Genomic DNA, 72,089 nt, shown 5'->3' with positions numbered 1-72,089 from the left:
TGTCATAATACCGTAGTCAGTTCAACGAGAATTCTTCTCAAGCTCATACAACGCCAACCATAAAATATCCCAATCGTCCGCTAAGCTCGCATTCATTCTCTTAACGCTCAAGTCAACTTTCTCAACCATATTCAAATTCAAATCTCAACACATATGCCCCGCTGGCTATAAAGAAACTCTCCACTCACATTATAATGAACAAACCTACGTAGATTATTCCACAGGGTATAACCCACCTGCTTAGCCTCAAATTGGTATCTTGTTATACAATTTCGCAGTCACAATTACTATGCAATCACTTAGTCTATCTGAGTCCAAACTCATTAATCAGACATGGGAATTTAATTTGTCCCAAAATTTAACAACGTGAACGATCCTTCAAAACATTCATACTCGATATTGTACGTCACATCAAAATGAAAATCAAGCACCCAATGGCCTTTCCTTTACATTTCAAGGAAAAACTTCTCGCCACATTCAAATCGTCTTAATACATCCCGCAGTTACATCATACTCATCACAAAGCAATTCCACCGCTCATCGAGCCACAAATTTTACTCGTAGGGACATTACCGGACATATGAGTCCAAATGTACAAGTTACAACTGAAGCTACCAAGCTTAAGCTGCGGTCCAACCATTGCCTCAAGTCCTCCAGACTAGCCCGTCACCAAAATACAGAATACACATCTCAAACCTCGTTCATGGGATCACAAGCCAGCGATGCACAACTGACACTGAGCGTTCACATGCGCATACGAATGCGTGGAAGGAATTCAAAGAGCTACGTTTAAAGCTTAATCAATTTCGCACAATAAGGAAAGAAAGATGGGAAATTATCCTAAATTCCCTGTAGCCTCTCAAAAATAAATATAGACGCCATCATACCGATCCGCAAGACTCTACTAGACACTTGCTCATGGCTTGTAAAACCTATGAACCTAGGGCTTTGATACCACCTTATCACGACCCAAAATCCAACTAGTCGTGATGGCACCTAACCCAACCCGCTAGGTAAGCCAATTATCAACTATCCAATTCCAATGAAATTAATAAGGCAATTAATTAAAAGAAAATATATGAAACTAATACATTTCCCCAAGAACTGGTAGTACATGAGCTTCTAATAATATAGTATACAAAGTTGGTATGAAGTAAATACATCATCTATTTGAAAAGTACATAAACAGAGTTTTATGAATCTAAGGCTACCATGAACAAGAGGCAGTTACAATCGGAACGCAGGTACATCTTCAGATCCAGCTCCCGACGTATGCAGCAACATCAACAGCCAATATCTGCACGCAAGGTGCAGAAGTGTAGTATGAGTACAACCGACCCCATGTACTCAATAAGTAACAAACCTAACCTTAGGTTGAAAGTAGTGACGAGCTTGTACCAAGGTCAGAGTCCAACTCCAATAACCAACAACAGTTCATAACAACATAAAGCAAGTAATAAAAGAAGTAACTCAAAGAATAAATGCTCAGCTAAATCATGACTTTTGAAAATAGTTCTGCCTTTCAAGTGTATCAGTGAAAATCCCAAGTCGTTTACCGAAGTTGCCAAAATATGAATAAGTTTGAAAACAGTAATTTTCCCAAAAATCCTTTCAATAATAAACAAGATGTTTCATTTTCTTTCCCGCTAGCCAGTATAAAATCAATGCATCACTATTCCCATATATCAACATGTTTGAGAAGTCATGAATGACGTGATACCGTACAACATGAGGAAAATACATCTCTATGCTTGTATGTCATGTGTGCATGTCAATGCAATATATCTCACAGATGAACTCATGTACTCACACTCTAAGAGTACTCAATCTCACTTTCTCACACATTTCACTCATCATGCTCAATTACTCGGTACTGTATATGGCAAATCCGGCCCAGGAAAGATCCATCCCGGAATATATACATCAACTGATCATCAGTCACTCAATACTGAGTAGGGCCAATCCAGCCCGTGGAGAAGATCCACATCCAGGAATAAAATGCTTCGGAGAAGATCCATGTCCAGGGAAGATCCATCCCTCAATAATATCAATCGCGCTCACTGGGGGTGTGCGCAGACTCCGGAGGGGCTCCTTCAGCCCAAGCGCTATAATTCGCACAGACAACTCACGTGCCATAGTATCAATATTAGAATCAATCAGGCCCTCGGCCTCATTCAATCATCAATCTCTCCAGTCTCTCTCTCACGGGCTTACAATGTCATGAAACTAGCCCGAAAATGATAATATGATGTATTAATAAATAACAACAGAGACTGAGATATGATATGCATATGAATGCGTATGACTGAGTATGTAATGCAATGAAAGCAAATAACTCAACACCAGAGATGACCCCAGTGGGTCCCAGCAGAATAAGCATGTAGCCTAGACATGGCTTCTAACATGAATCACAGCTTGATAACTCTAGTACGTAGAGATTTCAGATAAGTTCAGGTAACTACACGGTACCACAGAAATAACGGAGTCACAGTTAACACGGTGCACGCCCACACGCCTGTCACCTAGCATGTGCGTCACCTCAACACCAAACACATAACACATATTTTCAGGGTTCATACCATCAGCTCCAAGATTAGAAGAGTTACTTACCTCGAAAAAGACGAATCCAATTCCGAGCAAGATCAAAAATGCTCTAGAAATTCCATTATGCACATATCAACTCCTGAACGTCTCGAATCTAGTCACAATTAAGTTGATTTAGTCCACACAATTATAGAAATTAATTCCATAACAAAATGCTAATTTTTCCCACAAAAATCTGAAATTATACTCCAAAAATTGCCCGTGGGGCTCATGTCTCGGAATCCAACAAAACTCACAAAATCCGATAACCCATCCAATTACAAGTCCAACCATACTAATTTCATTCAATTACGACTCCAGATCGACTTTCAAAACTCAAAAAATTATATTATGAATCTTTAGGCCAACACCCCCAATTTCCTCATTAAATTCATCAACTAATTACTAAAAATGAAGATAGATTCATGGAATAAAATCACAAGGGATTCAAGAACACTTACATCAAGTTGTGTAGAAATATTCCTCTCCAAAATCGCCCAAACCGAGCTCCAGGGTCCGGAAATGGGTGAAAAATCACGAACCCTCGAATTTAAAGGGTTCTGTCCAGTCAATCCACATCTGCGGACAAGAGGCTGCATCCGCGACCTTCGCTTCTGCGGACGAAGCTCGCACCTGCAAAAGTGGTCGCTTCTGCAGCGCGCAAACTAGCAGCCTTCAACAATGCAATATGCAACGAAATTGATCTGAACCTCGTCCGAAACTCACCCGAGGTCCCCGGGACCTCAACCAAATATACCAATAAGTCCCATAACATAATACGGACCTACTCGAGGCCTCAAATTATATCAAACAAAGTCAAAATCACAAATCATACTCTAATTCAAGCCTAATGAACTTTGAAATTTCTAAATTCTACAAACAACGTTGAAACATATCAAATCAAGTCCGATTGACCTCAAATTTTGCACACAAGTCATAAATGACATAACGAAGCTTATTCCCATTTTCAGAATTGGATTCTGACCCCGATATCAAAAAGTCAACCCCCGGTCAAACTTTCCAAAAATACAATTGTCGCCATTTCAAGCTTAATTCCACTACGGACCTCCAAATAATTTTTCGGATATGCTCCTAAGTCTAAAATCACCATACGGAGCTATTGGAATCATCAGAATTCAAATCCGAGGTCGTTTACACATAAGTCAACATCCAATCGACTTTTTCAACTTAAATTTTAAATTACGAGACTAAGTGTCTCATTTCACTTCGAAATCTCTTCGGACCCGAACTAACTAATCTGATAGGTCATTATAAAGCTATAAAGCACAAATAGAAGAGTAAATGGGGGAACATGCCCGTAATACTCAAAACGATCAGTCGGCTCGTTACATCTTCTATGACTGTAAATTTAAAAGCTAAAAAGATTTTTATTTATTTATTTTCAAAAAGTTCTTTAGTACTTTATGTATTTATAAATTTTAAAAAAAAATTGGATGTTCCGATTACACAACGTGGTTCCTCACAGCTAAGAGAGGAGAATTATTTTGCTGGTGATGATGTAGGAGGAACGAGTAGATTCATAATTATTTTGGGGAAAGAATATGGGAAGTTCATGCCTTTTACTGTTTAGCCTATATAGTATTAGGCTATGTTGGTTGTTGTTATTTCTTTTGTTGTTATTAATGCCGTCTTTCTTGTGTGTGTGTGTAACTGGTGTAAAATATTTTGTTATTAGTAAATATTGAAGTGTAGTTGTGGTACTAGTATATGCACTTTATCCTAATTTTAGCTACTTTATTTGGACTTTGCTGCTCTAATATATTGATAACGTAATTTTTTTTTTGGTGAGTATTGAAGAAAGAAACAGGTTATATAGCTGGATGCTTAAGCAACAAAGCACTCTTCAATGCTTGGGTAGTACCTATCAAGCGCAACAGTTAAATAACCACAAAAGAAAAAGAGTTTAAATTTTCGTAAATAAAGTACTACTTATATATAATTCTCTTTCATGGATTATTGTTTTATTGTGGGTGTTAGATTCACAAAATAAGATCTCTTCATTTTTTTTTAAAATTAACTCTTTTCTTCTTGAATCACATAACTTCCAAGTTTATTATTCTGATTTTGTGAAAGCAGTGATTTGCATTTTCAACTCAAGAAATCATTGGAATTGAGAAGAGTTATGAAGATCAAGAGGTAGATTCAGAAATTCTTTACTGGAACTTACGCAGAATGTTTGTCAAGGCGAAATAATAGTTGACACTAATTTTTTGAAAAATGAATTAGGCTTTCTTTGATTTCTTATTTTTAGGCTGAAAATGCAACCAAAACTAAAAAAAATGCATCCCTAGTACCCAACTTTGAATCCTGTAAATCATTCTTTCTTGTCACACCGCAATCTGAACCACTAAATTATAGATACCCATATATTTGTAATTACTTCTTCATAATTGCTTCTTTTCAGCTGAAAATTCAAAGATGGGGCTTATTAAAAAAAAAGAGAGAGAAAGGAAAAAATGGCGGCAGAAAAGGCATAGAAGCAGTATACATATAAGTTCTTCATATACAGAAAATCTCTATTGTACAGAAAGTATTGTTCCAACAAAAAAAAAGAGGAAATTGCTTCAAATTTTCAGATATATATTGATTCAATAGATTAAAAAAAAAGGTCACTATAAATATTTCTTTTATCCTACCAGCCTGAAGCTTAGCAGTACAAACCGAAAAAGCCCTAAAAGATTTCAGAAAATAGTGTTTAAACTACATTAGTGATGATTTACATAATGAGCAAGCCTATGGATAAAGAAGAACAATTCTTATTGATGGTGGCCATAAATTTATCAATTCTTAAGAGTCACAGGGAAAAGAAATGGAAGTTCTTGCCAAACAAAGATGGAATCATAAGCAAGGTAAATATTTTGTGAGGTTGAAAAGGTTAATTGGTTTTGGGAAATGAGGAAATCCTTATCTTGAATAAATTTTCTCTCCACAAGGAAAACAATGATTTTTGAACAGAGTTGTTTAAAAAAAATATTTTTTCCTCGAGGACGAGTAAAAGTTCAAGTGTGGGAGAATTTGATGAATATAAATTATTCATGTATTTTCATACGTATAAATAAGGATTTTTAAATAAAACATGAATAAATATATTCGATTCTCCTATATTTTTGTATACGGTCAAAACCGAGTTTTGCCCATCGTATGATTAACAGAGATTGGAACATGATGGTCCGAGGTTCATCATTGTAATATAACATCAAATTTTGTAGTCACAACATCAAGTTTTGAAGTTACAACATCAACTTTTGAAGTCACAACATCAAGACTTAAAATTGCAACATCATCTCACCTTTGCTACACATTTTCTATAAATAGGCACTCATATTGTATTGTGAGGGTGAGAGTCCTATTGGGCAGAGAAGAACTACTCTTGGTATGTCACGACCCAAAATCTCACCACATGCGTCGTAATGGCACTTAGTCTCTAAGACTAAGTAAGCCGATTATAATTATAATTCAAGCCATTTTTTTAAACATATAATTTAATACACGTGTCGAAACCAACAACGGAGATAATTACAAACAACCTCTCAAGACTGAAAATACTGAGTCACGAACTCTAACTGAATACATGAAATGATCTCAAGTATCGAATACTCAATATTGTTTGAATAATGATTAACAGTACAATAAAATAAAAAGACTCCAAGGGGCTGCAACGACCAAGCAGCTCTACCTTGAATCTTTGCAATCACATTTTAACTTTATCCGAGTCCGATATCTCCAATACCTGGCTCTGCACAAAAATGTGCAGAAGTGTAGTATGTGTACACCACAGTCGGTACCCAATAAGTATCAAGACTAACCTCGGTGGAGTAGTGACAAGGTACAGTCAAGACACTCACTAGTCTAATAACCTGTGCAATATAGTATGAAAAAATAATAGAAAATAAATAGCAGTGATAGCAACAATAATCAACTAGTGATGTAAACAGCAAGGCAGGAAAACTCCATAAATATTGCTCAAACCAATAATGAACACAAGTACAACCAATAATCAAGTTCATCAAATTATACATCTTTCATCTATAAGTTTTTCAATAGAAATCTCTAGAATATAATCATTTTCAATAAATATATTTTGAATATACTTTTTTCAATTATATATCCTCAAATATAATACTTTCAAATAAATATCTTTCGAATATAATTGTTTCAAATAATATCCTTCAAATATAATTCTTTCAAATAAATATCTTTCGAATATAATTCTTTCAAATAATATTTTGAATATAATCCTTTCAAATAAAAGTCACCTTGTGACAACTCATCTCATAATCATACAATACGGGTCTCAGCTCATTTTCATATTTTCACGGCACCTCGTGCCAATATTTCTATCACAACTGCACGGACAACTCACGTGCCAATATCATCATCACTTACTCACGGCACCCCGTGCTCACATTTCATATCATAACTACACGGACAATTAACGTGCCAAAAATAAATTCATCACATTTTTTCGGTACCTCGTGCCCGTATCATAATCCGCCCGACCATATTTACTGGTTCATAATTTCAACATATATATGACTATTATCAAATTTATTGAATTTATAAAATAAATAGCACAATATAGAAAAGAAGTCACAAGAAAATCATAACATCACATAAAAATCACTAACACATTAATCCCACTTCATCACATATCACCCTGACCATAGTCACCCTTATCCCTCCGCCCTGACAATATCTATAGCCACCCTTATCACTCCTATAATAGCCACCCTTATCGCTACTATAATAGCCTGCCTTATCGCTCCACCCAAACAATATCCCAACACACAAAACCACAGTGAAATGCCACCCTTATACCCATATAATATCAACAGTGGAATGCCACCCTTATCTGCCGCATAACAGTAACCCAAATCACACAATATTTTATACGGATATTACCACGACAACACAAAACAACAGTTTATATTATAAATTACCCATAGGCCACAACCAATTCCAAAGATATAATAAAATTAATTAATTTCACATCAAATAGCCCACGGCTCTACACAACGTATATAAAATCTCGAAAACAGCAAGGAAGGAAAATTAACTCAGCATAAGATAACACTTTCTTTAGTCTAAGTTTTTGATAAATATATTAATACCTCAATTTAAACTTATTTAATTAATTATTTTCATATGAAAAATCCATAATGTGATTATTTTCAAGAAATATCAAATCAACAAACACACGGAATTCACATAAAAATCCAACTAGGAATCACACTAAATTATCATATAAAATATAAACTCGACAAACAAGGAATGAGGCATGACAAATCAAGGATTTACTAAGTTCCAACAATTTTCTAATTTAATACATAAGGGCGTCTACGAATTTCAACCGATATAATTTGCACATCTAAACCAAGTACGTACTCGTCAACTCGCGTACATGGTTTTCAATTACACAATTTTCACATAAGACTCAATGCCTAAGGGGTAATTCCTCCACTCAAGGTTAGGCAAGATACTTATTTTTTTGAAATTAGGCCGATATTCCAAAATAGCTTTCTCACGTGAATTAACCTCTGGACGGCTCCAATCTTTCTTGAGTCTTCCTTATATTATTACGAGATTCCGGAAATCCTAGCAACTTCAATCTTCGTTATGGAATAGGTTCCCCCAATGTGTACAGCAAGAAACATAGCTTCGAAAATCTCAAATGAGCTTATCAATGAGAACCTTGAACTGGAATCGATGACCTCGAACGGACTCAACTCGAACTTGCTCCGAAATTTCTCAAATGAGCTTCTCGATTTTTTTGGAGATGGAAGGCTGGTTTTTAGGACTGTTTTGCAGCTGTATTTTGTGGAGTTCATGGCTGGATCTTGCCGGAGTTTAGAGGCGATTCATTGTTGAGTTTGGGGCTGGTTTTGAGTCATTTGGAGTCTGTTTTGGCTGGGAATTTGAAGTCGTTTTGGAGCTGCATCTTGGACGATTTCGAGGCTATTTTTGGGTGGTTTTCGGCTGGTTATTTTCAGCAATTTTGGGGCTGATTGGAGCTACAGTTGAGCTGATTTTTTTGTGAGGAAAAACAATTGGGTTTGGATGAGTTTAATCAATGGAAAGGATGAAATTTGGTGCTGGGATTTTGAGGTTGGTTCTTCGGTGGTTTTTTTTTGCATTATTTTAATGGAGTTTAGGTGGGTTTATGGTGGCCTTTGGGTGAAAGAAAATGGAGTTATAGTGGCTGCCTTCTTTTCGGGTGTTCAATCACGGAAGGGAAGTTTGTATTGTGTTCTCTCACGGTTTTCCTCCTCCCTTTTTAGTTTTCCCCAGATCTAGTTTTCCCCAGATCTCAAGTGCTCTCTCCGTTTCCTTTTTTTTTTTTCCTTTTTCAGCGATTTTCCAACACCCCTTTTTGTGTGTCCTCGTTTGCACATAAAATAATATAATTAGCGTACATTAACTTTTTTAATAGTGTTTAATTACTTCAAAAATTTTCGGGGTGTTACATTCTCCCCCACTTAAGAACATTCGTCCTCGAATATTTTAAAAGTCACTTCTAATAATAAAGTTACCATCCTTTTACCTACAACCATTATGCATAGGCACTTATGACTACATGAGTCTTATACTTCCTATCCAAAATCTTAACTTACTTATGGCGCTTAAAATTTGGCTATCTTTACTAATTCTTAAAAAATTCGGCAGAGTTTTTCCTGTAACTGGGTTTATCCACCTGCCATAGAATCGCTAAAATCACCCTATCAACACATCCACAATACGACAAAGCATCACAATGTATATCGACAATACTAATCTCAACATTACCGGCATTATATTATCGAGAGTGATATCTGGACATGAACTGCACATTTTTAAATCATAACACCTAGAAAGTACCTTTCAAATCAAAACCAATTTCTATACAATCAAGCGAAAATATTTTCTTTCCACAATACTTTCGGCCTTCAAGGTAACCTTCTCGACTTACAAACCTTGCCATAACACATTAACGTAGGCAATCCCAACTTTCGGACTTATCTAACAAGGATGACAATTAGGTACCTCTCATAAGCTAACTATCCATTAACTTTACCTCCACTAGCTTCTACCGGAACAATAAATAAAGGATTTCCAACTATCTTCTTAGGCATAGGCACATGAAACACCGGGTACATGGAGGACCATGAGGGAGGAAACATCATGCTCATAGTTTGGCCCATTTCCTTCAGATTTCATAAGGCCTGGTTTCCCATATTAACACACTGTGTTAGTCTCAACCGGCGGTAGCAATTTCGTGCCTACACACACATTATACGTATGCCCATACTCACATCTCTGGTCATAATAACTTTTCATAATTAATTTCAGCATGCTCAATTAATCTTATATTAACCAAAATCTCGCTTCAAATTTTTCACAACACTAAGAGCAACACACGAGGCATGAACACCTCATTATTATTTACCCGAATTAACGAGTCACATTTAACACCACTGGGCACTCATCTCATAGGCTAAAACTCAATATTTACCGCACGAATATGGCTAAATATGCACAGAAAATACATACAAAATCATCAAATAAGCCTAACAGGCATGATTCCTTATTAATACTATAGTACAAATTTAATTTCACAAAGGGAGAATTTAAACTTATAACTTTTTTCACCACAAGGACTTCGTCCTTATATAACTTCAACTGCGGCTTGTAGCCCAGTTTAAATATTTCACATCATATAAAAATGCGAGGATCTTGTCCTCAACTCCGAATCACAAGTATTTTGCACATTGTGCCAACTGAGATTTTCCATTCCCTTTCTTTCTTCTTATTTTTTTTTTAATAAAATCCGTAAATAATTTTTCACAACACATAATGAACCCCCATTCCAATAGGGCATATAATTCATAAAATTAAAATCAATTAATCTGAAATCACATCAAAACCCATTGTAGAGAGTATTAGAAAGTCACTTTTGGACTTATAGTCCTCAATGGTGTACAAAATAAAAATAATAGACACGGGCTAACATCATCAAATCTCCCAATAGGGATAAACACATAAGTGGGTCACAAATTATGAAGCTCACCCATAAACGGAGCATAATAGGAGGACTCGCCTCAATATTCAGAACCAAATCAAATTAAGAAAAATATCCTTTTATAACAAATCAGGATCATACCTGTAACGACACCATCTGGTGTAGTGGCCTCAGCCACACCATAGTAAATATATCAACGGGTTGGGCCTCCCTTTCTAGGGCGCCCTCTATCTTCCTGTCCTCCACCTCTAATTGGCCGTCCACATGGAGTAGTAACTGCATTGGGGCCCGTAGCCTGAGTGTTCTGATAAAATCCACTCCTCCCAAATTTGGGACAATCTCTCACGATGTGCCTAGTATCACCATACTCATAACAACCCCTTTGAGGTCGCGAAAGCTCGTACTTAGTCTGTACCGGATAACTGGAATAACCACTATAAGAATCTCGTGTCGGTGGTGCAATATAAGAACTTACTGGAGCACTCTGAGTAATCTAATGTGCGGACTGAGCTGGCTGACTGCTCGAGCCTCCGCCATGATGGGCCATAGCTGAAGAGTAAAATCCACTGAACCCTCCATAGATTCGAGACCTTTTGGCCTCCTTATACCCTCTTTCCTCACCTAGAACACCCTCAATCCTTCTCGCAATCTTCACTACTGGCTGAAATGGGGTATGAGTTTGCAACTCTCGAGCCATGCATACTTTAAGATCATAATCGAGCCCCTCAATAAATCTGCGGACTTGCTCTTTGACTGTAGAAACCAAGATAGGTGCATGACGGGCTAACTCATTGAACCTGATAGCATATTCTGACACTGTCATAGTGCTCTGATGCAACCATTCAAACTCTGTGCACCACGCATCTCAGAGAGTCTAGGGAACAAACTCTTTCAAAAACATCTCTGAAAACTAAGCCCAAGTAGGTGGTATTGCATCAGCTGGTCTACCTTCTTTATAGACTTGCCACCATTGATACGCTGCTCCTGACAACTGAAATGTGATAAAGGCAACTCCGCTCACTTCCACAATACTCATGGTGCGGAGAATACGGTGACACTTTTCTAGAAATCCATGAGCCCCCTCAGTAGATGTGCCACTAAAAGTGGGTGGACTATACCTCTTAAATCTCTCTAGTCTCTTTAGTTCTTCTTCTAATGCCTCTGGCCTGACCTCAGGCTGAACCGGAATAACAGGTTGTATCGGTACTACACCCGAAACCTGACCAACGTGAACTCGCTGCTCTGGTATACGAGTAGTAGGAGTCTGAGTTACTCTCCCAATATGTGAAATATTTGATGCAACAGAGATCAATCCCGCCTGAGTTAATGTACCAAACATATTCAAGAACTGTGCTAACGTCTCCTGAAGTTCGGGGTAACAACAGGTGCTTCTAGTACCTGTCCCCCAACTAGATCTACTGGCGGCTCATCAACAGCTGCTCTGACAGGTGCTCTAGTCACGACACGTGCCCTTCCTCGGCCTCTACCTCGGCTCTGGCCTCTTGCGGCCCTAGCAGTATGCGCGGGTGTCTGCTCGACTGACCCGTTAGCACGTGTTCCTCACCATCTGTGAGAGAATAAAGATGCAAAGGCTCAAATTCCAAATTCAACAAACTCCACACGACAAGAATGAAAGAAGTGAAAATTTCCTAATAGTTCTGTAGCCTCTCGAAGATAAGTACAGACATCTCCGCACCGATCCGCAAGACTCTACTAAACTCGTTCATGACTCGTATAACCTATGAACCTAGAGCTCTGATACCAACTTGTCACGACCCAAAAATCCCACCACAGGCGTCGTGATGGCACTTAGTCTCTAAGACTAAGTAAGCCGATTATTATTACAATTCAAGCCATTTTTTAAACATATAATTTAATATATGTGTCGAAACCAACAGCAGAAATAATTACAAACAACCTCCCAAGACTGGAAATACTGAGTCACGAACTCTAACTGAATACATGAAATGATCTCGAGGATCGAATACTCAATATTGTTTGAATAATGATTAATAGTACAATAAAATGGAAAGACTCCAAGGGGCTGCAACGACCAAGCAACTCTACCTTGAATCCTCGTGATCCCACTCTAAATTTGTCTGAGTCTGATATCTCCAATATCTGGCTCTGCACAAAAATGTATAGAAGTGTAGTATGAGTACACCACAGTCAGTACCAATAAGTATCAAGACTAACCCCGGTGGAGTAATGACGAGGTACAATCAAGACACTCACTAGTCTAATAAACTGTGCAATATAGTATACAAAAATAATAGAAAACAAATAGCAGCGACATCAACAATAATCAACTAGTGATGTAAACAGCAAGGCAGCAAAACTCCATAAATATTGCTCAAACCGATAATGAACACAAGTACAACCAATAATCAAGTTCTTCAAAATATACATCTTTCATCTATAAGTTTTTCAATAGAAATCTCTAGAATATAATCCTTTCCAATAAATATATTTCGAATATACTTCTTTCAATTTAATATTTTTCAAATATAATTCTTTCAAATAAATATTTTTTGAATATGATTCTTTCAAATAATATCCTTCAAATATAATTCATTCAAATAAATATCTTTCGAATATAATTCTTTCAAATAATATTTTGAATATAATCCTTTCATATAATAGTCACCTTGTGACACCTTATGTCATAATCATATAATACGGGTCTTAGCCCACTTTTATATTTTCACGGTACCTCGTGCCAATATTTCTATCACAACCGCACGGACAATTCACGTGCCAATATCATCATCATGTACTCACGGCACCGCGCGCCCACATTTCATATCATAACTGCACGGACAATTCACATGCCAAAAATAAATTCATCACATTTCCCTGGCACCTCGTGCCCATATCATAATCCGCCCGGCAATATCTACACGCTCATAATTTTAACATATATCTGACTATTATCAAATTTACTGAATTTATAAAATAAATTGCACAATATATAAAAGAAGTCACAAGCAAACCATAACATCACATAAAAATCACCAACACATTAATCTCACATCATCACATATCACCCCTGACCACAACCACCCTTATCCCTCCGCCCTGACAATATCAATAGTCACCCTTATCACTCATATTGCCACCCTTATCACTCCGATTACAGCAACCCTTATAGCTCCTTTAATAGCCTTCCTTATCGCCCCGCCCAGGCAATATCCCAAAATACATAACCACAGTGAAATGTCACCCTTATACCCACATAATATCAACAGTAGAATGCCACCCTTATCCGCCGCATAACAGTAATCCAAATTACACAACAATTTACGTGGATATTACCACAACAACACAAAACAATAGTTCATATTATAAATTTCCCATAGGCCACAACCAATTCCAAAGATATAACAAAATCAATTAATTTCACAGCAAATAGCCCACGGCTCCACACAACGTATATAAAATCTCGAAAACAGCAACAAAGAAGGAAAATTAACTCAACATAAGACAACACTTTCTTTACTTCAAGTTTTTGATAAATATATTAATACCTCAATTTAAACTTATTTAATTAATTATTTATAGATAAAAAATCCATAATGTGATTATTTTCAAGAAATATCAAATCAAAAAACACGTGGAATTCACATAAAATCCAAGTGGCAATCACACCAAATTATCATATAAAATGCAAACTCGACAAACAAGGAATAAGGCATGACAAATCAAGGATTTACTAAGTTCCAACGATTTTCCAATTTACTACATAAGGGCGTCTACGAATTTCAACCGATATAATTTGCACATCTAAACCAAGTATGTACTCGTCACCTCGCGTGCATGGTTTCAATTATACAATTTCTACATAAGACTCAATGCTTAAGGGATAATTCCCCCACTCAAGGTTAGGCAAAATACTTACCTTTTTGAAGTTAGGCCAATATTCCAAAACAGCTTTCTCATGTGAATTGACCTCCGGACGGCTCCGATCTTTCTTGAGCCTTCCTTAGATTACTACGAGATTTCGGAAATCCTAGCAACTTCAATCTTCCGTATGGAATAGGTTCCCCCAATGTGTACAATAAGAAACAGAGCTTCAAAAATCTCAAATGAGCTTATCAATCAGAACCTTGAACTGGAATCGACGACCTCGAACGGGCTCAACTCGAACTCGCTCCGAAAATTCTCAAATGAGCTTCTCGATTTTTTTGGAGATGAAAGGCTGGTTTTTAGGACTGTTTTGCAGCTGTATTTTGTGGAGTTCATGGATGTATCTTGCCGGAGTTTAGAGGTGATTCATGGTTGAGTTTGGGACTGGTTTTGAGGCATTTTGGAGTCGGTTTTGGCTACGAATTTGAGGTCGTTTTGGAGCTGCATTTTGGATGATTTCGAGGCTATTTTTGGGTGGTTTTCAGTTGGTTATTTCCAGCAATTTTGGGGCTGATTGGAGCTACTGTTGAGCTGATTTTTTTGTGGGGAAAAATAATTGGGTTTGGATGAGTTTAATCAATGGAAAGGCTGAAATTTGGTGCTGGGATTTTGAGGTTGGTTCTTCGGTGGTTTTTTTTTGCAGTATTTTAATGGAGTTTATGTCACGACCCAAAATATGACCTGTCGTGATGGCGCCTATCCCAATACTAGTCAAGCCGATACATCAATAACCCCTGATTTTCTTTAAGTTTGAAAAATATAATATTTAAATACAATACAAAATCCCACAAATACTGATACGAACACTCCCCAAAACCTGGTGTTACTGAGTATATGGGCATCTATATATTACAAGTCTGGAGAATACAGTGTATAATAATCTGAGACCAAATGCAATAAACAAAAAAAAGATAGGGAAGGAGAGACAAGGTCTACGAAATATGGCAGCTACCTCTGAATCTCCGAAAAATTGACTGTGTGAAAAATCAACACCCACTGTATCCGGGATCATCTGGATCTGCACACGAAGTGCAGGGTATAGTATGAGTACAACCGACTCAGTAAGTAACAATAATAAATAAGGAACTGAAGATAGTGGCGAGCTACACAGTTATAGTTCATTTCCAGTAATTCCAACAGAAAATAGACATGCTTTCAAATCCAGCAGTTTAAGTCAAATCAATTTATACAGTTCAAGTTCATATAATCCAGATATAAAATCTTTTAGAGAGTTACACAACAATGACAAATAGTAACTAAGTACAACAACAAATGAAAAACAAGTACAGCCTCTCATGGAAACAGCCACACAACTCGTCACAACAGCTCAATCACTCGGCTCTCAGCCCTCAACACTCACGCTTAATGGGTACCCACGCTTACTAGGGTTGTACAGACTCCGGAGGGGCTCTTACAGCCCAAGCGCTATAATTCACACGGACAACTCACGTGCTGCACGGATAACTCACGTGCTATAGTATCAATATCTGGATCCGCACGGACAACTCACGTGGTGCACGGACAACTCACATGCTATAGTATAATAATATCTGGATCTGCACGGACAACTCACGTGTTGCACGGACAATTCACGTGTTGCACGGACACCTCACGTGTTGCACGAACAACTCACGTGTTGCACGGACAACTCACGTATTATAATAATATCTCACAAGCAAGCCCTCGGCCTCACTCAGTCATAAATCTCTCCAGTCTCTCGGGATGTCAATAGTCTTGATACTTAGCCCAAATAACAATAATATGATACATCAATAATGAACAACAAAGACTGAGATAAAATAAATAAGTAAACTGTGACTGAGTACAAAACAACAATTTAGCAGATAATTCAACATGTACACAACCTCTGGGGGTCCCAACAGTACCAATATATAGCCTAAACATGGTTTCTAACATGACTTACAGTTAAATTTCCACAACACATAAAGAGCATATAGCTAACAACAAGTTATTCAACTTTACAGGTTTACGGGACGGACCAAGTCACAATTCCCTCGGTGCACGTCCACACGCCCGTCACCTAGCATGTGCGTCACCTCCAAAATAATCACATGACATAAAATTCCGGGGTTTTATACCCTCAGGACTAGATTTATAACTGTTACTTACCTCAAACCGTGAAATTCTTATTCCGCTAAGCCTTTGCCTCGTGAATTGGCCTCCAAACGCCTCGAATCTAGCCACAAATAATTCGATTCAGTCAATAAAATCTATTGGAATTAATTCCATAAGAAAATGCTAATTTTCCATAAAAATCTGAAATTTAGCTCAAAAATCTCAAAACCCGACAAAAGTTACAAAATTCGAAACCCCAATCAACCACGAGTCTAACCATATCAATTTTACCAAAATCCGACCTCAACTCGACCCTCAAATCTTCAATTTAAACCAAGAGGGTTTTCTAAATTTTCCAACTTAATTCACCCATTAAATGATGGATTCAAAGGCATAATCATGAAAATTAATCAAAACTGGATAAGAATCACTTACCCCAAACACTCACGCAAGAATCTCTCCAAAAATCGCCTTCTACCGAGCTCCCAATTTGATTTTGTATTATGAACTCAAAACCCCCGTTTTGGAATTTTTAATTCTGCCTGGAAATGTCTTCATCGCGTTCGCGGCCATGGCTTCCCGTTCACGAAGCACAAAAAACATGTGCTGCCAAGGTTCCTTCTTCGTGTTCGTGAGCTCTTCATCGTATTTGCGATGCCTTCCAACCTCTGCCTTCGCATTCGCGAGACACGAGCCGTGCTCGCGAAGGCTTAGCGCCAGGCAAGCCCCAACTCCCTTTCCTCTTCGCGTTCGCGTCAGCCCACTCGCGTTCACGTAGTCTTCCCCAGTCTCTTCTTTGTGTTTGCGTCTCCTTGCTCGCGTTCGCGATGGGTAAATCCCAGCAGCACAAATTTCTTCTTCGCGAACGAGTGAGATCCTTCGCGTTCGCGAAGAACAATACCAAATATCAGTTCCAGTAGTTGCAAAACAAGGAAAAATGATTCTGAAACCATTCCGGAACTCACCCGTGGCCCCCGGGACCTCAACCAAATATACCAACAAGTCCTAAAGCATCATACGAACTTAGTCGAGTCTTTGAATCACATCCGACAATATTAAAACACGAATCACACATAGATTCAAGCCTAATGAACTTTAAAATTTTAAGTTTCCACAAACGACGCCGGAATTTATCAAATCAAGTCTGATTGACCTCAAATTTTGCACACAAGTCATAAATGACATAACAGACCTATTAAAATTTTCAGAATCGGATTTCGACCCCGATATCAAAAAAGTCAACCCCCCGGTCAAACTTCTCAAAAATTTGACTTTCGCCATTTCAAGCCTAATTCTTCTACCGACCTCCAAATAATTTTTCGGACACGCACTTAAGTCCAAAATCACCATACGGAGCTATTGGAATTATCAGAATTCAAATCCGAGGTCGTTTACACATAAGTGAATATCCGGTCTACTTTTTCAACTTAAGTTTTTAATTTGAGACTAAGTGTCTCATTTCACTCCGAAATCCTTCCGGACCCGAACGAAATAACCCAATAAATTATAAATTAATTGTAAGGCATAATTGAGCAGTAAATGGGGAAACGAGGCTATAATACTCAAAATGACCGATCGGGTTGTTACATTCTCCCCCACTTAAACAAACGTTCGTCATCGAACGTGCCAAGAGTTGTTTCTAACCTTCAAATCTCTATTCCGTCGTACCAAGCACATACCCGGGGGTGATCTCACGTCACCCTATTCTATATAGGCCTGACCACACAATATAACTGAAAATTATTAATTTAACCTTAGCCCAAAAACCTTGGAGCCAAATTTCTAACATCTAGAATTCTTTTCAAGACCCGAATCTCACATCTACACACTGTATAAGCCTGAACAAGCTGTATCCAGCCATAACGATAATCCCAGATATAATCGCATAACATACTACACAACTCGCATCCTCGTAACACCATTTCTGATCACAGTAACTACTCAAAACCAACCAAGTACTAGTATAAAACCTCATATCAAGCCAAACCCCGTTCCAAAAACCTTCGTACACTACTAATAATAAAAGAAACATGCAGAAATCTCATGATCCCTTATCAGAGCAACAAGTCATAGAGCTCTCTCGCCCCAACTAGAACCATAATCACTTTTTAAGTCGACTTTCAATATTATCCTCCTGAATATACCGTAATCAACCTGATAGTACCCATTCTAGGTCCAATGACCTTATACTATTAAACACAACTATCCCAAAGACACGCCACATCAATATAACTCCAGCCACAACTGCGCAATCTGTGTTACCTAAATATGGGAGATGTCTCAAGGAAGAGAACCATATTGCAAGTTCAACAAGCACTACCACAACCACAATGTTACAACCAACTCCTCAAATTTCGTGAAGAGGATAATCGTAGGTGCATATGCACAATTGTAGAGAAAGGAAATTAATGAATCAGATAAATTATCATAAAAATAAAATTCCCACACACGGCACGGACAACTCATGTGCCAATAATTTGAATCGCTTGGCATGGTCACAGGCCTCCAGTCCCAGCATATCATACAGGAGCAATTAAACAAGTACACTTGTATATGATAATGAAATAAGATCCCCATGCTCCTGGACTGGTATAAATAGCACGCCATAGTGTAAGCATGTGCAAAGTCTGCTATCACACTTCAAATCGGCAATTTTTAACGCAGAATTAGTAACTACCCCATTTATTTAGGGAATCATCTTCCTTGTAACCTTAAGTATAGCCCAGATAGTTCTCAACAAAGGTACGAATACGGGAAACGTTATAACTTTACGCTTAACAGTCAACTCTAGGTCGCAACCCCGAAATAATATACTTCTGAGAATTCCCAGTCTCCAAATTCATCGAACACATGAATCACCTTAACTGATCCTAACTCCAGCACTAAAATGACTAACACATCTTCCATTCACGATAATCCCATGAGGAATACTTTCATAATTCTTCCGTGCCACATAGCAATAATTTGAATATCAACAGTCTATCAACCAGGTGAGTACTGCAATACCGATGAACATCCATAAGTCAAAACACAACGTGCCTTCTGAAATGCGCACCCTTCTCAGGAATTACCGAGCAGTTATAACATTCATCGAAATATCAGAAACTGACCATGTTGTCCAACATTCGTTTCCTTCTCTTCAAGACTGAACTGTCACCTTGTAAATGTAAATCCTAATCCCGCACAAGACACCACATCTATTATGCCATCATGTGAAAAGAACAAGAATCCCATTATCAACTCTAGGTCACCAACAAATTACATACCTTATTAGTTAGAAACCTCTCTCTTGCTTATTTCCAGGAGGAAATCACAATACACAACATGTTCCATACACCGGTAGAAAATATCCGGTTCAAACCATGGTAGAAACCATCATGAACACTTTGAAATCCATTTGCACATAATCAAGCTAGCAGAACTGAATTCTTCTAACTCCACCAAGCCACACAAGTTGCCAAATCTGAGAGTATTGCCACAAAACACCCGTAAAGCCCCATATCGTCATAAGAACCAAAAGAACCGAGCATACCATTACCATACTGATCCATCATGTTACCCATTTGTCCTATTTCTCCGAGTTTCTTCTTAATCACCCTCAGGTTGACATTTCTCCTTGTCAAAGCACTACTATCCTTACCCAAAGCTCACTATAAGACATCCTAACATAAAACCACATCGCCCTAAGGCCTATAAGCCACTGTATTATTCTTAAGCACCTTCATAAATACCCCAACCGTATCACTCACTCTGAAAATACCTTATGCGAATTTAAAATTGTTCCTCTTTCCTTTCTTATACTGAAATGTAGAATCCATAGTCAAACAGAATTACCGTACGTCCCGATACCATCCAATGTAAGTAACTGATTCTAGTGATATACAAATTCGAAAAGTTTTCAATTTCCACATATACATTTTGAATCCATTAGAACCCTCTCGATAGTCATCCACTCTGCTCAAATCTAATTTACCCCTCCCCAAACGGGCCGAAAGATATGTGCTCCTTTAGCACAATCAACACTCAAATAAGTAACCCTGCCTTAACATGACCAATCAAATTCATACTTCATGTGCATCACATCCTTCAAAATAACACCTTAATCATTCCATAATTTTCATATTTTTCATAAAGTGCAATGTAACTCGTATCCAAGAATTTACTTACCCGAGTCATCCTCGATCTCCAACTCTGTAAGTCATAACTAAACCACAAGTATGCCTCAGACCAAAACTAAAATTTAACATATATCCATGAAATTGAATTGTCAATAGCAGACTCCCCCGCTTGGCTCAAAGCCACAGAACAAAACACTCGATAACTCATAATACCCATACTTTATTACTTCCATAATACTAATATCAGTTCAACGAAAATTCTTCTCATGCTTATGCAACACCCATCATAAAATACCTCAATTATCCGCTAAGTTCGCATTTATTCTCGCGACAATCAAGTCAACTTTCTCAACCAGATTCAAATTCAAATCTCACCACATACGCCCCGCTAGTAGAAAAGAAACTGTCCACTCAACATTATAAGGAGCACACCTACGTAGATTACTCCGCAAGAGATAACCCACCTGCTTAGTCTCAAATTGGCATCTTGTTATACCCTTTCGCACCCAAAATTACCACAGAATCACTTAATATTTTTGGGTTTGAACTTATCAACACGACATGAAAATCTACTTCGCTCCATAATTAAACAATATGACAGATCCCTCAATGCACTCACAGCTCAAGACTGTACGTCACATCAAAACAGGTATCAAGTACCCAATAGCAGACTCTTGAGTCATAAGTAAATTTTATCCGTTGCATTCATCCCACCTGACACATGCCACATTCACATCATACTCATCATATAGTCATTTCCACCGCTCATCGAGCACAAATTCCACTCGTAGGGACATTACCGGACATATGAGTCCAAATGTAAACGTTACAACTGAAGCTACCGAGCTTAAGCTGTGGTCTAACCCTGGCCTCAAGTCCTCCAGACTGGCCCATCACCAAAACACAAAATACACATCATGAACCTCGTTCATGGAATCACAAGCCAACAGTGCACAACTGATACTGAGCGCTCACATACGCACACGAATGCGTGGAAGGAATTCAAAGAGTTATGTTTCAGGCTGAATCAATTCCGCACGATAAAATACATAAAAGGGAAAATTTCCTAAGGGTTCGGTAGCCTCTCGAAGATAAGTAAAGACATCTCTGTACCGATCCGCAAGACTCTACTAAACCTGCTCATGACTCGTGAGACCTATGTCACCTAAAGCTCTGATACCAACTTGTCACGACCCAAAATCTGACCTGTCATGATGGCGCCTATCTCAATACTAGGCAAGCCGATAACATCAATAACCCATGATTTCCTTTAAGTTTGAAAAACATAATATTTAAATACAATACAAAATCCCACAAATACTGATACGAACACTCTCCAAAACTTGGTGTCACTAAGTACATGAACATCTATATATTACAAGTCTGTAGAATACGATCTATAATAATTTGAGACCAAATGCAATAAAAAAATATAGGGAAGGAGAGACAAGGTCTGCGAAACAGGGAAGCTACCTCTGAATCTCCGGAAAATCGACTGTGTGAAAGAATCAACACCCACTATATCCGGGATCACCTGAATCTGCACACAAAGTGCAGGGTGTAGTATGAGTACAACTGACTCAGTAAGTAACAATAATAAATAAGGAACTGAAGATAGTGACGAGCTACACAGTTATAGTTCATTTTCAAATTCCAACAGAGAATAAACATGCTTTCAAATCCAGTAGTTTAAGTCAAATCAATTTATACAGTTCAAGATCATGTAATCCGGATATAAAAATTTTCAGAGAGTTTTACAACAATGACAAATAGCAACTAAGTACAACAACAAATGAAAAACAAATACAGCCTCTCAGGGCAACAGTCACACAACTCGTCACAACAGCTCAACCACTCGGCTCTCAGCTTCTCAGCACTCACGCACAATGGGTACCCGCGCTCACTGGCGGTGTACAGACTCCGGAGGGGCTCCTACAGCCCAAGCGTTATAATGCTGCATGGACAACTCACGTGCTATAATATCATATCTGAATCCGCACGGACAACTCACGTGCTGCACGAACAGCTCACGTGCTATAGTATAATAATATCTGGATCCACACGGACAACTCACGTGCTGCACGGACAACTCACGTGCTATAATAATATCTCACAATCAGGCCCTCAGCCTCACTCAGTCATAAATCTCTCCAGTCTCTCGGGCTCTCAATAGTCATGATACTATGCCCAAATAACAATAATATGATGCATCAATAATGAACAATAGACACTGAGATAAAATAAATAAGTAAACTGTGACTGAGTACAAAATAATAATTTAGCAGATAATTCAACATGTACACGACCTCTGTGGGTCAAACAGCACCAACATATAGCCTAAATATGGTTTCTAACATGACTTACAATCAAATTTACACAACACATAGAGAGCATATAGCTAACAAGAAGTTATTCAACTTTACAGTTTTACGGGATGGACCAAGTCACAATCCCCTCGGTGCACGCCCACACGCCTGTCACCTAGCATGTGGGTCACCTCCAAAATAATCACATGACACAAAAATCTGGGGTTTCATACCCTCAGGACCAGATTTATAACTGTTACTTATCTAAATCGTGAAATTCTTATTCCGCTAAGCCTTTGCCTCGCGAATTGGCCTCCAAACGCCTCGAATCTAGCCACAAATAATTCGATTCACTCAATAAAATTTATTGAAATTAATTCCATAAGAAAATGCTAATTTTCTATAAAAATCCGAAATTTAGCTCAAAAATCTCGGAACCCGATAAAAGTTACAAAATCCTAAAGCCCAATCAAGTGATCAACCACGAGTTTAACCATACCAATTTTACCAAAATCCGATCTCAACTCGACCCTCAAATCTTCAATTTAAACCAAGAGGGTTTTCTAAATTTTTTAACTTAATTCACCCATTAAATGATGGATTCAAAAGTATAATCATGGAAATTAATCAAAACTGGATAAGAATAACTTACCCAAACACCCACACAAGAATCTCTCCAAAAATCACCTTCTACCGAGCTCCCAATTTGATTTTGTGTTATGAACTCAAAACTCCCGTTTTAAAACTTTTAATTCTACCCAGAAATGCCTTCATCGCGTTCGCGACCATGGCTTCGCGTTCGCGAAGCACAAAAAATGTGCTGCCAAGGTTCCTTCTTCGCATTCGCGAGCTCTTCATCGCATTCGCGATGCCTTCCTACCTCTGCCCTTCGCGTTAGCGAGACACGATCTGCGTTCGCGAAGGCTTAGCGCCAGGCAGGCCCCAACTCCCTTTCCTCTTCGCGTTCGCATTAACCCACTCGCGTTCGCGTAGGCTTCCCCATTCTCTTCTTCGTGTTCGCGTCTCCTTGCTCGCTTTCGTGATGGGTAAATCCCAGCAGTCCAAATTGCTTCTTCGCGAACGTGTGAGACCCTTCGCGTTCGCGAAGAACAATACCAGATATCAGTTCCAGCAGTTGCAAAACAAGGAAAAATGATCTGAAACCATCCTGGAACTCATCTAAGGCCCCCGGGACCTCAACCAAATATACCAACAAGTCGTAAAACATCATACGAACTTAGTCGAGTCTTCAAATCACATCTGACAACACTAAAAATACAAATCACACATAGATTCAAGCCTAATAAACTTTAAAATTTCAAGTTTCCACAAACGACGACGGAATTTATCAAATCAAGTCCGATTGACCTCAGATTTTGCACACAAGTCATAAAATTTTGAGAATTGAATTTTGACCCCGATATTAAAAAAGTCAACCCCCGGTCAAACTTCCCAAAAAATCGGCTTTCGCCATTTCAAGCCTAATTCCTCTACCGACCTCCAAATAATTTTTCAGATACGCTCCTAAGTCCAAAATCACCCTACGGAGCTATTGGAATTATCAGAATTCGAATCCGATATCGTTTACACATAAGTGAATATCCGGTCTACTTTTTCAACTTAAGTTTATAATTATGAGACTAAGTGTCTCATTTCATTCCGAAATTCTTCCGGACCCAATAACTAACTCGATTAGTCATAAATCAACTGTAAGGCATAATTGAGCAGTAAATGGGGAAACAGAGCTGTAATACTCAAAACGACCGGTCGGGTTATTACAATTTAGGTGGGTTTATGGTGGCCTTTGGGTGAAAGAAAATGGAGTTATAGTGGCTGCCTTCTTTTTGTGTGTTCAATCACGGAAGGGAAGTTTGTATTGTGTTCTCTCACGATTTTACTCCTCTCTTTTTAGTTTTCCCTAGATCTCTTAGGTGCTCTCTCCGTTTCCTTTTCCTTTTCTACGATTTTCCAGCACCCCTTTTTGTGTGTTCTCGTTTGCACACAAAATAATATAATTAGCGCACATCAACTTTTTTAATAGCGCTTAAGTACTTCAAAATTTTTCAGGGTTTTACATGGTCTCTCTTTTATCTTTAATATTCCTAATTCTTAGTAGTTGTCCTTTTGTGAAAAATAATATCTCTGTATCAATTCTTAGTATTTCTAAACTAGTTTCTTTTTCTTACTTTATAATGGAGTAACATTTTTTGTACTATTTCAGCTTTAATACATTCTTGGTCTAAAACTTTCTATTTATATTTTATATTGTGCTATAATAATGGGTTTTAACTAATTATTGTTATCACTTCTATATATCTTTTTTTTTTGATAACCGTGGTGTCCGGACCAGCTTGCGCGTACCTCGACTAATTCCACGGGATACCTGCCACCTCCCACCAACAACAGGTACCAGGTAACTCTATCCACCAAGGCTTGGATAGATGGGAAGAAATCACCTAGTATTTGCCTCTGCTGGGATTTAAACCTGAGACCTCATGGTTCTTACCCACTTCATTGACCACTAGGCCACACCCTTAGATGCACTTCTATATATCTTATCTCTAAGTTATTCTTATATTAATTTTGTAATTCTCACGGGGCAAAATTAGTATATAGTAACTACTGAATAAAATAGTGGAGTGAGTAATTTTTAATAAGCTATTATTAAAAGTCAGTAATCTTGCTTGCCTCAACTTTAATTCTCACGGAGGAATTGTAGTCGCAGGAGTATCGATTTTAGTAAAAATATTCTCACGAAGTTTTTACTCTTTTAGCACAATTCAGACCAGAAAATATTTCGATTTAACCGTCACTAATTTTAATTCAATTAATTACATAACCTCACGGAGTGTTATTAGTTGATTACTTCTTGGTGAGATAAGACATAATTGTATTAGCAATAAGCAATTATCCTTTAGAAAAATACATGTAGAAAGTGAGATTTTATTATAATACGTTATCAAGTAAATTTAACGATTGCCAACTCTTTTAAATTACAAATCTTTCGAAAGTTGTTTAATTTTGTTAAGTATTTAACAAGTTTTAATTCCACAAACTTTTCAACAATCTGATTCTCTCGAATAGTAGTTAAAATAATATAAATCTGTAGAATAGATTTTCCAATCTCTGTGGGACGATATCATAAAATATACTAGAATTTGACAAAGTACGAGCATGAAAATCCTATACACATTGGCATCATCAAGCGCTCCTGCCAACCTCAATCTCGGTCTTCGTCAATGCTCGAAAATGGGGCCTTCCTGGCCCGGAGAGTAAGCATGAGTATTCCCCTTCGGAAAATTTGGGGACTATATAGGCAGAGCAGGTGGTCGATGGTGAACCGACGAGACTCGATGTTATTCACAAAGTAATGGAGGAGGATCATAATCCTCCATAGAGACGGATGGATTTGCCCAAGGCACACCTCGTATCTCTTGCAAAAATCTAAAACAACTAGGTCTATCGGACCCAGTGTGAAGGGGTAAGTGTAAATACTTAAATACCTCTCCATGTGGGTAGTAATAGCATCCTCGGGCCCGGGGACTACTACGTCCTTGTCTTCCCATTTATAGTCCTCTCGGACCGCTGGAAGGACATCTTCGGCAACGGCGCATATATATCTCGATGCTCATTTACCCCGGTCCTATTTGGATGAGGGTTTCTCGACCTTGAAGTCGTTCGCAATTGAACAGCCCCCGGGAATAAATATTTTCAAGGGGTGCTCGGGAGTTGGTTCGGTGGCAGTCGACTTGGTGGCATCCACTTCGGGAGCAGCCGTCTCGAGAAAAACTATTACGGGAGAGACCGCCTCAGTACAGGCGGCCGATTGGGAAGATGAAGAGGCAGCCTTCTTAGGGACTGACTTGGAAGTTTTTGCCATTACTATCTGAGAAAGTTTGAAGATTTAAAGAAAAAGTATAGAGGTTTGGAGAAACAAGTTTGAAGGCTGAAGAACAGAGTAAGAAGATTCGAAAAAAATCTAGGTAAAAACCTAAGAACAACTATGAGGATTTGAAGATCAAAGATGAAGATATGAAGGTTTGAAAAAAGTTGGAGATAGCTAGAGAATTCGAAGGTAAAAGCTTGATCGGAAAGTGGAGAAAGAACAGGGGGTCGAAGCTTTTATAGGGGAAGTAGGCGACGCTTTGAATTCGGAGGCAACCAGCCGATGATTAACACGTGTCCGAAGTCAGAACGACGCGACTGATGGGACGTTTCAACTTCTTCGTCGTAACTTTTGGAGGAAAGAACCAGAGAACATCTATCGTTTCTCATAGTTTCGGAAAACCTACTCTCTGAGAAATGAGGGGACTATCTGTATACGGGTAAAACCGAGGCTAATGAGCACCCCGATTTCTTGGTGAGGCAAACGAAGCAAGGACGTAACCACAAGAAATCAGAATCAAAGCCACGAGCCTCTCGTATCAAGGCTCGAACAAAACACTTTCCTTCGGAGCCATCGAGACCACGCCCCCCAGATTCGGGTTGAGTTTCAAGACCTCGGAAAGCATTACCAAACGACCGCGCACGATTAACAAAGGGCTGTGATATCCGTGTCAAACTGGATATCACGGCGTGAATCTCAGCCCGTATCGGCAGCAAATCAGTAATTAGCGAAAAGGAAGATTTTCACCTTTCTTAGAATTGTACTTAGGGTAATACTCCCCTACTATATAAAGGGGAAGCTGATTATTCAATAGACACACTGTAACACACATATCAAGGCAATATACATTTGTTTTCTCTGCTTCTAAAGGTTATTCAAAGTTCTTAATTTTGTTCATAGTTCTTCATAAGTGTTTTGTTCCGAACCGAAGGCATGCTAATTGTTAGGCTCACAACCGAGCCCGGACCCGATACTACTACTGGTTTGGCCATTTATTCTATCTTTAACCTGTTCATCTAACGTTATTAATCACTTGTATTGAATTAGTTTATATATCCTTAAAACCGCGTATAAATTCAATTATTATCCATTTTTTAGGGTAAACAGTGTTATACCCCGATCTCCCAAGAAATGCAGAGAGAGCAAGCCCTTTTATAATCTAAATTTGATCTTGAGAGATAAGTTAGGATATTTAGACTTCTGATACCATGATAATATAAGCTCCTGTCATTATATACTAGTACAAAAAACAAAAACATCCTTACTTAGGAGGGCTACACATAACAAATCATAAACTAATATGGTAATATATAGATAATAGTAACATGTGGAACTTCAATATTCATGACTGATATCAAGAATCCCCAATGCCTTACATGGCTAATCTGGAGCGGACAGTTATAGCAGAACAGGAACAGCTCGTAAAGGACGTGCTCTCGCTAGAGTAATGCCAAACCTTTCTTCCACATCCAAATCCTCTGGTGCAATATCGCCTTCAGCTTTTCAATCAAATGAATTCAATAATGAAGCCAACATTACAGGAAATGTTCTATTTGCCGAAGGTAACCCCGGGCAAATTCTCCTACCAGCACCAAATGGAATGAATTCAAAATCCTGGCCACGAACGTCCATTTTTGAACCCCAAAACCTCTCAGGCTTAAATACCAAAGGCTCTTCCCATATAGTCGGGTCACGGCCTATTGACCATAGATTCACTAAAACTTGAGAGGCTCTAGGGACAAAGTACCCACATGCCTGAGCGTCTTGATCTACCTTGCGAATCATAAAGGGAACTGTTGGGTACATCCGCAAGGTTTCTTTAACTATGCACTGTAAGTAAGGGAGACGAGCAACATCAGCTTCTTCTACTATCTTGCCTTTGCCAATAACTTCTGCAAGCTCGGCTTTAGCTTTTTCCATTATGTCTGGTTTTCTCATGATCTCTACCATGGCCCATAACTAACTCTAAGAAAATATAACTAACTCTAAGGGATGAAAAGGTCCAGCAATGTAGACAGAAGGTTTATACTTACAATGTGATAAATCATGGTGATGTACTCGTCTAAGTTGAATGTTCTATTGATTCGTTTTTTTACAAATTAGCTTTTTATAAGATAGCAAGTATATAATGGACCCTTTCATAATTCTGAGGCAATAAATATGTGTATTCTTTTCAACATAAATAGAACAATGTGGCATACGACAATAGCTTCTTCCCTATTATTCATTACACTTAATATGATGGACAAATCTCTGCAATTTGGCCAAAGAGGAACTAAGGAAGGGTAAATTATGTCCAGTAGCATATGCTAATAAATTACCCCACTTCCAGCTAATTGTCAAATAAAGTTATTCGTGCTATAATTTAAAATTTGAAGGAGACTTGAAGCAAATATTCCAGTAAATCAAGCCTGCATAGAATACTTCTCTATGTGCAATACCACAAAAAGAATCCCCCTAAAGCTCAACTCTATTGAGGTCTCTTGGGAATCGACTTTTCTTTCTTTATTGTTGGTCTGACCAATTGTGTTCACGTAATGGATTGCTCATATCTCCATTTCGTGCTCGGGAAGTCAAGCTTATACATTGACTTTGACAGGACAAAAGAACTTCTACTTTAGAAGTAAATCCTATTGAACTGGACTTGTATAAGAAGGAAAATTAAAACGAACAAGAACCTAATGAAGCCAAGTAGAGCAGAATACGGCAAATAAGGAACTTAATGAAGATAAGAAGCTGATAAAGTACCAGGCATAACCGCTCTATGTGATTTCTGTCGATTGCCTCCGGATCTTCTTGGCTGGTATTTAGCAAAACGTCAAGAACATCAGTGCTATCGCTAGTTGGCGATGTCCTCCTTTGCTCCAACCGTTCATCAATCAATACCTCAATCTGCTGAAGCAATTTATAGAAATTCTTGCCTACGCTTCGCCTTATACCTTGAGGATCTATCCTTTTCAACACAGGGAAATAATCAGCCAAATTGAGCTTACCAGCTTCTTCCGTGATTTTTCACACCGCATCCTTGAATTCTTTACCTGAATTTGCATAAGGGTCCACTACATCCTTGGAAAAAATAGTACTCGAAAGTAAATTCATAGAGGTCTCAAAAGCAGCTTGGCCCATATTCACTGCGTCCCCTGTTTGGCTACACCGACGGCAATAAGCTATTAAATCTTGGATCTTTTGGGACCTGAGATTAGAAGTTGCAAAATCAACAATTGTTTTTAGTAATATAAAACTAAATCAATTAAATTAGGTAAACGCAGCCGGATGCACTAAGCTCTCGCTATGCACGAGTCCAAGGAAGGGCCGGACAACAAGGGTCTATTGTATTCAGTCTTACCTGCATTTCTACAAGAGTTACAAGATTAAATTACAAGATTAAATTAGGAAATTGGAAAATATAAACCTGGAAGAACTTAACATGATAAGTTAAGAAAAAAGCATAAGTTTGCGCATTTTTTTTTTAAACAAAACAAATTAAAATTGGATCCAGGGGATCGGGTTATGACCAACTATTTCACTCATCCTAATCCAGCTCATTTTGACTGAGGCAAACTCCTGTACTGATTTAATCTGCTCAAGTTTGACTCAGCTTGACAATTTGCCATCTATACCTGAGATGCTGATTTGCGTCAAGCCTGTTGCCGGAGAAGATATAAGTATTCATGATTTTCCGGAGGCTTCTCCACCGACTATCAACTGGCAGCCATATAGCAGAGAATTGATAGTGATTAAGGGTGTGTTTGGTATAACGGAAAATGTTTTCCGTAGAAAATGTTTTCCAAGAAAATATTTTCTTGGAAAACAAGTAGTAATATTATTTATTTTGCGGTGTTTGGTACGCAAATTAAGAAAAATAACTTCTCAAAAGTATTCATAAATAATTTAGATACAATAAACATGAAGTCTTAAACTTTCGAACCAACAACCTTTCAAACCCACAAATTTTATAAACTTCCGAAACGCTAAATTTTCGAAACCGCAAAATTTCGAACCCGTAAACTTTATAATTTCTAAATCCGTAAATTTTCAAACACAAAAACCTCCAAACTCATAACTTTGTAATTTGTAAACCGAAAGATGAAAAACTAAAATTGAAAATATATAAAAAAAAATATTTTTTAAAAGGGATGGGGGCAGGGGCGGGGGCGGGGGGATGCAGAAAAAAAAACAGAAATTTAAAAATTACAAAAAAAAAAAACTTTTTTTTGTATGGGGTGGGGGCAGTGGGAGTGGGGTGGGGGTGAGTGGTGCAGAAAAACGAAAAAATAGAAATTTAAAATTACAAAAAAAAAAAGTAAGAAAAAAAAGTTTTTTACGGGGGTGGGGTGTACTGCTGGTGGTGGTGACGAAAACAAAACTGAAATTTAAAAAAAAAAAAAAAGTCTTTTTGGAGAGAGAGGGTGGGGTTAGGTGGTGGGTGTGAGGGTGTGGGATAGGTGGGTGGGTGAGGATGGAGAAGGTTGAAAAGTCTCTTATTTTTCAAAACATTTAAGCCAATCAAACATGCCCATTGATTGCATCTGCAATGTTCTGCTGGAGAAGGCCAAATCTTGCTTTTGATAACTTCTTTTGCCACCGCTGATGAAGATACAACCACTGTCCTTATTTGGCCCAATCGGAGGCTGATTATAGGGTCATATTTTTCAGCTAGCTTCGCGAGGGACTGGTGGGGTTGACCACCAAGAATGTTGTGAAGATTTCCAATCAATGGTAGTGGAATTGGTCCTGGTGGAATTTTTTTTTACATCTGTTGCTTATTGAAAGGCAAGAAATGCATTGAAATAAAGTCCAGGCAAGTAATAATCCACCCACAATGGCTAAGTAATCCATAGGTAATAATCCAGAGTACGAGCTTTACGTTACTAGTGGTTAAAATACTGTATCTTTCTGCTAACTATGGCGGATACAAATTTGTGGAGAAGACGTCAAGCAGTAGAGGTGTTTGGACTATGGAAAAGACCATGCTTGCTCTATGTATGATTGATGCATTATATTAATATTAATAATATTATCTTTTTTGAATTTTAAAAAATAAAATAAAATCTTGCGCCATGTGAGCCCTGCAGCATTATTCAAATATTTTTCTTTAAGGGGGGAGGGGAGCTAATTACAGAAACCTTCCTTGAGGTTTAGAATTAATAATACTGTTACTTTTAACATGGTCTCACATATTACAACTTCTGCTCTCCGGTTTCAATATTTCTTTTTAAAGATGTGCAGAGAAATCAAACCCTTCTTCAATCTGAATTCACTAACTGCTCTGAAATAAGTCAGGATCTTTAGACATTTGATACTTCGATAATATGAACCCTTGTCATTATACTTAAATAAGAGTAAACAAGTACAAAAAATAAGATTCCGTGCTTAGGAGGTTTGCACACAGAAATCATAAACTAATTTAGTAACATGTGCAACTTCATTATTCATGACTAAGGTATAACGTCAAGACTCCAAATTATTAGGTTTTGGGTGTTGGCTTGAAGCCGACATTATATTTATAGCGGAATAGGGACAGCTAGTAAAGGAATTGATCTCGCTAGTGAAATGCCAAACCTTTCTTCCACATCCAAATCCTCTGGTGCAATATCCCCTTCAGCTTTCCAATCAAATGAATTCAATAATGAACCCAACATTACAGACAATGTCCTGGTTGCCAAAGGCAACCCCGGGCAAATTCTTCGACCGGCACCAAATGGAATGAGCTCAAAATCATGGCCAAAAACATCCATTTTCACATCCCAAAATCTTTCTGGCTTAAATGCCAAAGGATCCTCCCAAATAGTTGGGTCGCGGCCCATTGACCATACGTGCACTAACACTTGAGAGCCTTTTGGAATGAAGTATCCACACGCCTCAACGTCTTGATCTACCTTGCAAATCAAAAGGGGAACTGCTGGGTGTATTCGCAAGGTTTCTTTAACTATGCACTGCAAATAAGGGAGACGAGCAACATCAGCTTCTTCTATTACCTTGCCTTTGCCAACAACTTGTGCAAGCTCCGCTTTAGCTTTTCTCATAATACTATCTGGTTTTCTCATGACCTCTACCATTGCCCATTCTAATGTATTTGAAGTTGTGTCGGTTCCAGCAATGAAAAGGTCCTGAAATAATTAGTAAATAGAAAATTTATACTTACAATGTGATAAATGATCATGGTGATATACTTGTCTAAATTGATTGTGCTATTGATTCTTTTCTTTATAAATTAGCTTTTATAAGGTAGCAAGTATATAATGGATACTCTCATAATTCTGAGGCCGCAGTGAATAATGTGTATTGTTTTTTTCAACATAAATAAAACAATGTGGCATACGATTTCTTCCCCTATTATCTATTACACTTACTATGATGAATATATATCGCTGCAATTTGTCCAAAGAGGAAGGTAAACTATGAGTCTATGACCAGTAGCATATGCTAATAAAGGTCAAACACAGATATTACCCGACTTCCTACTAATATATATATATATATATATATATATATATATATATATATATATATATATATATATATATATATATATATATATATAAATAAAGGAAAAGATAAGAAAGGTGATGTGGCATCTCTATAGGTAGGAATCTTTTTTTCAAAATATGTACAATATGAGCTAGGTAAGGTAAAACTTAACAATATGGGCCATTTTTTTGTTATGGTGTGAAATGTGTATTTTTTTGTAATTCCTTCGCTTTTTAATATCCATAACCTCCAATTTATTTTTTTCTCATCGTAACCTCCAATTGTTTGACTCTTCTTATTCATTACAGTAATACATGAGGCTCAATAGTTGCAACGTTTACTAGTCCAACTTTTCATATTCTCGACCTCCTTATTTCCTGCATTCTTCCGATCGAACAAGCAAACATTGCAACTCTTACTCGCAAATCTCTGTCGCCATTATATATGCTTCGTGGGTTTTCCTCCGTTACCAGCTTTACAATTACAGATCAAAACAAAAAAATACAAATAAACCTGCTTCATGCAAGTCGATTTGGAGGCTATTCTTCTTCTTTATCGTGTTCTGATAAATACTCAGTGCTTCTACTCACGGATTCAAAAGTTCATATTTTTTTCCAGATAGTCGGCAATATGGACGGCCAATTCTATAATAATTTACAAATATGGCAATGGCGGTTTTGCAAGAACTCTGGTGGTGATGGTGACGAGGGTGGTACTAATTAACGTGTTGTCACTTTCTTCGTACTTTGTTTTAAATGAATATAATATTCGGAACCTAACAAGTTCTTTTCCTGCAAAATTTTTGGTGTTATTCGTGGCATGTATCGATGTACGTACTAAATATCCTTGTAACTAAAACAACTTGCCAAATGCGTTATGACCTTTACATCTTTCTGTAGCGGTTACAGATCCCTTTCCATGGGAATAGATCTTTCAAAATCTTTCGGAATGGGTCTGCATGTTTACTGTTCCTCTCTAATTCTTATTCTATGTTCTTTTATACTCAATAAATTATTATCATTATTTTTTTCCTTTTAAAGTTTTGGCTATTGGTCGTTGTAGTCGTGACCTGATTTTATACGAAAGGCAAAAGATGGTGATTCAGATGTTACGAGATTTACACGAAGCTTCTCCTCAAAAAGTAATGGCTTCAACTCTATTCACTTTACTTGTAATTATGAACTTATGCAATTAGTATTCCTTACAAACTATTGTCTTTTTACATGTATTTAAGACTTTTTCAAACTATAAATGCTAAAAATTATATCATTTGTTAGTACTCTTTCCTGTTTTTGTTTCCATTTTACATTTATATTACTTAGAAATGTTGCACTTTTGATCTTTATTTGAGACTTTTTCTGTTAGTTTGTGGAGTTTCTTTCTTCCTTCTTTTGTTTATCGTTTTCATATTTATTGACTTCAGGTTTGTGTTTGTTTTTGCAGGTTGGTCGGTATATGAATTTGGTGGATTTGGATTGTTTTGTTTTGAAGATATTATTAAAGTTGTTTTGAAGATATTCTCGAGTTTTGGTCAATTTGTTGTAGTTTAGGAATAAAAAAATCTTCTCTTTCTCTTTTGCTTTAAAGGCAAATGGAGAATGTTGTAGGAAGAATTTAACTATGTTTATCATGCACTTTTCGATCAATTGTACCTCTTTTATAGTCTATTAGTAGTATAATTTTGATTTATATGGAAAAGTGAGTTTATCTTTTTGGAGTAAAATAATTTCTATATAGTGAAAAAGGAAAAAAATTTGGAAGAAATGAATAAGGAAAGAAGAGCGGAAAAGGAAATGAAGAATCATGTGGGAAAAAGAAAATGAGATTCATTCGTCGAAAGGGGAAGTGTATTTGTCTTCTTGATTTCCTTTAGCCTTTGCACTTTACTTTTCCTGATGACAATTGTAGCCATTTGAAATTATTACTAATAGAGTTTTCAAGAAATTATCATTGATGCACTCGGAAAATTAGGATCTTCCTCCCATGAGTTTTAGTTGTTGACTATGAAATTTTTGAAGAAGATATAATTAAGGTTATTGGAGTTAGATTATTCACAATTTCTTTACGTGCGTATAAAATTTAAAATTCTGTGAATACTTTCATATTGTCTATTTAGTTCTCAAATGATTATTGAGTAATAATGAGTTTCTTTTCATGAATAAATATGAATTGATATTAATACTTGTACTGAGTTGTATTGGTTTCTCCGTCCCAAAAACTAATTATAAAAGGCTGCCCGGTGCACTAAGCTTCTGTTATGTGTGGGATCCGAGAAAATAGGTCGGACCAAAAGATAATTATGTTTTTCTTTTTATCAATTTCTATGGTGTCGGCTCATTGTGAAGATTTTATTTTCTATTTCTTAATTATTTTGGTAGTATATTGATAAATGATGAAAAGTGCATATTTTTGTGTATATTTGCATATTAATCCTTGTGTGAGTCGCGGAAGTTATATGGTTTTTAAAGTGAAATATACTTATTACATATTTTTATATGTAGGAACGAGTTCGGATGAAAGTAGGATAAAATAAGAAGAAATATCGCAAAACGAAAGTGAGGTAGCAAAAATTGGGAACTCGTCTATGCCCGTGCATTGCGCGAGGGCAGACACACCAAAGGAGACAATTGCAAGCACAAAACAGCGAAGTGAAGCGAAGGCGCGGATAGCTTCGCGAACTGAAAAATTGTAAAAGCTCAGTCCGCGTCCATGGGCGCGCGATGCGCTAAGGCAGACGCGGATTCCAGCTCTCCTATCCGAAATTTGATTGTATTGGACGGCCCTTTACCCTACCTAGGTCATATAAATACACACTAAACATGATTTTTACATAACTTTGGAGGAGGAGATACTAATTTAGGGTTACACAACACCTTTGGAGGCAAGAATACACTAGGAGCAAGGAGGAAGATTCAACCACAAGTTTTTCCTTTCTTCTTCCTATTTTCTATTGTTGGTTATGAATTTTAGTATTGTATTTTCACATACTACTATGAGTAGCTAATTTAGTATTTAGAGTTTTGATGGAACCTTTTGGAGGATAAATTCTTGTTAAGTTTAAATATAATTTAGCTTTTGAATTTCTTTATTTGTTCAACTACGTGCTTATTTCTGTTGATTGAATGGCCATCAATTGACTGTGCATATTTATTATGTATTGCTTGGGAAAGGGTGCATATTTAGATAGTTGTTGAATAACGTCACTCCTAACGTATATGGGGAATCAATACGGCAGGTTTAAAGGTGGGTTTAGGAAATAACAAAGCCTTGACGTGGTCATAATGAGCAGTAAGATTGTGCCAGTTAGCATAGTTCGGGAGAATATATCTAGTAAATTGTGATAGTTTCTTGGGAGAGAATTACGACACCTAAAGTGCTCACGATCAGTAGAGAATAATAGGCGAAATTATAGGAGACGTAGTGGGAAGGATTCCGGCAATTGAAAAAATCATTACTCTACACCTCCTTAATCTTATCTCCAACCCTTAGTATCTTTAGTTATTAATTTAATATTTTAATTTGTTAGTTAATTATAGACATAAGAATCTTAATATTTATAACTTAGGAATTATTCAAGCGTATCTTCTCGGTGATAGAGAACAATTATAGCTAAACCTTAGTTTTATGTGAGATTTGACTCCGAACTCTTAGACCGGATTATATTTGCAGCGACCGCTTATCCTTTTTAGGACTAGAGTTGGGCGTGTTCAAATTTTGGCACCGTTGCCGGGGAACTAACGGTGTATATGTAGGTGTACATATTGCTAGGTTTCAAGTTTGAACTTTTATTTTATTTTCTAGTATTTGATTTTTTTTTTTGTTTTACATGGTAATTTGAAAAACATGGCATCTTGGAATTATGAGAGTTTTGATATTGGTACTTCTACTGTTGATCCTCCTTATGCATATTGTGGAGGAAATCACCCATGGAAAAATTATCAAAATATTCCTGAGAGCGAGTTATCACTACTAGAAATTCGGCAAAAACCGACCAAGGTCGACCAACTTTGGTCGGTCAAAACACCGACCAAAAAACCAACTAAAGTTGGTTGGTTTTTCAAAATATTTTATTTTTAATTTTTTTTTTACGAAACCGACCAACTTTGGTCGGTTTTCTTTAGCGCAAAAATGCGAAAAACTATTTTTGAGTCCCGCAAAATTTATTTTTCAAGAAACCGACCAACTTTGGTCAGTTTTTCAATTAACATTAATAAAAATTAATATTAAAAAAAGACCAAATTGGCCGGTTAATTCGGCCAGTCATTTTAAAAAACCTACCAGCTTTGGTATGTAATTTTATTTTTTAATAAAACCGATCAACTTTGGTCGGTTATTTTCGTGCAAAAATATAATTAAAGAGTATAAATCAAATAAAAGACAATCTTAAAACAAAATGCACCAATGATCTAGTAGTAGAATAATATCCTGCCACAGTATAGACCCCGATTCGATTCCTAGATGGTGAATCTTTTGATTACATATTGGTCGTTTTTTTTTGCAATATTTATTTTTTTGAATTTAATTGACCGATCAAAGTTGGTCGGTAATTTCCGACCAACTTTGGTCGGTATGCCTTTCTGACCGCTAAAATACCGTCCACACGTAAATGGTCGCATTTTGGATGATTATTGGCCATTACCGACCAAAGTTGGTCGTTTGTTTTGGTCGGTTTTTACGGATTTCTAGTAGTGTATGTGCATCAACTCAATCTTATGTGTGTAAAGTGTGTGATATGTGTGGTGGTCAAGATGGTCATTTTCATAGTTCTGCTTATATTTCTTATCCTTCCCTAACTCCTTACTATGATGGTTCTACTTTTCTTGTAAGGTTAACAGGAACAAAGAACCCGGGGATGACAACCTGAAAGAGATCAAGGATATGCAAAGGTACCTTGTGGAAAAAAAAATGACGAGACACAATTGCGGGTACAAAGGCAAGATGCAACTATTTGCAACTTGGAGGCTCAAGTGAGTCAACTAGTTGAAACTTTTAATGCTCAACATGTTAATATTATGGATAGTAGCCAGGAGCAGTGTGCATTAGAGATGAAAAATGAGGTGCCAATGGAAGGGTCCAAAGTATAACACCAACACTCTAACCAGCTAGAATTTGAGGATACTGATGTTGAAGAAGTAATACTAGCGTCAACCAAGGATATTGAGTATACAAATTTAGTTGACTCTAGTGTGATTGGTTTTGAGGATGTTGAAAATCTTGAAGTTCATGTATTTGTGCGCGTTGGATCTCATTCCAAACACTTTTTTACATCACGGTGAAATGGGAATGGATCTTTACGAGCATAAAAAGGAGTCCAGGGAAGAGGTAGATGAGCCTTATATTTTACAATTTTCAAGGTCGTCTAGGCAAGGTGACACTCCTCGGTGGAGAGCCAAAAAGTGCATGAGAATTTATTTAATTTTTGACTCGCAAGAATTTAAACCGCCCCACGAGCATAATCATAAACTTGAAGCAAAACTTGAGGTTCAATTCATATGCTCAAGGTGGATGCAAAAAGTGATTCGCGTCGTGCCGCGACGCTAAATCAAGCGCTTGTTGGGAGGCAACCCAACTTTACTACTTTCTTTTATTTTTAATTTTTTTAAAATTATTTTATTGTATTATTTTTGTAGTGTCATTTTTTTTATTTTCTTGGAGAATGGGAAGCAAATCCATTGAAAGAAAGCAAAAGCAAATGATATGGTTAGAACTAAGTGTGGAGTGCCCGCACAAAGAACCACGTCTGGGAGAAGTCTGAGTACCCCATGAGCTGCTAATGCTTCAGCCTTTGGCCTATCGGGGAGTTTCTTTTACCCTCATGTATTTATGGGTGTGCATTGGGGACAATACACAATTTTAAGTGTGGGGTGAAGAGACTATTTGGGTGATTTTCTATGCTATTTTAGTTGTATTATTTTATGTGTGTTGAAAAAAAATCAAAAATCAAATAAAAAGAATTAGGTAGAAATAATCTCTCTTGGTTATTCTTATGGTCACAGTTCTTTTTCAAGGGATGACTCTTTAAATCGGGTAGCAGTTTTTTTTCTTGTAGATAGAATTCTCAAAAAGTTTTGAACTTTTCCCGACGATGAACCTCCTAGACAGTTTTCTTGAGGGTTTAAAGTTAAAAAAAAATACAAAAAAGTCTATTATTTAAGAACTGATAATGGAATGGGTAGAACTTGAGTATCTATGCTTTTTGACATATTTTATGTTAGGGCTGAGAGCTGGAGCATTTGTGCTGAGTACTTTTTTCTTGAGTCTTGTGACTATATGCCTTGAGAATATATGTGACTTATTCTGACACTTGGGCTCATCTTTTGACTCCTATTATGTACATCCTATGTGATTGAATTATATTATGACTATGCTAGTTGCTTTAACTTGAGAGTAGGGTCTGAGCCGTCCTGAATAAGTCAGGTGCATTGTGTGAGGTGAGATTTTGGTTATACTCTGTGCCATCCCTTATTAGTCTAGAACTTGCGCCGTGTGTGACTTGAAGCGAAATGATTAAATCTTGTGAGTTTAGGAAATGATATAGGCATTTCTTGGATTGACCCTTCAGTCTATTTGCCTACCAGTGATAAATATTATCATTTGTTAGCCCGTTTGAGCATGTAAACCATTTCTTTGGTACCCACATTACAAGACGAATCCCTTTTGTTCTTAATTAAATCTTGTCGAACCTTTACCTCCGAAATCACTTAAGTCGCTAGAAGTGAAGGAAAGAGATTGGATAGTTTTTTAGTGGAGCCATAGAAAGGCCAAAAGGTGCATGTGTGAATGGAGAGAGCTACTAGCTAGAAATATCAATTTATGAAGGGTATTGAAAAGATTTTGAACAAAACAAAAATACAAAATTTAAAAAAAACTCTCCAATTCACTTTGATATTGTAACGACCCGACTTGTCGTTTAAAAATTTAACACCCCGTTCAACGACTTAAGGTCCCGAGCAACTTCATAAAATGTATTATGACCCCCGGGTGTGGTAAGATTGTTGAGATCAAATAAGTAAAGATTGAATTGTGGAATGAAGGAAATCTTGTAGAAGAACCTTGTAACCAAATTTGTACACCTAGTATTTGATAAAATGCTCAAATGAGATGAAACCATAAAAATCTTCCTAATTATGATTCACTTTTGTTATGCATCTAAATAGATTGAAGTTGCTAGAATTTTTGAAACATCGTAGTAATGTAAGGAAGGCTCAATAAAGATTGGAGCCGTCCGGAGGTCAATTCAAGTAAGAAGGCGATTTTGGAATATCGGCATAACTTCAAAAAGGTAAGTATCTTGCTTAACCTCGAGTGGGGAATTTTCCCTTAGGCATTGAGTCTTATGTGCAAATTGTGTAATTGAAAACCATGTACGCGAGGTGACGAGTACGTACTTGGTTTATATGTGCGAATTTCATTGATTAAAAATTCTTATATGCCCTTATGTATTAAATTGGAATTATTGGCACTTATTAAATCCTCTATTTGTCATGCCTAGTTTCTTGTTTATTGAAATTATTTTTATATGATGAGTTGGTGTGATTGCCACTTTGAATTTATGTGAAATATATTTTGTTAATATTTTGTGCACATTATGGTCGAGCCATGGGCTCCTTATTATGGAAAATGATGAATTGTTGATTTCTATGGCAAGTTAAAATATTTGAGCATTCGATGTGAAATTTGTAATATTTTATAATAATTGAGCACTTGATGAGCCATTTGTGATATGTGAGCACTTGATGTGCAGTTGTTGAAATCATATTTACTTTGAAACTACGGAACGGTATTCCGGGAGATCCCCCTGCCCTGCATATTTACTTTGGGACTACGGACAGTATTACGGGAGATCCCCCTGCCCTGCATATTTACTTTGGGACTCCGGAACGGTATTCTAGGAGATCCCCCTGTCTTGCATATTTACTTTTGGGACTACGAGGCGGTACCTCGGGAGATTTTCCATGTCTTATATATTTACTTTTGGGACTACGAGGCAATACTTCGGGAGTGCCCTTTTGTTGATATGTGATGGTGAAAGAAATATGGGCACGAGGTGCCGTGAAAAATATGAAAGTGGGTTGAAACCCGTAATTTTTATGATTGTGAAATGAGGTGTCACATGGTGACTTTTACTTGAAAGTATATTTATTGGAAAGAATTATATTTGAAAGATAATTATTCAAAAGAAGTATATTCGAAAAATATTTATCTTAAAGAATAATATGAGAAGGATTTATATTTGAAGGACTTGACTTGTTGATTGTACTTGTGTTCCTTATTCGCCTTTGTAATAATTATGATGTTATTGTTGCTAGTTGTATTCCAGTACTATTGTATACTGCTATATTGCACAGGTTAATTGACTAGTGAGTGTCTTGACTGTACCTCGTCTCTACTCCACTGAGGTTAGTCTTGATACTTACTGGCTACCGACTGTGGTGTACTCATACTACACTTCTGCATATTTTTGTGTAGAGCCATGTATTGGAGGTATTAGGCCTGGACAGATTTAGAGTGTGATTGCAAGGATTCAAGGTAGAGCTGTTTGGTCGTCGTAGTCCCTTGGAGTCTGTTCATTTCATTGTACTATTAATTTTTAATCAAACAGTATTGAGTATTCGATCATTGAGATCATTTCATGTATTATGTTAGAGTTCGTGATCCAGTACTACCAGTCTTGGGAGGTAGTTATAATTATTTCCGTTGTTGGTTTCGTTTATTAAAAAAATGGCTTCGAAATGTAGTGAAAATCGAGTTACCTAGTCTTAGAGACTATGTGCCATCACGACGCTTGTGGTAGGATTTTGGGTCGTGATAAGTTGGTATCAGAGCACTAGGTTCATAGGTTCTACGAGTCACGGACAAGTCTAGTAGTGTCTTGCAGATCGGTACAGAGAAGTCTGTACGTATCTTCGAGAGGCTACAGAACTGTTAGGAAATTTCACTTCTTTCATTCCTTATTGTGCTACATTTATTCAACTTGAAGCATATATCTTATGTTCTTCTGCATCTACTCGTGTATGAAATTGCGCACTCGGTACCAACTATGCGCCAACCGTTGGTGATACTATAGAGGGGTTATAAGGGGGGCAGGGTTGCTCAACTATTATTACAACGTGTCATCCAGATCGAGGATGTGGAAGTATTGAGAGATCATTCAGTTGTGCACATTGAGGTGCAGCAGGTTCTGACATCTGGTTGATAAGTATGATATTAAGAAGGTTTAAATTAATTGCCTAATCATCATAATTGTAGTAGGGTCACGGGGTGGATGTAGATATGAAATAGTTTGTGGTATTAGAGACTATGTAGTTCGTATGGGATTTCTATTTAGCTAAGGGTACATACGCAGCAAAGGCACTGGAGGAATCGAGTTTAACTATCACGAGGATGACATGCGCCAAATAAATGGATCATCGGAATGTGTCCTATGGCTTCGCGCCAAGTGAGGGAGTCCACTATCAACGATCAGATTGCGGGGTCATGTGTTATATGAGTTTTGGCCTGAGATGTATTTATGTTGTATTGAAAGGTTCTCCGAGACTTGTATAAGATTAAGAGCTGAGATTTGTATGGGATGATGCTCGGACTTGCGATATTCCCGCGTCGTTAATAATTCTACATTTCAGTATCAACGGGGTCATGAAAACAATTCTAGAATACTGGAGGTGTTCCAGTAAGTTCTTTTAATGCACTATCAGTACGAGGTTCCTATAATGGTTATTCAATTTATCCGGCACAGACTCAGTGTGAGCAGCCGAACCCGCAGAGGGGTTGTTATGAGTGTGGTGATACTAGACACATCAAGAGAAATTGTCCCAGACTTGGGAGGGGTGGATTTTATCATAACACTCCAACTACAAGCTTTATTCCAGTTAATACTTCATATGCACAGTCAGTTAGAAGGGAGGACAGACGGGTAGGGGGCGCCTAAGAGGTGGAGGCCTGACCCGTTGATATAATCGCTATGATTCGGCTGAGCCCAATACACCAGATGGTGTCGTTACAGGTACGATCCTGATTTTGTTATAAAAGGGTATTTTCCCTTAATTTGATTCGGTTTTGAATATTGAGGTGACTCATCCTATTATGCTTTGCTTATGGGTAAGCTTTATAATTTTGTGACCCACTTATATGTTATTCCTGTTGGGAGAATTGAGAATGTGAGCCCGTGTCTGTCATTTTTATTTTTTTTGTGCACCATTAAGGGCTATAAGTCCAAAAGTAATTTTTATTATTCATCACAGTGGGTTTAATGTGTTTCGAAATAATTGATTCCAAATTTTTATGAATTATATGCCCTACCAGTATGAGGGTTCATTATGTGTTGTGAAAACTGTTTATGAAATATATTGAACAGAAGAAAAGAAAGGAAATTGAAAATTTCAGTTGACTCAATGTGAAAAATACTTATGATTCGGAGTTGAGGACGAGATCCTCGCATTTTTATATGATGTGAAATATTTAAACCGGGCTACAAGCCGCGGTGTAAGCTATATAAGGACGAGGTCCTTGTGGTGAAATATTTATGAGTTTAAAATTCTCCCTTTGTGAAATTTAATTTGTACAATAATATTAATAGGGAGTCATGCCTGTTAGGCTTATTTTATAATTCTTGTATATTTTTTGTTCATATTCAGCCATTTTTGTGTTGTAAACATTGAGTTTTAGCCTATGGGTTGAGTGCCCAAGTGGCGTTAAAAGTGACTCATTAATCCGAGTAAATACTTATGAAGTCTTCAGGCCTCACATTTTGCTGTAGGTGTTGAGAAAATTCGAAACAAGATTTTGGTGAATATGAGGTTAGTTGGCGATGTTGTAATCGACTATGAACAACTATTAAGACCAGAGATGTGGTGTTTTATTGGGTTGTGGATGTGTTGTTAGGATTTGTTTTGGTGTTACTCTGGCAGGTGGATAGGTCCCATTTACAGAGGAGACTCTGCCGAAATTTTTGAAAAATTTGGGAGTTAGTAAAATTTGGGGGATTGAGACGTGCGAAAGAAGAAATAAATATGTTATGTGTTTGAGGGCGAATGATCTTAAGCGGGGAAGAATGTAGCAACCCGAATTTTTTTTTGAAGTATTTCAACACTATCAAAAAAGTTGATGTGTGCGTAGGCACGAGTTACTATAGCCAGTTGAAACTTATACCGCGTGTCGAAGTGAAAATCAGGCCTTTTGGAAATGATTGGAGAGTTAGGGAATTTGCTTTAAAGCTTATAAGAATGGAGAAAAGAAATAATCTCAATTGAGATGGTGTCGCCGGACCCGTGTTAAATTGCGGGAACGTAGAATCACCCACAAGTATGTGTGTAAGAATACACTCATTAATTTAAAGTCCTCAGAAAGATTCTTGGCACGTTTGAGGACAAACGTATGTTTATGAGGTGGAGAATGTAACGACCCGACTTGTCGTTTTAATAATTAACGTCCCGTTTAATGACTTAAGGTCCCGAAAAACTTCATAATATGTATTATGGCCCGTGGGTGTGGTTGAGTTTGAACTTCGGAAGATTTAGAATTTAATTGAAAGAGAAATTCTCATTTTGAAGCTTAAATGGAAAGAGTTAACTTTTGAGCAAACGACCTCGGAATAGAAATTTGATAATGTCAATAGCTTCGTATGGTGATTTCTGACTTAGGAGCGTGTTCAGATTTGGATTTGGAAGTCCGTAGGACAAGTCGACCAATTTTGGCGAAAGTTGGAAAATAGACGATTTTTGGAAAAGTTCGATCGAAGGTTGAATTTTTGATAACGAGGTCGAAATCTGATTCTGGAAATTGGAATAGGTCCGTTATATCACTTATGACTTGTGTGCAAAATTTGAGGTCAATCGGACTTGATTCGATAGGTTTCGGCATCGAATGTTGAAGTTGGAAATTTCATAATTGACTAAAGTTTCAAGTGAGTTCGCACAAGATCTAATTTCAAATGAGCATACCTCTCTTGATATGAAGAGTTATATAGTGTTTTACCTATCAAAAGAAAGGTCTATGTGTCTAGTTTCCAACGCTTCAAACCGTTCATCATTTGAATACTCCTACAAGAAGTTATGACCAAATTACCAAAGACTGAAAAAATATAATTATGCGACCAATTATGCGATCGCAAAACAGTTATGCGATCGCAAAACTGCTTCTGCGACCGCAAACTGGTCGCAGAATGGACCAGAAGAGCCCAGTTCTGGGCACCGATTTTGCGATCAATTTTGCGGCCCGCATACCCATTCTGCGGTCCATTATGCTTTCGGAGGGTTAATTTTTCTATTTTCATAACCCGACCCCATTTTGATGAATAGGCTTTGGGGCTTATTTTGGGGTATTTTTCTGAGGGTTTTAGAGAGAGGTAAGAGCATTTTAGAGAAAGAAGGAGGGAACCTAACATTCTAATCATCCAATCTTCAAGAATCAAGGAAGCTAATCACAAGATCTTCATCAAAGAGGTAAGATTCAACCCCTAGTCTTCAATTTCGAGTTTGGAATAAAAGATTGGTGATTTGGAGTATGATTCTTGGGTGTAAGAGTATTATGTATATATGCTTGTACCAATAAGGTTTGTGGTAAGATTATTGAGATCAAATAAGTAAAGATTGGGTTGTGGAATGAAGAAAATCTTGTAGAAAAACCTTGTAACCAAATTTGCACACCTAGTGTTTGATAAAATACTCAAATGAGCTGAAACCATGCAAACCTTCCTAATTATGGTTCACTATTGTTATGCTTCTAAATAGATTGGAGTTGCTAGAATTTTTCCGTAATTTATAAATTCTTGTGTTTTTCGTGATGTATTATTTGACTTAATATTAAGCGTTTTATATTTCTTGATGTATTGTGTTGACCTTGACTTTTTCGTACGAGACTTTGAGGATTTGTATTTTTGGGTTGTACTTGTTTTGATGATTGAGTTGTTTTAAATATAAAAATATTCTAGTATGTTTAATTTAATAAATTCTATATCCAAATCAGTAGTTTAGCTAATGCTTTATTTTAATGGAAATGCCATTTTTCCTCACTCAAACGATTTCTAAAATAAACTTATCTTTTTGTTGATTTCTTACTTGATTTAAAGATTTTTAACCTTACTTTATTAAAAACAAATTGATCATGCGGATCTTATATACATTGATATTTTGGTACGTGAGTTGTTCGTGCAGTTATAAAAATAATATGGGCATGAGGTGCCGGAAAAAAATATGATGATTTTATTATTGACACGTGTGTTGTCGGTGTGATGGTGAAAGAAATATGGGCACGAGGTACCGTGAAAAATATGAAAGTGGGTTGAGACCCGTAATTTTTATGATTGTAAAATGAGGTGTCACATGGTGACTTTTACTTGAAAATATATTTATTGGAAAGAATTAAATTTGAAAGATAATTATTCAAAAGAAGTATATTCGAAAGATATTTATCTTAAAGAATAATATGTGAAGGATTTATATTTGAAGGACTTGACTTGTTGATTGTACTTGTGTTCCTTATTCGCCTTTGTAATAATTATGATGTTATTGTTGCTAGTTGTATTCCAGTACTATTGTATACTGCTATATTGCACAGGTTAATTGACTAGTGAGTGTCTTGAATGTACCTCGTCTCTACTCCACTAAGGTTAGTCTTGATACTTACTGGGTACCGACCGTGATGTACTCAAACTACACTTATGCACATTTTTGTACAGAGCTAGGTATTTGAGGTATCAGACCTGGACAGAGTTAGAGTGTGATCGCAAGGATTCAAGGTAGAGCTGCTTGGTCGTCACAATCCCTTGGAGTCTGTTTCATTTCATTGTACTGTTAATTTTTAATCAAACAGTATTGAGTATTCGATCATTGAGATCATTTCATGTATTATGTTAGAGTTCGTGACTCAGTACTACCAGTCTTGGGAGGTTGTTATAATTATTTCCGTTGTTAGTTTCATTTATTAAAAAAATGGCTTCGAAATATAATGGAAATCGGCTTACCTAGTCTTAGAGACTAGGTGCCATCACGACGCTTGTGGTGGGATTTTGGGTCGCGATAGATATGTGCTAGTGCTTATGTAGATGTGCTTAAAGTCAATGGGCTATGTTATTTACGGTGTCGTAGCGATATGTTGAGTTATCATAAAGAAGATGTGCTTAAAAGTAAAAGTGCATTGTATTAAAAGTGCTTAGGAGGGTTAGTCACCCGTCCCTTAGCCTACATTACAACCCATGAAGACCTAATTGACCCTAGACTTTGCGAGCTTAAATTAGTAGAGACTTACATTATGAGCAAGCCTATGGTACAAGCTTTGGGAGCACATGAGTTTCTTTGTGAGAGTGAGTGAATTCTTTCATTCTGTGAGTCCTTAATTTACACTTGAATTAATATTCTGTGATTACTCTCTTTGTTTCGTTGGTGAGGGTTACATCGGATTGGTAAGGAATTCGTATCTTTAGTTTACACAAGAAGCGAGTCACAAAGAGCAATGTAGTGGAGTCAATTTTTGAGGCTATGATATTAGAAGAGTATTACAAATATTTTAAATAGTCTTGGCATTGGTCTAAAAATGGGGAAATGTATGAAGAGTGCATATGTTGGGTTCTAAGCGTTGATATAAACCATTGTCATTGGTGTGATGCTTGAGTATGTTTTGAAAGGTATTTCTTTCCTATGCGCTTAATTTTAAGTTGCTCGAGGACGAGCAAGAGTTTAAGTGCGGGGTGGTGATAAATGATGAAAAGTGCATATTTTTGTGTATATTTGCATATTAATTCTTGTATGAGTCGCGGAAGTTACATGGTTTTTAAAGTGAAATATGCTCATTACATGTTTTTATATGTAGGAACGAGTTCAGGTGATAGTAAACATTTGTAGTTAAACCTTAGTTCTCTGTGGGATTCGACTCCGGACTCTTAGACTGAATTATATTTGCATCGATCGCTTATCCTTTTTAGGATTAGAGTTGGGCGTGATCATAAATAATTAAAGAAGTCTCAGCTATTAAAATTTTATCTCTATCTCGATTTGATTTATAAGGATATCATTCTAAATTTTTTTTTCTATTTTATCTCTAAATTCACTGTTTGTTTTCTTATTATCTTGTTGTTGGTATTACCGGTTGTTACTGCTTTCTTTTTCTTTCCTTGAGCCGAGGGTCTATCGGAAACATCCTCTCTACCCTCAAGGTAGGGGTAAGTTCTGCGTACATACTACCCTCCCCGGACCCCACTCGTGAGATTATATTGGATTTGTTGTTCTTGTTGTTGTCGCCGTGGTCGTCAAATAAAGCTAATCGTGCTTAAATGCCAAGACCGAAGCTGAAGGAATTTTTTCAAACAAATATTCTAGTAAATCAAGTTTGTGTAGAATACTTAGACTTTTCCATGAGCATGACCACAAAAAGCATCCCCCCTAAAGCTCAACTATGCTAAGCTCTTTCAGAGGTTGGTCTTTCTTCCTCTTCTTGCTGGTCTGATCGATTGTGTTCACGTAATGAATTCATATGTCCATTTCGTTCTAGCTCAAGAAGTCAAGTTAATAGGTCGACTTTGACAGGAGAAATGAAAAAGAATCCTTATCTTTAAAAATGTACTTGACTTGCATAAAGAAAGAAAACAAGGGAACCTAATGAAAGCATATATGGCGAATAAGGAACTTAATGAAGAAGTTGAAAACATACCAGACATAACCGTTCTATGTGATTTCTGTCAATTGCCTTTGGATCTTCTTGGCTAGTATTTAACAAAACATCAAGAACATCTGTGCTACCACTATTTGGTGATTTCCTCCTTTGCTCCAAACGTTCGTCAATCAACCCCTCAATCAGCTGAAGCAATTTATCGAAATGCTTGCCAATGCGTCGCCTTATCCCTTGAGGATCTATCCTTTTCAGCACAGGGTAATAATCGGCCAAGTTGGGTTTACCAGCTTCTTCCGACATTTTGCACACCACATCCTTGAATTCTTTACCTGAATTTGCATAAGGGTCCACTACATCCTTTGAAAAAATGATACTCGAAAGTATATTCAATGAGGTCTCAGAAGCAGCTTGTCCTATATTCACTACGTCCCCTGTTTGGCTACACCGACGGCAATAAGCTATTAAATCTTGGATCTTTAGAAACCTGAGATTACAAGTTGCAAAATCAACATTTTTTCAGTAACCTGCCAATCCATTTAGGTTTAAACATATTGGATTATGACCCCGAAGTGATCCACTAAATGATTGGGTCAAAACGGATCAAAATACTGTAACTCGACTTGTAAAAATGAAATCTAAACCAGAATACAAAAATAAATTTGGAAGTTATATAAATCTGAAATAACTGTCTTTGAGAAGCTGATAAAGGTAGCGTTTCTCTAGAAGCACGTTTTAAAATCTTGGTCAAGTATTCATTGTTGCTCTAATAATGAAAAAAAAATCTCATTTATCGAACACAAACTGTTATATTTTGAAAGTACTTTTTCAAAAACCATTTCTGATAAAAAATCGCTTTTTTCAAAATAAGAAATTTTGGAAGCTTGGCAGCTAGGCCAAGAGCTTGTTTATTGATTTGATTTGCCCAAGTTTGACTCAGCTTTCAAATTTGTTATATATACCTGAGATGCTGATTTGCATCAAGCCTGTTGCCGGAGAAGATATAAGTATTCATGATTTTCCGGAGGCTTCTCCACCGAGTATTGACTGGTAGCCATATCACAGAGAACTGATAGTGATTAAGTGCATGGATTGCATCTGGGATTGTTCTACTGCTGAAGGCCAAGTCTTGCTTTTGAATAACTTCTTTTGCCACGGCTGATGAAGATATTACCACCGTCGTTATTTGGCCCAATCTGAGGCTGATTATTGGGCCATATTTTTCAGCTAGCTTCGCGAGGGACTGGTGGGGTTGATCACCAAGAATGTTGTGAAGATTTCCAATCAATGGTAGTGGAATTGGTCCTGGTGGAAGTTTTTTGTTACATCTGTTGCTTGTTGAAAGGCAAGAAATGCATTGAAACAAAGTCCATGCAAGTAGTAATACACCCCCAATGGCTAAGTAATCCATAGTTTACTCTGTCTTTATCATAGGACAATTAGCTAGTGGTTAAATACTGCATTATCCTATAAGTTGAAGGTGTTAATATTTGACCGCAGAAACAAAAAAAGTGAGCTGGTTGGTTGTTATTCAAAGTTTACTCCATTTAAGGTATGTTTTCTTGGAAAATGAGTGTTTTTATCACTTATTTTCCGTGAAAATTTTTTTCGAAAAATATTTTCTAGTGTTTGGTTAGAGAGTATAAAATATTGTTAGAAAAATAATTTTTTATGCTACTCTCCTCAACAGCCTTCTCCAAAATCCCCATGTTTTTGTACTCCTCCCCACCCCCACCCCCACCCCGAATCTATTTTCTTCAAAAACATTATTCTTCAATCCAAAATATTTAATCCAACCAAACATGGTAACATTAGACCAAACACACTCTTAGTCAGTTTGGACATTATTCGGTTGAAGTTGATAAATTGTATTTAGATGTTGAAGTTGTGTTTCAACAATGAATTTTAATTGGAAAAAAGAGTTTAACTCCTGTCAACTTGAAATACTCCACGAATATTTTACCTATTTACGCAAATTATTATTTTCAAATACTGAAGTTCAATATATGACCAAATTGGGTTGGTCTTGGTGGGAGTTTCTTGTTACCTCATCTTCGTTACTTATAATGCATTGAACCAAAGTCCAGGCTATTTGATGCGTATTTGTCCTCTGTTACCCTTCCACAATGGCTACATAATCCATTGTTAACTTCTGTTTCCTCGTTGTACAAGCTACGGTGCCTTACATTATCTAGTGGTTAAATACTGCAGCATTCTAAATATACAATTGATCGAAGGGTTTTTCTGTGATTCAACTAATGCGAATCGCTTTGCATGGGTTTACAGAAAATAACTAAATTCACTGTAGTCTACAAATAAGTTTCTATAGTACAATTTTGAGCAATTGTATAAACGTCCTTACCTTATCTAGTGGTTTAATTAATACTACATATTTCCATCTGATTATATTTGCTTAGTAGGTGTTAATGCAAAACATCGAGGGTCCATTGGGTGTTATTTATTAGCCGACCTACATAGGGATAGTAAGGATCCGGACGCCTCTCCATTTTCTATTATTTTTCATTTGGAAAATTTTTATGGCCCTCCTTCCGGGTTTCATTTCGTATCGTATGATATTACATTTGCTTCTCGTATATTTTAATTTTTTTTGTAACAATTTCTTTAACTTATTTATGATTATTAACAAAACTTTCATGTTCAAGATTGGAACACATACATGTTATTTAGAATGGAGAGATCTCGTTCATTCCATTACTCCTTGGCAATAGAAAGTTGTAATGCAAAACCTTCGGGATTTGTAGAGTGCTATTCAAAATTTATTCCATTTAAAATGACAGCTAATTGATGCGTATATGTCTTATGTTAGTGCTAACTATGACATCTACAAAATTGCAGGAAAAGATATCAAGCATTTCAACACAAACTTTTAATTTCTTATTTCCGAATATTTTTCTCTATAGGGGAGAAGAGCTAATTGCAAAAACCTCCCTTGAGGTGTAGGATTATAATACTATTTAACATGGTTTCAAATATGACAAATTTCTCTTTTTAATGAATTTTTATAAATATAGCAAATAACTAAATTCACTGCAGTCTGCAAATAAGTTTCTATACAATTTTGAGCAATTGTATAAACGCCCTTACCTTATCTAGTGGTTTAATTAATACTACATATTTCCATCTGATTGTATTTGCTTATTAGGTGTTAATGCAAAACATAAAGGGTCCATCGGGATGTTATTTATTAGCCGATCTACATAGGGATAGTAAGGACCTAAACGCCTCTCCATTTTCTATTATTTTTCATTTGGAAAAATTTTATGGCCCTCCTTCCGGGTTTCATTTCGTATCGTATGATATTACACTTGCTTCTCGTATATTTTAATTTTTTTTAACAATTTCTTTAACTTATTTATGATTATTAACACAATTTTCATGTTCAAAATCGAAACACATACATGTTATTTGGAATGGAGAGATCTCGTTCATTCCATCACTCCTTGGCTCCTCGGCGATAGAAAGTTGTAATGCAAAACCTTCGGGGTTTGTAGAGTGCTATTCAAAATTTACTCCATTTAAAATAACAGCTATTTGATGCATATTTGTCTTCTTTTAGTGCTAACTATGACAACTACAAAGTTGCGGGAAAAGATATCACGCAGTTCAACACAAACTTTTGTTAGGGATATAGTAGATATGCCTTAAATCCAATCTCATATTTGATGATTAGAACATATTTTTGTGAACGTAATGTGTGTGTGTGTGTGTGTATATATATATATATATATATATATATATATATATATATATATATATATATATATATATATATATATATATATATAAGGCCATCTGATATTCTTTTATCATAGTTATTATTAATTGCTTGATCAATTTAATAAGGTCCTTGATTAAATTTTGAAGACTTGTCATCGTGATGGAGATCATGATAATGAGAGTAAAGTCTCTTACAATTTAATCTAAATTTTGTTCTTGGTCGTAGGATTATTAATCTGGACATTAGTAATCCGTTTAGATCAATATTTATGAGATCGCACTACTAGAAATGCGCTAAAAATCGACCAAAAAAATCGACCAAAGTTGGTCGGTTATGGCCAATTACCGACCAAAACGCGACCATTACGGTGTGGACAGTGTTTTGATGGTCGGAATGGCTTACCGACCAAAGTTGGTCAGAAATTACCGACCAACTTTGGTCGGAAACATATTTTATTAATTTAATTTTACCGACCAAAGTTGATCGGTTTAACTAAATTATATTTTTTTTATTAATTATTAAAATTAAAAAAAACCGACCAACTTTGGTCGGTAATTGAAAATATATATTTTTTTAAAATAATTAAAATTAAACATTACTGACCAACTATGATCGGTAATCTCAACAGTGCAGGCAAAATACCGACCAAAGTTGGTCGGTAATGTTGAATTCTGGGAATTCAATGTTCATTAACCGACCAACTTTGGTCGGTTTTTCTGGGTTTAATTTTGGCATAAAATGCCTGTTTTGGCAGCTACACCACCTGCCAGCATACCAATACACCTAATAACAACAACAACACAACAACAACAATAACAACAACAACCAAAACATTCAATAAATACTTTAAAACTAACAAATTAAAGTTCAATTGAACATAAAAATCAAAACCAAGTTAAAACTAATTACAACTAGTTCAAAACTAGTTCTATTTGTCTAGTTCAAAGTATATAAAAGTCAAGGGGTATTTTCTACAACATTATCATCACCGTCTGATGAACTTTCATTTACAAGACGATATAGAGAACGGTCTTGTGGAGGACGGGAAGCACGATCACGGGGAGGACGGGAGGAACGATCACGAGCAGATTGGGAGAAACGATCACGTAGAGGTTGACCCTCTGGAGATGACTCACGAGATCAGGGCAACGGAAAAGCTCCACTAGATAGGAGAGTTCCGATCTGAGCTTGCATGCCAAGGAATTGAGCATCTCTAAGTCTTTCTCTTTCCTTGGCCGCTTCTAGCTCTGATGTGAGCTTTGTCACTATCTCCCGCATAGCGGAGAGGCTCTCTCTATTAAGTTGCTCGCCTTGCGAGGAAGTCCCTATTCCTCGCATTCCACACTTATAGCGATGGAAGTTTTTAGTAGGAAGCCCGTATACCTTCCCCCATTTTGGACCGCCAACAGACTCCAACCATATTCTTTCAGCATCCTCGTCCGAAGGTTGGGTTGGCTCACCCGATTCACCAGCTGGATGACTACGGATAAATTCCTCCACGTTACTTTGGTAGCGACCCTATATTATTTTAAATTAAATCAGTATTTCAAAATTTTTATAAAAGTAAATTATAATACTTAAAGAAAATTGAAAGTTTACATATGCAGTCGAGGCCCGGTCCTCGACCCACCTATCTTGATCCCCCTCTTTCTTCTTCTTCACAATATGTGTCTCCTTGAATAGCTCATCATGACTCATTGGACGCCCATACTTCTTTTCTTAAAAACAAATTAATTTAGTTAATAAACAGAATAGATATACTTAGAAAAGTAAAATAATTTAAGCAATTACGTACCAATCTTCTTTTTATTGTCCCTAGGCTGATCGCACCTCCAGTGTGCAAGGAGCCTCCCTTCTCGGATGCGCGAGCTTCTTTCCTTTTTCTCTCCTCTCTAAGAACTCTGCGGTAAGCCATTGCCTTTGCAAATCACTCCACAAATTCTCAAGTAACCAGCCAGGACTCTTGTTCTTCTTTCTAGCATCCGAGAAAGCATCCTCCAATCTCTTGCGAGCTTTATAATAAAAATTTGTAGCTACTTCCGCGCTATAGCGGTCTTCCCATACACACTTGCTCTGTATTTCAAAAGTTAAATATTAGATGGAAACATCATAAATATAAATTATTAAACTGTTTAAAAGAACATTTATACCTTAAATTGATTGAAAATTTGCTCCTTCAGTGAGAATGGGCAATCAGTCCAAGTCGCATAAGGGCCATCATAAAGCTTTCTAATGGCATTGGTGATTATCTTCGTAGTCTTATTACCCGGCCTGAACCTGCAATTTAATAATAAAAATACATTAATATCTTAGTAAAAATGTTACAAATCAATAGACGCAAAAATAATGAATAACACTTACCCATCACCCTCAGGGACTATGATGATCCTGCCATATCGATCATAATGCACTACCTCGTCATCACCATCCGAAGCATGTGTATCATAGGCATGTGAAGACGGTGTAGGCAGGTCAGAGCTACTGCCTCGCAGGCGAAGGCCTACAATAGATGGAGTCGATGATGAAGATGGTTGCGATCCCTGTGACTGCGACATAGCTGGATACGACCCAAGTGGTTGTGATACCGATGGCTGTGACCCGAGTGGCTGTGACATGGATGGATGCGATCCATGTGACTGTGATATGTAGGGATGTGATCCATGTGGATGTGATGTAAGTAGCTGCGATGTAGATGGCTGTGAGGCAGCTGGACTGTATGTCGGACGTGGTGTCTGAATGAAGGTGTACGGCTCGTGATGCTGTGGCAGCTCAATATAGCCGTGTGGTGGAGGATAAGACATAGGCATCTCTGAAAAGGGTAGACAAGAGGGAGTATTATTTTCTACCCTCCTCTTTCCCTTCCTACCCTTTTCTCGACCCCGAGAACTAGTAGGGTCATTGTTACCTGGACCCTTGCCTACCATCTGCATAATATAATACACATTTAGATTGAAACATATAAGAAACTAGCTATAAAATGAGAGTGCTTTAAAAAACTAACTTTTTAATCCTCATCGACGTATTATTCCTCGTCCGAGAATTCTTCGTCCTCACTTGTTTGAGCTTCATTAGTTGATTCTTCGTCCTTATTTTCTATAATTGTTACTTCATATTTATCAACTTCTTCCAATATGCGTTCAGGATGTTCCAAATCATTTTCTAACTGATCGTCCACTATTTGGTGAACATTGGAGATATCGTTTTGATATGCAACATCTAACACATTCTCGACTTCCACCCTACCTACATGCTTAGTTTTTATTATAACCCACCAATCGGACTTATTCCGCCGCAATGGATAAGGAGCATAATACACTTGCCTAACGTTATGTGCAATTATGAAAGGATCATAGCGATCATACTCCCTCGTATGATTAACCTCAATTATGTTGTATTGGTTGTGTACTCTTGTACCTCTTGTTGGATTTGGGTCAAACCACTTGCATCTAAAGAGTATCAATTTCTTATATGGCCAACCTGTATATTCTAGTTGTAATATTTCTTTGAACCACACCATAATAATCAATATCTTCAACTTGGTTGTCATCACCACCTTGAACCCACACCCCGCTGTTGTTGCTATTTTTATTTTTAGAGCAATCCTCTATATGAAACTTATAACCATTCACTACGTACTTAGACATTGTTGTGACCTGAAGCCCAAGTCCCCAAGATATATCTTTCAAAAATTGATTTACACCATTATTTGGATTATTTACCTACATAGAGCTAAAAAAAATTCATAAGTTAGCACAACTTATGAATCAATTTTTATACATTCACTATATATATATATATATATATATATATATATATATATATATATATATATATATATATATACACACACACACACACACACACACACTTACAAACTGTTTGAACCACGTATCAAATCTCGTATATACAGCATCATGGCCAAATTGACCCACGAAGTGACTGTGACATATCAAATATTTTTAGTAGTTGCATCAATATGTAGTCACAGTAAATTTTACATTTTGATAACTAATAAATCAATACTTACTTGAGAAATAGTACAACTTCGGAACAATTTAGCAACACATGAAGTGTAGCTGACTTGTACTCCATATCACTTAGGAGTTTGTTCAACATTCTCATTGGGCTCACCCCCGAAGTGCATCCCAAAAGCATCCGCAACCATATCCTGAATTCTAGAATCAAGATTTGTATTCTCCACCGACCTACTACTTTCACCAACAACCATGTTATGAAATATCCCACGGCTACCATCGATCTCTCCATGATTAGTCCACACAAAGTAATTCTCTATAAACCCCTTCCTATAAAGATGAAGCTTAACTTCCTCCGATTTTTTAAACTTCATACAATCGCACCTGACACAAGGGCACCTAATTAATCCTTCACTTTGGTATGGTGGAAGTGACATTGCATGTCTAATAAAGTCATCAACCCCTTCTACAAAATTCTCCCGCAATCCCCACCGATTAGGATAATTCCTAGTGTACATCCAAGTACGATGTTCCATCTATACAAATAAAACAAGAATAAATTAATTTATTCTACAATTATAAATTAATTATATCTTTTTTAGTTAATTCAAGATAATAATTGGCTCCTAATTACACCAATTTATATCCTAAAAGTTCAATTCATATCCAAAAGGCCTAATTCATATCTTAAAAGTTCAATTCATATCCTAAAAGTTCAATTCACAAGAACAAATCCTAAAAACTAAAATTTCAATTCATATCCTACGAGTTTAAACATAAACTAACTAAACTAAAGAAATTCAACCCATACTCTAAAAGTTCGATTCACAAGAACAAATTAATTTATTCTACAATTATAAATTAATTATATCTTTTTTAGTTAATTCAAGATAATTATTTTTCCTAATTACACCAATTTATATCCTAAAAGTTCAATTCATATCCAAAAGGTCCAATTCATATCTTAAAAGTTCAATTCATATCCTAAAAGTTCAATTCACAAGAACAAATCCTAAAAACTAAAATTTCAATTCATATCCTACGAGTTTAAACATAAACTAACTAAACTAAAGAAATTCAACCCATACCCTAAAATTTCGATTCACAAGAACAAATCGTAAACCTTAGATTCTAACTAAACTATTCATGACAATACAAAGTTAATAATTCAATTCTAACTAAACTATTCTTTGAAACACTCATCAATTAAAACTAATTCATAACTAATTGACTAATTAATAAAACTAATTAGTTAATAAAACTAATTAACAAAACTAATTAAAAAAAGACCTAAACCCTAATCCTCAATAAAATGCAATGTTCAAATAATTGAAACACTAATCAATTGAAACTAATTCATAACTAATTAACAAAACCTAGAAATAATAAATAAATGGGTTGTAATTCAAACCTAAAATTTTTAGGAGATGAAGAAGGAGAGGGGCGGCAGTGGCAGTGGCAGTGACAGCGGCGACGGCGAGGGCTAGGCGGTGGCGACGCGGGGTGGGGAATGAGATTTATGTGAGGGAAATAGAGAAGGAGAGGAGAAGGTTTTGAGTGAGGGAAATAGAGAAGGAGAGGGAAAAATAAGAGAGAAATGGGGGTTCCCCCGTTTTTCAATTCTGATTTCAGAATTACCGACCAAAGTTGGTCAGTAATTTTGGTCGGTACATTAAGTGTTGACCGTTTGACCAAAAATCGACCAACTTTGGTCGGTTTTTTTTTAAAAAAAAATTAAATTCTTTTTTTTGTGTTTTTTTTCTTAAAATATTATAAACTATAAAAAAAATATTATAAACTACAAGCATTTATTTTATTTAACTATGTAATTATTATAAATAATTATAAACTATAAGCATAATCTTTATAAATAATTATATTAACTATTTAATTTTAATAAATTATAATAGCATCTATCTAAGTAAATTTTCTAAGTTATAATTAAGTATGTGAGTAATTTCTCACACACACACATACACTATATTGTAATTGATGCTAATAACTTCTTTTTTCATTCGTTCATCACTAATAATGCATGACATAGATTAATCGATATATAGGTCGAGACGTTTTGATGAATCATCGATTAATATTCATCGATACATCTAAGTAAGTTATAAGTCGATGAATAAATTTACAAATAGATATATTTGATGATAAAGTATATATACTAATTAGTATCTTCCCAAGTCTATCCCTAAAAGAACCCGACCATGTGGTCCTAGCGCTTCGTGTTCTTATATATATACGGCTATACCTATACACACACACACACACTTCATTGTAATACTTTAACTATATATATAGCTTGTTATATATAGACACACACACACACTTCACTGTAATACTTTAACTATATATATAGCTTGTTATATTTAACTGTAGGATTCCTTGTTGTAATTTTTTTGTTCCATTTGTTATGTGTTGTTTTCGTGATCTTTTGTTGAGATAACTGTTTGGTTGTGGCACTAGGTTTCTACCGTGCGGAGTATTTATTGTAGCAAGAGGTTTCTGCAGTGCGGAGTGTTATTGTGGCACGAGGTTTGTTCTGTGCGGAGTGTTATTGTGGTACGAGGTTTCTGCCTTACGGAGTGTTATTGTGGCACAGGGTTTCTGCCGTGCGGTATCATTGTTTGCATGAGGTTTCTGCCATGCCATTGTGAGATATTTACTTTTGGGACTATGAGATGGTACCTCGTGAGTGCCCCTATTATTTACCCCTATTTGCTGTATTGTTATTGTTATTGTTCTTAATTTGTAGAATTCTTGTTTCCTTATGTGTTGTAGTTGTCTTCTTGAATTCCGTGTTGTTACCTTCTGTGAATTTCTATTGTTACACTTCTCTATCATTCATCACTTTATTATATCTTCTGCCATGTTTTCCTATTATTTATAGTAGGGCCCTGACCTGACCTCGTCACTACTCTACCGATATTAGACTTGGAACATACTAGGTACCGCTGTGGTGTACTCATACTACTCTTTTGCACATCTTTTGTGCAAATCCAGGTTCTTCCTACCAGGCCAGATATTAGTGAGTCAGCCCGTGTGTGGAGACTTCAAGGTATATCTGCCAGCGTCCGCAGACCTCGGAGTTCCCCTCTATCCTTACTATGTTGTTTTCCTTATTTTCATTAGACTCTGATGTATAGACACATTTAGTATTTCTCTTTAGAGCTTGTGACTTATTTCTACCGGGTTTTGGGAGTTGTAATTATTTTGAATCGCAATTTTTATTTATTTCATATGTTCAGGTTTGTGTTTCAGTTTTATATTCTCTTATTCTGCATTATTGTTAGGCTTACCTAGTCTTAGAGACTAGGTGCCATCACGATATCCTACGGAGGAAAATTGGGGTCGTGAAAAGTTGGTATCAGAGCTCTAGGTTCATAGGTGTTATGAGTCACAAGCAGGTTTAGTAGAGTCTCACAAATCGGTATGGAGATGTCTGTACTTATCTTCGGGAGGCGATGGAACTGTTAGGAAAAGCTTCACTTCTTTGATTCCTTATTGGTGAAATTTGACTTCGGACTCTAAATTCCTGTCTTTTTATTCTCTCACAGATGGTGAGGACACGTACAGCTGGATCGGATGACCAGACACTCGTGCCCCCTGCTAGAGCCACGAGAGGTCGGGGCCGGGGTAGAGGCCGAGGACGTCCACGTGCTGCAGCCAAGCACCCGCACGAGCTGCTACAAAGGAGCCATCAATAGCTCCAGTTGGAGGGCAGGCACCTAAGACGCCTGTTAGTACACCAGCCCTCCAGGAGACGCTCGCCCAGTTTCTGAGCATGTTCAGCACCTTGGCTCAGGCGGGATTGATACTACTTGCTCCTGCCACATATCAGGCCGAGGGAGGAGCACAGACTCTCGTTGCCCGTACCCCAGAGCAGCGGGTCCAGGTTGACCAGGTTCTAGAGGTCTTACCAATGCAGAAAGTAGCCCTAGTTTAGCCCGAGGTTAGGGCAGCAGTTTCTGAGAAGGAGCAGCTCAGACTCGAGAGGTACAAAAGTTACCTCCATCCTACTTTCAGTGGCTTGGCATCAGAGGATGCCCAGGGTTTTCTTGAGGAGTTCCACCGTATCCTCCTTACTATGGGTGTTGCAGAGTCTAGTGGGGTTTCTTTCACTACGTTCCAGCTTAGAGGAGCAGCCTATCAGTGGTGGAGAGCATACGAGTTAGGTAGTCTGGCCGAGGCATCTTCACTCACTTGGACTCAGTTCTCCGATATGTTCTTGAGGGAGTATGCCCCCCAGAATCTCATAGATGCATGGCGCGCAGAGTTTAAGCAGTTGCGCTAGGGTTCTATGACTGTGTCAGAGTATGCGCTCCGGTTATAGTGATTTGGCTAGGCATGCACCAGGCTTGGTTGCTAGTGTTCGAGAGTGGGTTCGTCGATTTATTGAAGGGCTCAACCCCACTATCATATTTAGCATGGCCCGATAGTTAGAGATGGACATCGCATACAAGAAGGTGGTGAGGATTGCTAGGAAATTGGAGGGTATGTTGACTCGAGAGAGAGGAGGGGGAGGTCAGAGGTCTCGAGAGTCCGGCACATATAGTGGTACTCGTGCCCCAGCTGCAACTCATCAAGGTAGGGGCTATGTGGGTCGCCTTGTTCATTCAGCACTTCCAGCCGCCAACGGTACTCCGGCCACACTTAGGCCCCAGGCTCCCTATTATGTGCCGCCATTGTCTAGTACACCTCCTGCATGGGGTGGTTCAATGGTCAGTCCAGCCGATCAGGCCTGAGCCAGCCACTACATCCACGTCCTTTGAGAGCTTGTTTTGAGTGTGGAAATACTCGTCAAATGGTGAGGGATTGCCCCAGACTCAGGATCGGTACACCTCTTCAGAAGGTTGAGGATAATAGCACCTCAGCAGGGTACCCAGACCATGATTACCGCACTAGTTACTACACCACATGCACAACTAGTTAGAGGTGGAGGTCAAGCAGGTAAAGGTCATCCTAGAATTGGATGTCATTCTAGTTACTATGATCTTCCTGCTAGGACGGAGGCAGTTGCATCCGACTCTGTCATCACATGTATTGTTCAGGTTGTGGTAGAGATGCATCAGTCTTATTTGATCCAGGCTCCACTTATTCTTATGTGTCTTCTTATTTTGCTTCGTATTTTGGCGTACCTCATGCTTCTTTGAGTTCTTCTTTCTATGTGTCTACACCTTTGGAAGATTCTATTGTTGTGGACCATGTGTATAGGTCGTGTTTGGTTGTTATCAATGGTTTTGAGAGCAGAGCTGATTTATTACTACTCAGTAGGTGAATTTCGATGTTATTTTAGGCATGGACTGGTTGTCGCCCTATCACGTTATCCTTGATTATCACGCCAAGATGGTGACGTTGGTTATGCCAGGTCTACCGTGGCTAGAGTGGAGGGGTACCTTTGATTATGTTCCTAGTAGGGTTATTATATTTCTAAAGGCTCAGCGGATGGTTGAAAAGGGATGTGATGCGTATCTGGCATATGTGAAGGATATTAGTGTTGATACTCTTACTGTCGAGTCAGTTCCGGTAGTGAGGGATTTTTCAGATGTATTTCTAGCGGATCTTCAGGGCATGTCACCCAACAGAGATATCGACTTTGGTATTGATTTGTTATCGGGCACTCAGCCCATTTCTGTTCCACCCTATCATATGGCCACATCAGAGTTGAAAGAGTTAAAGGAACAGTTTCAAGAGTTGCTTGATAAGAGATTCATATGGCCTAGAGTCGAATGTGTATTGATTATCTCAAGTTGAACAAGGTTACAATGAAGAAAATGTATTCAACACCTCATAACAAAGAAAATGAACAATTTCAATATAGAGACACCGGATCATCACAGTCCAAGGAAGAAAGATCAAACCAAAATGAGAACTTTACAAAAATGCAACACGAAGACGATTTTGACAATGAAGAATATTCAAAGGACAATAGAGGCAGAAGCAAACAAAAAAACGGAGAAAGGAAGAATAAAGCAAGAACCTCATCATCCTGCAAAGTGGGAGAACAAAAAAAGATTACTACCACCCCAATATCCCATGATTAGTATAATATTTGGGAATATTAGGGAGGTAAGATCCAAGAAGGCAATTCATAGACTTAAAATCTTGCCAACATTAACAAAGTGATGTTCATTGCTATCTTTGAACCTTTTGTGAATATGCGCAAGATTGACGGATACAGGAGATTTCTAGGTTTCATCCATTGCTTGGCCAATTCCAATGGGAAGATCTCGTGCTTCTGGAAATACATAGATCATGAAGCTATTTTGATCAATGATGAACAAAATATTACTCTCCATTTCAAGGACAACTTGAACATTGATAACTATGTTACTGCTGTGTATGCTAAATGCACTTCTATGGAAAGAAGAGACTTATGGGATAGTATTGAAAGTATGAGCAATCAGATCAATCATCCGTGGTGTATTGGGGAGACTTCAATTCCATAATGGACCCTAATGAGAAGTTAGGGGTAGACCACATAGAGCTCATAGGTGCTTTGATTTCATTAGTGCCATGGAAGCTTGTGGCCTTTCTGATCAAGGATTTGTAGGTTATAAATTTACTTGGTGCAACAACAGAAGACCTAGTAAAAGGATTAGGAAGAGACTTGACGGGGTTTTTGTGAATGATCAATGGGCCCAAAGGCTTCAAAGTTGTATTGTAAAGCACCTAGTCAGAACAGGTTCAAACCACAGACCTCTTTTGATGAAGTGCCACTCTGATCAAAAGGATTTTATTAAATATTTCAGGTTCCTTAATTTTTGGACAGAACAAACAAATTTCGTGGAGGTTGTTCAAGATTCTTGGAACATGAATGTCATTGGCAATGCAATGTAAAAAATTCAATATAAACTCAAAACTCTGAGCAAAATTCTTAGCCAATGGTCCAGGAATATTATTGGTGATGTGAAGGAACAAGTCAGTATTTGGGAGGCTAAAGTCCAAGTATTAGAAGAACTTGACATTCTCAATAACACAGAGCATGATAGGGAGGAACTAAACAAGGGCCATGCAGAATATGTTAGATGGGTGGGTATGCAAGACTCTCTTCTAAGACAAAAAGCTCAGATTAAATGGTTCAAAGATGGGGATTGCAATAGCAAATTCTTTCACAGTGTGCTTAGAGACAGAAGAAAGAGGCTACAAATACACAAAATCAAGAACCACATAAATAGATGGGTTCAAGGTGAAGACAAAATTGCAAGAGCAACAATCAAACATTACAACACTTTCTTCAACCTCAACCAACCAACTTTGAATCATGATTTGCTGCAATGCATTCCCCAATTAATTATAAAGGAGGAAAATGTCTTTCTTAATAGCTTTCCTAATGAAGATGAAGTTAGAGAGGCTATCTTTAGTATGAATCCTGATAGTGCTGCTGGACCAGATGGTTATAATGGAAACTTTTTTCAAACATGCCGGAATATTGTCCAGCAGAATGTCATGGACTTTGTTGCAGAATACTTCAATGGAAAAGAATTGACTAAATTCTATACTCATACCTGTTTGGCTCTAATACCAAAAGTGGAGAATCCCTCCACCTTCTCGGATCTTAGGCCTATCAGTTTGAGTAATTACACCAACAAGATCATCTCCAAGATTATTTCCAAAAGACTCAGTCCTCTATTAAACAAGTTGGTATCCAGGAACCAAAGTGGCTTTATTTCAGGTAGACTAATCACAGAAAATGTTTTGCTTACCCAGGAAATTATTCATAATATATCCAAGACGAATATTGGGGGAAATATTGTTCTAAAGCTTGATATGGCTAAGGCCTACGACAGAATGTCATGGACATTCCTTGTGGCGGTCTTAAAAAGGTTTGGCTTTTCCGAAGCTTGGATTAATAGTATTTGGAGACTTATCTTCAATGTGTGGTATTCTGTTCTTATTAATGGATCCAGAAATGGATTATTCTCTTCATCACAAGGCCTGAAACAAGGTGATCCACTATCCCCTTCACTCTTCATCTTAGCAGCAGAGGTTCTCTCCAGGTCACTCAACAACCTACACAACAACAACGACTTTATTCCTTTCTCAATGAATCAAAGAGGCCCTCAGATTAACTACCTTACCTATACAGATGATATTGTCATTTTTAGCAGCGACAACAGTAGGTCAGTGAATCTGATTATGAATCAAATTACCAATTATGAGAGGGCTTCTTATCAAAGGGTGAACAAACAAAAAGGTTTTTTTCTCACTTACCCTAAAGCTAGGGCTTATAGGATCAATAGGATTAGAGATTGCACTAGTTTTATGGATAAAACTTTTCCGTTTACATATTTGGGTTGCCCTATCTATGTGGGGAGGAAGAAGATTTGTTATTTTGATGATATGGTCACTAAAGTTGTGAAGAGACTCAATGGGTAGCAAGGTAAGATGCTCACATATGGTGGCAAAATGGTTCTAATCAAAAGTGTGCTTCAGTCTATGACTACCTATACTCTCACTTCTATTAATCTTCCAAAAATATCTAGTAATCTTCTAGAAAGGCACTTTGCTAGGTTTTTCTGGGGTTCTAATGCTGATAAAGAAAATTATCATTGGAGATCTTGGAAAAACCTTTGCCTTCCTATAGATGAAAGAGGTATTGGAATTAGGGATATGGCTGACATCTCTAATACTCTTGCCATTAAAAGATGGTGGAGATTTAGGACTCAGGTCTCTTTGTGGTCTGACTTCCTAAAAGCCAAGTATTGCACTAGATCTCACCCTTCAGCAAAAAAGTGGCATTCTGGTAACTCTCAAGCATGGAAATTCCTTCTTAGTGCTAGAGATAATGCAGAAGCAAAGATCATTTGGAAAATCAACAATGGAAACACTAGTATTTGGTGGGATAATTGGAGCAAAAGGGGTGCTTTGGCTACTCTCTATCCAGATGATGTAACCAACCATAAAGCCAAAGTCAAGGAGTACTTCACAAATAGAAATTGGGACCTTAACAAATTGAGAAGAATCCTTCCAGAATATATGGTGCAGCAGATCAGTAACATTGAGATTGGCCATGAGGATCAACCTGATTATGCCATCTGGTATGCTACTCAAGATGGACAATTCTCCAACACATCTGCATGGAATATGATCAGACACAAAAGGGAAAGAACCATGTTCTAGCTCAAGTATGGCACAAAAGTTTTCCCTTTAAGATATCTTTTCTAACTTGGAGATTAGTTTTGCGCAGGTTACCTTTTGATGAAATAATTAACAACTTTGGCGACCAGTTATCCTCTATGTGCTTCTGCTGCTCAAATCCTATGTGCGAGTCGATCCAACATGTCTTCATTGAAGGACAGGCTGCCAACCACATATGGAATTTCTTTGGTGTATCACTCGGTGTTAGGCATCACCACTAGTCTCCAACTATGGTATTGAAAAATTGGAGGGATACAAGGCCTAAGAATGAGATTCACAAACTACTCCTTCAAATTATTCCAATTTGTATTTTCTGGGAAATTTGGAGGAGTTGGGCAGCATGTAAATATGGGGAACAAAGAAAATTTGTTACTACAAGAATGGAGGTGCAAATACAATAGATCATCAATGCAACTCTTTCTATTGCCTTCCCAAAATTAAAAACCACTGGCACTTGGGCTCAACAATGCAGAACCATTGAACAACTCAAACCAGTAGTAGTATGTAGATAGGTATCTTGGCAAAAGCCTGCAGCAGGAAGGTTTAAGGTTAACACAGATGGAAGTTTTCTAGGCAACAATTCAAGAGCAGGCATTAGAAGAGTTATCAGGAATGAACTAGGTGATTTGGTTATGGCATTTTCAATTCCTATCCAATGCAACGGCAATAACCAAGCAGAAGCACAAGAAGCCAAATATGGGGTGGAATGGTGTTTTCAAAATGGAATACATGCTTTCGATTTGGAATTAGACTCACTGATTGTGACAAATATGCTGAAAAATGAAAACACCAACAATCTCAAGCTTAGAAAGATAATCAAAGAGATCACCTCGATAGTCAGTAGGGGAGAGGTACACTTCACCCATTGCTTTAGATAAGCAAATCAAGTGGCAGAATCTTTAGCTAAATTAGCCTCATCTGGTGGAAACGATACCTTCTACTACTCTTTTTAACAACTTCCGAAAGAGGCGAAGGGACATTTTCAACTTGACAAATGACAACTTCCTAGTATTAGAAGAAGATACGACAAAAGTAATTTCTTTGTAAGTTGAATTTATAGTTAGATATGGAAGAGTAGTATAGGCTCTCTCTTCCAATTATTTTAAGACTACATCAGTCAGGTTCTTTTGGAGGTTAAGGTTCATGTCCCCCTCCTTTTTGTAATTTTTGCATTTGAATAGACATCGTAGGGGTCTAGCCTAACCCCCAACATTTAAAAATAAATCTACCAGTAGCAGAGAGGCCTTTAGCCTTGGATGTTCAGACCTTGGCCAACCAGTTTGTCAGATTGGATGTTTCCGAGCTGAGACGAGTTTTGGCTTGCGTGGTTTCTCAGTCTTCTCTTTATGACCATATCAGGAAGCGTTAGTATGATGACCCCCATATACTTGTCTTTAGGACACGGTTTAGCACGGTGATGTCAAGGAAGTCACTATTGGATATGACAGTGTATTACTGATGTAGGACAGGCTATATATGCCCAATGTAGATGGTTTGCATGAGTTGATTTTTCAGGAGGCTCACAGTTCGTGGTACTCCATTCATCCATGTGCCGCTAAGATGTATCAGGACTTGAGAAAGCACTATTGGTAGAGGCGATGAAGAACGACATAGTGGAATATGTAGCTCGTTGCCTAAATTATCAGCAAGTGAAGTATGAGGATCAGCGACTCGGTGAATTGCTTCAAAAGTTAGAGATTCCAGAGTGGAAATGGGAGCGGATCACTATGGATTTCATTGTAGGGATCCCACTGACTCAGAGAAAGTTCGATGATGTTTGGGTGATTGTGGATAGATTGACCAAGTCATCTCATTTTATTCATATGGTTACTACTTAATCTTTAGAGCAGCTGGCTCAGGTTTATATTTGCGAGATTGTCACACTTCATGGCGTGCCAGTATCTATCATCTCTGACTGGGGTACACAGTTTACATCACGGTTCTGCAGAGCCGTACAATGTGAGTTGGGTACTCGGGTGGAGTTGAGTATAACATTTCACCCTTAGACGAACGGACAGTCCGAGTGCACTATTCAGATATTGGGGGATATGCTTCGTGTGTGTGTGTGTGATGGATTTTGGGGGTGCTTGGGATCAGTTCTTGCCACTTGTAGAGTTTGCCTACAATAACAGTTATCAGTCGAGTATTCAGATCGCACCATATGAGGCTTTGTATGGTAGGCGGTGCCGGTATCCAGGGGTTAGTTCGAGTCGGGCGAGGCTAGGCTATTGGGTACAAACTTGGTTCAGGAAGCTTTGGAAAAGGTTAAATTGATTCAGGATCGACTTTGTATAGCCCAATTCAGACAAAAGAGTTATGCGGATCGCAAAGCTCTCGACATTGCATTTATGGTTGGGGAGCGGGTTTAGCTCCGGGTTTCTTCCATGAAGGGTGTTATGAGGTTCGGAAGGAAGGGCAAGTTGATCCCTAGGTATATTGGACCTTTTGAGATTCTTGAGAGGGTTGGATATGTGGCTTACAGACTTGCACTACCACCTAGTCTCTTTACAGTTCATCCAGTGTTCCATGTTTCCATGCTCTAGAAGTATCACGGCGAACCGTCTCATGTGTTGGACTTCAGCTCAGTCCAGTTGGACAAGGATCTATCTTATGTTGAGGAACCGGTGGACATTCTGGACAGGAAGATTCGGAAGTTAAGGTCGAAGAACATCGTTTTAGTGAAGGTTCAGTGGAGGGTCATCCGGTCGAGGAGACGACTTGGGAGACCGAGCATGATATGCATAGCCGTTATCCTCATCTTTTCACCATTTCAGGTATGTCTCTATAATTGTTCGAGGATGAACGTTTGTTTTAAGTGAGGGATGATGTAACGACCATGCCTGTCATTTTGAGAGTTTTAGCCCTGAACCCCTAATTATTGCTCCCTCTATTTCATTTTGTGGTTACGTGACTTGCCGGGAGGATTTGTTTTTGGTTTCGGAGTGAAATGGGATACATAGTCCCTAAATTAGAAGTTCAAGTTTTAGGTATTGACCGTAGTTTGAATTATGTGAAGGCAACTTTGAAATGGCGTTTCGACGGTTCCAATAGCTCTGTATGGTAATTTTGGTCTTAGGAGCGTGTTCGGATGTTGAATTGGAGGTCCGTAGGTCATTTTGGCGTCAATTGGCGAAAATTGGAAAACTAGATAATTTTTGGAAGTTTGACCGGGAGTGAACTTTTTGATATCGAGGTCGGATTCTGATTTCAAAAGTTGGAGTAGGTCTGTAATGTCAATTATGACTTGTGTACAAAATTTGAGATCAATCGGACTTGATCTGATAGGTTTCGGCATCGTTTGTAGAAGTTGAAATTTCCTTAGTTTTAATAGGGTTGAATTGGGGTGTGATTCGTATTTTTGATGTGATTTGAAGGCTTGACTAAGTTTGTATGATGTTTTAAGATTGTTAGTATAATTGGTTGAGGTATCGGGGCCTCGGTTTGATTACTGGTGGTCAACAGATTGAATTGGAGTTGGGTGAATTACTGAAGTTTGGAATCTGATGGTGTTATCACACCTGCGGAGTTCTAATCGCAGGTGCGAGCTCGCAGAAGCGAGAAGTGAATCACAGAAGCAACCTAGGAAGCGTCGTGCAGTGGTTGAATTTTCCACCTACTTTGCGTGTATTTAAGGTGGAATTTGGGAGTTTGAGGCTAGGGATTTGGAGAGTTTAATTTGGGGATTTGAGTGGCGATTTGGTGTCAGATTTTGATAAATTTGGTATGGTTAGACTCGTGGTTGAATGAGTGTTCGTATTTTGTGACTTTTACCCGATTCCGATACGTGGTCCCGGGTCAACTTTTTTAGGTGATTTTTCAATTCCTTGTTAAAGTCATAATTACATTATTTGATCGGAGTCGTAAAATCGAGGGAAAGACATTCTATTTGACTAATTGAGCGAGATTTGAGGTAAGCGAATTGTCTAACCTTATGTGGGGGAAATTTTCCTTAGGATTGGTACTGTTATGGTATTTGAAATACGTGAAGGCCGGGTACGTGAGGTGACGAGTGCGTACTCGGGCTAAATGTTGGAAATCCGATTTTTGCTAAATAGTTCCTTTTTATTTCTTTAATTGAGTGCTCTAGCATATGTAGTCATCATGTTTAGCCTAATGTTACATGTCTACATATCTTATCTCTTACTTTCGAATTGTGCAACATACTAAGTTGAATTACTTGTTTCCCTTGATTTTGTATTCATTCTTTAATTGTATGATTCTTTGCTGTAATTTCATTATTCTGTTTGTAAAGTGTTGTTTTCGTGATCTTTTGTTGAGATAATTGTTTGGCTGTGGACAAGGTTTCTACCGTGCAGTGTATTTATTGTAGCACAAGATTTCTGCCGTGCAGAGTATTATTGTGGCACGAGGTTTTTGCCGTGTAGAGTATTTTTGTGGCACAAGGTTTATGCCGTGCGGAGTGTTATTGTGGCACGAGGTTTCTGCCGTGCGGTTATCATTGTTTGCATGAGGTTTCTATCGTGCCGTTGTGAGATATTTTCTTTTGGGACTACGAGGTCGTACCTTGGGAGTGCCCCAGTTGTTTACCTCTATTGGTTGTATTATTGTTGTTGTTGTTGTTGTTTATTAATTCGTAGAATTCTTGTTTCCTTACGTGTTGTAGTTGTCTTCTTGAATTCCGTGTTGTTACCTTCTGTGAATTTCTATTGTTACACTTCTCTATCATTCATCACTTTATTATATCTTCTTCCCTGGTTTCTTATTATTTTCAGTAGGCCCTGACCTGACCTCGTCACTACTCTACCGAGGTTAGGCTTGTCACTTACTATGTACCACTATGGTGTACCCATACTACTCTTCTGCACATCATTTGTGCAGATCCAGATTCTTCCTACTAGGCCAGATATCAGTGAGCCAGCCCATGCATGGAGACTTCAAGGTATATCTGCCAGTGTCCGCAGACCTTGGAGTCCCCCTCTATCCTTATTATGTTATTTTCCTTATTTTCATTAGACTATGATGTATAGAGACATTTAGTATTTTTCTTTATATTCAGTTATTCCGCATAATTTTAGGCTTACCTAGTCTTCGAGACTAGGTGCCATCACGACATCTGAATCGTGCTCAAATGCACACCTCAAAACAAGGTGTGAATAGGTCAATTGCAATTATAGTAACCCAATGAAGAGTCGGGATCGAATCCACAGGGAGCTAGTCGGGATCGAAACCACAAGAAAGGGTTTTGTTTTTATTTCTATTTTAAAACTAAAGATTGCAAAATAGAGAAATAAGACTAGGATAATTATTTTTTATGGTTTTTCAAATTGGTAAAAGCCTAGGGATGTGACCACTACCTATGTGTTTTCCTAATGGGATAAAAACCTTAATGCTTGTTTTGTTGATCGGGTGTATTATAGCTATCAACTCTCAATTTTTCACTCAACACCTCTCAGTCAGAGAATGATTTTGTCCAATTTGGCTTTCTCAAGACCAAATGGGTATCACATAATACAGTTGATAAAATCTCAAGTCGGGTTATTACTATCTCTAGGTTGAACCCTTTAATTGGGTTAATCAATCTCTCGATTGATCCAATTCCTTGTTAACCAACAATGTCATGTCGGATCGGGTTGTACGCTGCAACAATTTCATGCTGTATCGGGTTGCACGCCGCAACAACGAGATGTTGAGCATAACTCCTTACACTTATTTTGTGTGTCTTGTTTTTCATCCCTGAGGTAGGTTTACGACATCTATTTGGCCGTTTTATTCGTTATGCGGGTTGGGTAGTCATTTATCTAGAGTTATTCTTCCTTATGTATAAGATTTGTATAAGGCATATTTAAGAGCAAATATCATTATTTAGTTCAGAATGAGGTAATGGTTCTTGTCAGGAGGGGAGACTCCATGAATTACTGATTCAGCAGGTGGTTATGAGTTTCTACATGACTCTTTCATCGTGGTAGTATTGTGAGAGTTGGAACAGGATTTATATACGTCATGAGATGTATTGCGGGCATCGGATCCGTAGAATTACAGTTATTGGGGTCGGAGGATGTTATTATAGGCAACCGACTTATGTGGTGCGTGGTGTGATTTCAGCATAGATGCATGATCATGTTTTAGTACAGTGCGTGATGATTGGTACGGTGTTCATGTGTTAGAGTCAGGCCTTCTAAAGAAATTCGAAAGTTGGAACTTGGTTTTAAAGCTTGTTAACTAAGTTTATAGGGAGTATTTTCAGTCTGGCTCGAGCTAATGTGTCCAACCAGAATTTGGTGGCACGGGTAAGTGCACAAGGTGTC

General features: G+C 37.5%; 2 protein-coding genes across 2 annotated transcripts; both read right to left on the bottom strand.

Moving 5' to 3' along the window:
* Window positions 1–28,142: 28,142 nt before the first annotated feature.
* Window positions 28,143–30,618, bottom strand: LOC107816992 (geraniol 8-hydroxylase-like). Its single transcript, XM_016642757.2, has 4 exons — window positions 30,513–30,618; window positions 29,931–30,085; window positions 29,641–29,840; window positions 28,143–28,722 (listed from the first exon to the last, which is right to left on the bottom strand). Exons 1-4 carry the CDS (start codon window positions 30,563–30,565, stop codon window positions 28,396–28,398), a joined length of 735 nt encoding a protein of 244 aa, XP_016498243.1. The 5' UTR covers window positions 30,566–30,618; the 3' UTR covers window positions 28,143–28,395.
* Window positions 30,619–32,187: 1,569 nt separating this feature from the next.
* Window positions 32,188–50,386, bottom strand: LOC107792578 (geraniol 8-hydroxylase-like). The gene is made up of 3 exons (XM_016614804.2): window positions 49,926–50,386; window positions 49,006–49,450; window positions 32,188–33,002 (listed from the first exon to the last, which is right to left on the bottom strand). The coding sequence occupies exons 1-3, from the start codon at window positions 50,372–50,374 to the stop codon at window positions 32,397–32,399; spliced, it is 1,500 nt and encodes a 499-aa protein (XP_016470290.1). The 5' UTR covers window positions 50,375–50,386; the 3' UTR covers window positions 32,188–32,396.
* Window positions 50,387–72,089: the final 21,703 nt, after the last annotated feature.

Source organism: Nicotiana tabacum, chromosome 17 (assembly GCF_000715075.1).
Source record: "Nicotiana tabacum cultivar K326 chromosome 17, ASM71507v2, whole genome shotgun sequence".
NCBI classification, from domain to species: Eukaryota; Viridiplantae; Streptophyta; class Magnoliopsida; order Solanales; family Solanaceae; genus Nicotiana; species Nicotiana tabacum.
The sequence above is the reverse complement of the archived record's forward strand: the minus strand, read 5'-3'. Positions and strand labels throughout refer to the sequence as shown.

Coding starts and splice junctions, on each gene's coding strand:
- LOC107792578 (XM_016614804.2), bottom strand. CDS start 50,374: ATGGATTACTTAGCCATTGGGGGTGTATTACTACTTGCATGGACTTTG. Junction 49,451..49,925: donor GATGCAAATCAGCATCTCAG/GTATATATAACA, acceptor TTGTAATCTCAG/GTTTCTAAAGATCCAAGATT. Junction 33,003..49,005: donor ACATAGAACGGTTATGTCTG/GTATGTTTTCAA, acceptor TAATTATTTCAG/GACCTTTTCATTGCTGGAAC.
- LOC107816992 (XM_016642757.2), bottom strand. CDS start 30,565: ATGAATACTTATATCTTCTCCGGCAACAGGCTTGACGCAAATCAGCAT. Junction 30,086..30,512: donor GACGCAAATCAGCATCTCAG/GTATAGATGGCA, acceptor TTCTAATCTCAG/GTCCCAAAAGATCCAAGATT. Junction 29,841..29,930: donor GGACCCTTATGCAAATTCAG/GTAAAGAATTCA, acceptor TGAAAAGGATAG/ATCCTCAAGGTATAAGGCGA.